Source organism: Mytilus galloprovincialis, chromosome 13 (genome assembly GCF_965363235.1).
Source record: "Mytilus galloprovincialis chromosome 13, xbMytGall1.hap1.1, whole genome shotgun sequence".
Classification (NCBI taxonomy): domain Eukaryota; kingdom Metazoa; phylum Mollusca; class Bivalvia; order Mytilida; family Mytilidae; genus Mytilus; species Mytilus galloprovincialis.
In genome coordinates, this window is record NC_134850.1 from 324591 (window position 1) to 396679 (window position 72089).

General features: G+C 33.9%; 7 protein-coding genes across 8 annotated transcripts in view; all 7 read right to left on the reverse strand.

Annotated features, from left to right (window-relative positions):
• Positions 1-4022: 4022 nt before the first annotated feature.
• LOC143055952 (uncharacterized) lies at positions 4023-8109 on the reverse strand. Its single transcript, XM_076229010.1, has 3 exons — positions 7097-8109; positions 4867-4923; positions 4023-4377 (listed from the first exon to the last, which is right to left on the reverse strand). Exons 1-3 carry the CDS (start codon positions 7971-7973, stop codon positions 4127-4129), a joined length of 1185 nt encoding a protein of 394 aa, XP_076085125.1. The 5' UTR covers positions 7974-8109; the 3' UTR covers positions 4023-4126.
• Positions 8110-8821: 712 nt separating this feature from the next.
• LOC143057354 (uncharacterized) lies at positions 8822-12990 on the reverse strand. The gene is made up of 3 exons (XM_076230657.1): positions 12102-12990; positions 11648-11704; positions 8822-9141 (listed from the first exon to the last, which is right to left on the reverse strand). Exons 1-3 carry the CDS (start codon positions 12988-12990, stop codon positions 8909-8911), a joined length of 1179 nt encoding a protein of 392 aa, XP_076086772.1. The 3' UTR covers positions 8822-8908.
• Positions 12991-20343: 7353 nt separating this feature from the next.
• On the reverse strand, positions 20344-22972 carry LOC143056296 (uncharacterized). The gene is made up of 3 exons (XM_076229385.1): positions 21964-22972; positions 21199-21264; positions 20344-20780 (listed from the first exon to the last, which is right to left on the reverse strand). Exons 1-3 carry the CDS (start codon positions 22838-22840, stop codon positions 20524-20526), a joined length of 1200 nt encoding a protein of 399 aa, XP_076085500.1. The 5' UTR covers positions 22841-22972; the 3' UTR covers positions 20344-20523.
• Positions 22973-26802: 3830 nt separating this feature from the next.
• Positions 26803-29620, reverse strand: LOC143057355 (uncharacterized). Its single transcript, XM_076230658.1, has 3 exons — positions 28646-29620; positions 27527-27592; positions 26803-26858 (listed from the first exon to the last, which is right to left on the reverse strand). The coding sequence occupies exons 1-3, from the start codon at positions 29499-29501 to the stop codon at positions 26803-26805; spliced, it is 978 nt and encodes a 325-aa protein (XP_076086773.1). The 5' UTR covers positions 29502-29620.
• A 3979-nt stretch (positions 29621-33599) lies between these two features.
• LOC143056397 (uncharacterized) lies at positions 33600-37496 on the reverse strand. The gene is made up of 3 exons (XM_076229485.1): positions 36515-37496; positions 35532-35600; positions 33600-33968 (listed from the first exon to the last, which is right to left on the reverse strand). The coding sequence occupies exons 1-3, from the start codon at positions 37392-37394 to the stop codon at positions 33712-33714; spliced, it is 1206 nt and encodes a 401-aa protein (XP_076085600.1). The 5' UTR covers positions 37395-37496; the 3' UTR covers positions 33600-33711.
• A 2074-nt stretch (positions 37497-39570) lies between these two features.
• LOC143056831 (uncharacterized) lies at positions 39571-46327 on the reverse strand. The gene is made up of 4 exons (XM_076229997.1): positions 46186-46327; positions 43890-44715; positions 41619-41681; positions 39571-40249 (listed from the first exon to the last, which is right to left on the reverse strand). Exons 1-4 carry the CDS (start codon positions 46297-46299, stop codon positions 39840-39842), a joined length of 1413 nt encoding a protein of 470 aa, XP_076086112.1. The 5' UTR covers positions 46300-46327; the 3' UTR covers positions 39571-39839.
• Positions 46328-58639: 12312 nt separating this feature from the next.
• LOC143056433 (uncharacterized) overlaps positions 58640-72089 on the reverse strand; it is a 16823-nt gene continuing 3373 nt past the window's right edge. The window contains exons 3-10 of one of the 2 annotated variants that reach the window (XM_076229520.1): positions 71529-71646; positions 68769-68874; positions 64560-64775; positions 63040-63146; positions 61471-61579; positions 60737-60845; positions 59225-59311; positions 58640-58803 (exon numbers count right to left, since the gene is read on the reverse strand). In XM_076229520.1, coding sequence (XP_076085635.1) covers positions 58673-58803; positions 59225-59311; positions 60737-60845; positions 61471-61579; positions 63040-63146; positions 64560-64775; positions 68769-68874; positions 71529-71646 — 983 coding nt within the window. In that variant the 3' untranslated portion in view covers positions 58640-58672. Of the gene's footprint in view, positions 58804-59224; positions 59312-60736; positions 60846-61470; positions 61580-63039; positions 63147-64559; positions 64776-68768; positions 68875-71528; positions 71711-72089 lie in introns of both variants that reach the window. The other variant, XM_076229521.1, reaches the window with a different exon arrangement.

Here is a 72089-nt window from a genome sequence, read left to right on the forward strand (position 1 = left end):
AATCCTTTCATATTAATCAGAAAGGCTATTTAAAATAACGAGCGGAAAGAAGTTGCAACGGGGTTTTAGCTAATGCCCTACAGTGAAAGGCTTTTTTTTATATAAATAAGGCCGTTAGTTTTTCTCGTTTGAATTGTTTTACATTGTAACTTCGGGACCTTTTATAGCTGACTATGTGGTATGGGCTATGCTCATTGTTGAAGGCCGTACGGTGACCGATTAAAGTTGTTAATTTATGTGTCATTATGGTAACTTGTAGAGAGTTGTCTAATTGGCAATCATACCACATCTACTTTTTTATATTTATATTTTTTTTTTCAATGTAAAACAGTTGTTGACTGTGAAAACTAAAGGAGGTATGATAAACGTATAAAACACCAAAAAAATCAGAACAACAAGATGCAGAAAAGATATAGAAAAATTGATTTAAGATCACAGTTTTATTTAAGAAAATGGTTGTGTGGACTGCAAATCTCATGCTATCTAAGGACTCATTTCAAAATTTTTATAGACGAGAACGTGTGCGATATAGGTGTAGAGATATACCGACAATTGTAAATAGTGTACATCGTTATACTTATTCTATTGGTGGTTGGATACTTTTAATTTATAACAGTCTACTGGTGAAAGGATATTATTGACTTTATTCTGAAGGTGTGCCAATATTGGCAGAAAGGACACAGAATACAGAATGCAGATGCCTTGAACTTGCAAAGTAGTAAAATCTGTAGACATATCTTTGAGTATTTTCTTTTTGACCGTAAAACAACATCTTTTTTTCAGTTTTTGAATGATAGCGTCATCTGCATTTAAAGTGCAAATTGCAAAAATCTTCAGCACGACATTTACCTAAAAATGTCAGAAAAATCAGTAAACCTGTGTTATTACCCCTGAAATAAAGCTTTTTCCATTAAAAGTTAAAACAGGGAAATTGCTAGAATGATCAACAATACAAAGAGTAACGTTATTATATTACGTAACAATCCTCATAATATAAAAAAAGAAGATGTGGTATGATTGCCAATGAGACAACTGTCCACAAGAGACCAACATGACACAGACATTCACAATTACAGGTCACCGTACGGCCTTCAACAATGAGCATACCCCAAACCGCATAGTCAGCTATAACAGGCCCCGATAAGACAATGTAAAACAATTCAAACGAGAAAACTAACGGCTTTATTTATATAAGAAAATGAACGAAAAACAAATATGCAACACATAAACAAACGAGAACGACTAAATTACCGGCTCCTGGGATAGGCAAATACTATATAAATAATGTGGCGGGGTTAAACATGTTAAGGTGGTATGGGAGTCTAAAATAAAAATGATAGAATTTGTTCATACTTTGCCAAAACGTAGTATCTATTGATACATATTGAAAAATATAATAAAAATGATAGGTCACCGCGCATTTTCTCAAGCTACAGGACGTGACAAAATGACACATTTTGTATGGATTATACAGGGAAAAACACCATTTTGTTATTAGAAACTAAACAAAATGATAGAATTGTTAAATAGTTAAGGACAAGATAGCTTTCAGACAATGCTTTGAGAATATCAAAAGAAAAGATAGGGTCACCGTACGTTTTTTCCGGCTAAAATACAAAATTGGAAAATTCCATGTAGAATCCTTCAGAAAATACACTGTTTTAGAGTTACTTCCCCTTCAAATGCCAATTTAAAAATTTAAAAAAACAACCAAAAATAATCAACATTTGCAAAAATATTTCATAATTATAAGTTATATTCTTATAAATTGGTTCTTTTAAATGAACATTCACATTTAAAATCTTCATTCCTGCATCAAATTTTGCTAACTTGATAGAATATTTGGACCTATGGTTCTCTGTTTTTTACAATCCAAGATGGAGGAAGACACCAATACCACCTTAAACGCGTAGCGGGTTACTTAACAGTGTGCACCACATTTTTTATGTTATTTCGAATAGACAGAAAAAAATATTACAGTCATTTCTTATAATTTAATTCTAAATTCCATTATAAACCGTAGAAAACCATGAAAAAACGTTGGTCACATGACTAAATTATGTCTATGGGCTCTTAACAAAATAACGTCAGCCAATCAGAAGACGTGTTACATCCAAAATTAAATCATATGTATATAACATACTAGTAATATTTAGTTAGCTTTTAATTTACTGATAACAAAATCAATATTTATACCAATAAAACAATATTCAATGATCTTATTAAAGTATTGAAGGGGTAACCTTTTAGAATAAGTTTATTTAAAGGAGCGACAAGTTTACATGGATCATTTCTAAATTTTCGGGCACGGTTAACAACATTTCCGTAAAAATGAGGATGTGCTATCCCGTTTGAAATAAGTTTTCTACAAGTGCAACCAAACTTCAAAACCAAATCTTTATATCTATGGAAAAATTTAGTAAGGGTTTTTGAGTAATTTATGGTAACGATATCCCTGGTTTAATAATTAACCAGTAATACATATAGATTGCGTTCATAAGCATACCGAGAATTCATAAGCACTTTGGATATTGGTCCTTGTCGAGAGAAAAAAAGTACACTTGAAAATATAACACAGTATCGACTCATTCCTCCAAAAATATCAAGTATACGAACAAAAATAGACCATATATATAGACTTGATACAGGCACAGACACTAAAGGTTTTAAATTTTGACCGACAAGGAGAATGCACAGGCTCTTAATGATATTAATGATATTTGAACGAAACAATAGAGCAACATTTGGCTTAAATATTGGCAAAACAAGTAGACATTTCAAGCTTTTTGACGGACAATATAATTTCACAGTTTTATCTTAAAAGTAGACCGTTAATAGATATATACAGATATTTGTTTCAACATTTTCGAGTTCGAGGGGGGGGGTCATCATTTATCTTTAACAATTTAAAGCTGCGTTGTTTTTGTGACTCTACCTAATATGGCTATCAGGGTACTTTTAATTTTTTTGTCTTTCAAATAAAATAAACAGATTTTGTTAGATTGCCAATGAAACAACTATCCGAAATAGTTCAAATGAAACGAATTTCAGCAACATTGCATGTCTATCAGGTCAGAATGTTAGGAACACTGACTGTACGTGTTGATATTGGACTTACAAGCACAATGATACAAACTGTTTGTTGTTGATATTAAGCCGACAAGGAGAGAATGGTTGTGGTTGTTTGTCCTGACAACTGTTGTCTCATAACCTGTTTTGAGTTGTTGTAAATGTTATTAGTTGTACACTTTTGTTAATAGTTACCTGTCTATTCTGTCATTTATTGTATTTGATTTGTAATTTGTCCTCATGTAACACATATTTTGTGTCTGAGTGTAAATAAAGAATTGAAATTGTAACCTCATTATGGTTTTTTTTTCTGTTTTTGGTTTTGTTTATTATGTAATTAATTGTAACCTCATTATGTTTTTTTCTGTTTTTGGTTTTGTTTACTATGTAATTAATTGTAACCTCATTATGTTTTTTTCTGTTTTTGGTTTTGTTTATTATGTAATTAATTGTAACCTCATTTTGTTTTTCTCTGTTTGGGTTTGATTCTAATATCTTTCGCTGCTTTCTTTCTAAATTTCAGAAATGGTGTAATTTTCCCACGAGCACCCGTTTTAAGATCACATTTTAAACCTAATAAATTTCATAAAAAGGTTGAGAAAATGTCAATAACAACATAACACATTTTTACCATTTGGGAAATAAGTTGCAAATATGAAGGTATATAATTATTTAATTAAATGCTTGAAACACTTTGGTAAAAAATAGCTCCGTTGTATGTAATTTTTTGTAAAAAATCATTATGGGATAGAAACTGTATTGAATGCCCCTAAATGCCCCTTTCATAATTTTCGACCCTTTTTATGTTTGATATTTAAATATGTGCATTAACTTTTGGATCTTGACCACGTGTGAGACTTTTCTATATAACGGTAAAATTGGGAAACAAAATTATATAACGGGTATTTACGTTAATTTTGAAAACATACTTATATAATAACATTAAGTTAAAATACATGTTTTTTTTCCATTTACTTTATAACAAATTAAAAATATAGTTTCGATTAGTCCATGTCGTACCACTGACAACTATCGATCCATGTAGTAACTTAAGATCTCATCCCCAACCATGTACAGCCTGTGATCCTCTCATTGGAGGTTTGATGGATCTATTTGTATCCATAGCATCCTTGGCTTTAGACCATCCACTGTTCCTGTTCTTTTCCAGGTTAGAGGTTGCTGCCATGAGCTGACGTCGGGTATGGCAAATGATAACCAGTGCTATTGCCGCTAACACTAGGGTAACAAAGCTTAGAATACTACCAACAAGCTCATACACAGTCATACAGGTTGATCCAATGGCTATATCTAAACATAAAGGTACACTAATATCATACTATATAATTCATTATTAACAATTTGACAATAAGTTTATACTAAAATCATATTATTTGGTCCAACAGTCTTGTAGAATGATATAGTCTTTAAATTGCATGTAAGCTTACATTTGAACTGTTTTTTCCATGTGTACTTAGTGAATGTAAAGAGGTTTTTAAAAATATTAATGTTAAAACATTAAAAAAGAAATGACAATCTTATTAATATACTATATTAATACTAGTAAGCTACTTTTACAAGGATCTAAAACGTTTGGTTTTACTTTCTGTGTTTTCAATCCGGGATTCTTTTGTATTATCGTATTCATACACACCTTCAAAAATGTGAAGGCTGATTTTCCATTAGCTCATGAAATATTAACCAGAAGAGAAAGTAAAACGTACTGATTTCAGATCCTTTTTTCATGGCATTGAGTATGTTACTGTAATAAAATACTTGATGTTATTGTAATATACTAACCTGCACAGCTCACACTTAGATCACACGAATCTGCATAGTATTTTGTCGCTTTCTTGTCTACAATAACAATTTAGATTACACTTGAGATGCATACACAATCAATGCACGATTTAATTTGAAAAAAAAACTGAATGTAAAAAGAGTAAACAATCAAATATCATTCCTCAAAAAATCAAAAACGCACCCTGCTGTCGGAAAAGATTTAAAAAAAAACCTTGAAAATGTCTAGATTCTTTGTTCTGTTTCTGCTAAAGCCATGTTTACTATTTTCTACACTTGAACGATGTTCAACTTGATTTGTAATATAAACACATGTCTATTGCTTAATTATTACGACCTCGGTTGGTTTTGTGTGTTGTCAGATTTCTGTCTCATTGACGTATGGTATGCACAACACGACCTCTTTATACATTATTTTTCTATGATTGAACATTCTTTTATTCGATATGATCTTACATGCATGAATTCATTAAGAAAAAAAATCTTTTTGCTATTTTTATATATGGTAGCACATGAGTGTATCAGTTTATTGATTATTATTGTGCATAGGAGTGTTGACGGCTGTTGTTTTCAGATCATTTTGGAATCCTTTTATAGTTTTTTCTTTCCGTGACCAACTTTTTAAACTATGATTTTGAAACCTCAAATTAAACAGGAGTGTAGCAGATGTATAATATATTGTATATTTGTTTACACAAATGTTAAACCTGTTGAATTAATTTGAATTAAAATTAAAATAATGTATTTACAAATACACCCATATTGGTGAAGCACACAAAAATTATACAGAAAGAGAAGAACTACACATATAAATGACACAACACTAGTTTGTATATTTTCGGCAATGTTTAGGGACCGGTCAAAATTTATCTACACATAGGACCGGTGCAAAGTGCAGTAGGACGGATACTTTTTTCCGGAATCGCTTTTGTTGGGACATCACTTTTTTCACAGATAATATCCATAGGACACAAGTTCTTTTTCAAACGATTACTTTGAAATGATTTTTATTAACATTTATAACAAAACTTAAAAAACAAGTATAATATACAATATGTAAAAATAAAAATTATCATATAAAAATTCAGATAGGCATCTTTAATTTTTTTTTATAACTTTTTCAAATCAACTTGGATTTTCATCAAACTATGCAGCTATCTCAGATATATATTAAGCTTACTAAATCCCAGGTCATTTAGTTTTTTTGTTGTATTGCTGTCAAATTCAAGAATTAAATTAATCTAGGTCAAAAAAGCTAGAATTTGCAGTTCGAACAAAATAGAGATAGTTCACTTTAAATTTTTTATAACTTTTTAAATTCAACTTGGATTTTAATCAAACTATGCAGCTATCTTAGGTATATATATATATATATATATATATCAAGCTTACTGAATCCCATGTCATTTAGTTTTTTGTTGTTTTGCTGTAAAATTTAATTTCACTTATATGGTGAAGTGCAACAAATATACATCATGTACATCATGTACATTACATCAACCAACAAAGTAGCAAAAATCATTCGGGGGTCACATCAGGTACATTTTCTGTAAATGGGAAAATGTTAAAGCAATTATTACCATTCCTAATAAAAAGCACATTCCAAGGCAACCTATGGGTCTTCAGGTTTAAATATATATAGAGAGTGAAACCAAATGCTATTGGGTTCATGTTTCTCCTGGAGCTTGTTTTTATAATTAATATTAAAAGGTATTGATAAAATTCTATATAAAATACATGCAGCTTCATTAATTTTTCAGTTTAACAAACACCTATTTGTGGTTTGATTGCCAATGCAATGTCTTTGTTTTTTTCAATGCTATATTCATAGTATAATTTATGATAATGCCATGCCTGTAATTGTATGTGAATCAACAAAATAAAACATGAAACTGTTGCTTTTGATCATATTAAAAAGACAACATATGTTAAATGCCTCTATAAAGTATACTTTTATTTACAATACATTGGAAAAGTAGGATAGGACACCAACTTTTTTATTACTAAGTTGGCATATATAGGACATCATTTTTTTTCAGTCAGAAAGCCATAGGGTTGTAATTTTTATTAAATGTTTTTATTTTTTGCACCGGTCCTATGTGACGATAAATTTTGACCAGTCCCTTAGGTCTTCTTTAATTTGGAGTTGTTTTTCAAATAATTACTGTTGGTAATTATAGTGTTTTGACTTGATACAAGCTGAATTTAAAACAGATGTAATGTTACTTACTTTGATAGGCAGCTGGCGTATTACAGATGGGACCCGCCGAGCGGATAGAGTTCTGAGACAAAGACTGTAGAAATACTAGGGAGGTACAAGTACAATCATACGGTATCCCGTCAAGGTTTATATCAGATAGACCCTTCAGGCTGCTAAATATAGCACTGTCTAGAGTGGTTATAGAGTTATCCGCCAGAGATACATCATCTACAGCTACAGCAAGACTGTATAGTGAACTGTCAACTGCTGTAACACCGGCGTTCTCTACACGAATGGACTTTACTGTTGTCAAAACGTCAAATGTCCCGGCTGGTATGGACGTCGGGGTAATCGTACAATCTTTAATTACAAGTTCTCCTTTCGGTTCTGGAGTTGATGTCACGGGTTCCACTATGAGTCCAGTTAGAAAGCTATTTGAATATGAAGCAATAGAACCCCCTTCAAATCGTAAGGAATTGAGTGTTCCGAATGGAGACAGCATACCGGAAGTCAACGATACTATGTTACAGAAACTGAATTTAATTTCCTGGAGATAACCCATATCTGTGAAGGAGACACTAGATAACGTTAACGAATTAGACGACAAACATTCCAGTTCGAGGCTTGCTGGATAATTGGCGTCAAAGGAACCAGTGGAGAAGCTTGAGAATCCTGACAGTTGAGAGGTGAATGTCCCTGTTATACCAGTAATCTTCAATCTCTGTGGGAGAGGACTGGAGAAAGAACTATAGGCTAGAGGTGCAGTGTAACTTCCTAAATCACAAGTATATAATCCAGTTGATGTTAATGTGCCATCATAGGAACACCCGGTGGGATGAGCACTGGAGGAAAAGTTGATCAGTAGAAGAAACAGTAGAACATTCAATACATTGATGTTTGTTTTCATCGTGTATAACTAAAACCACAATTCGGCACTAAAATAACTCCAACTTTCAAGTAATGTACATAAACATTTATGAATCCATATTTAAAATATGTCAATGGCTGTTCAGTAAAATAGTTCGGTCTAACATCTTGTGGAATATTATAGAAAGGTTTAGTCGGATTAACATGGATTATGGTAAACTCATTATTTTAAATATATGTTATGAATTAAGTTTATCATACAGTAAAAAATGTCAATTTAAATATCGCGTTTACTGTTTTGTACATATATTATGTCATTAGTTTTCTTCTTTCAATTGTTTAGCATTGTTTCTCTTTGAGTCCTTTATAGCTAATATGTGATGAAGGTCGTTCAGTAACCTATAGAAGTTAACGTGTACGTCATTTTGTCTACGATAGAGTTGATTCATTGGCAATCAAACCACAACTTCTTAATTTTTTAGCATATTTGTTTTTATATGACATTTTTATTTTTTTAAATACGAATAAACACAAATATATCATACATTGTAATTATAATTTTCAAAATGTAAGAAATTTGATTTTTCGTAAAACACAGTTAAAGGTAAATTAATTTTTATCTGGCGTAAATTTTGGCTTTTTATTCATTTCGAGGACATCTGATGAAGCTGGACGTATCGGATTCAAAGGAAGCTGTATTAAAGTGTCTTTTCTTCATCAGTTAGTTCTATTAAATAGTTCTGTGTGGATGCTACCATCGACAACTACTCGCGACGTCTCTAATTCAAACTACAGAATACACAAAACAAAACCGCCATTTTTATTGACACGAATGAAAGATAGACATTGAATAAGTAATCGTGATTTTTAATTTTTTTTATTGTTCCTATTGATACATGCATCAATATACTTTGATTACTTTATGAAGGAAATCAGAAAATTTCCTTAATTGAATCCATTCGTTTTCATATAACCTCAATATTTGGATTTCATCGGTGGCTTTTCTCCTCGACGACCACGATTTGTAGCTCTCATGGCATTTTTCATTTTTGACCATCTATTTGGTCGTCTTCTCCTGGATGTTATTGCAGCAGAAGTTATTTGTCGCTTTGCATGACAAATCATTGCCAAGGCAACACATGCGACAATTAGTGCCAGGCCTAGTAAGACGAATCCTACGATTTCTATCGCAGTATAACAAGACAGACCTACAATCAAATTAAAGTAAGTATTAAAATTCGACCGCAACTTAAATCAAAGTAGAATTCTTTTTCAAGCTAAAGTTTAACACATCAACAATAAAATCAATAAATATAAACCATGCTCTTGGTTCATTCATTGACGTTTAAATTACTAAACGTCCAGTGGCAAATATTTCTTTTCTCATTCGAAGAGAACATATCGAATAGATACAATAACTAAAGATGTTTAAAAAAGGGAGATGATATAGTTATCTAATATAGATTTTGGGGAACGCTGATAAAAAGAGGAGGACGATAACAATTAAAGGGATATGGGGGCCGTTAGTGACCTAGTGGTCTATATATTGATCTACTGTATCACTAGCCTGTCACGTAGGTTATGAGTTCGAACCCCGTCCACGGCATGTGCGTTCGATCCCAATCTTCCTTGAATATAATTGCCAGTTTTCCTGACACGCCGACTTCTAGCAACAATAAACAAGAGGCTCTCAAGAGCCTGAATCGCTCACCTGAATTTTTTTGGTTTAATCTCTCATCAATGATTATTTTGGCTTTTCAATTTATTTAAATGTTCTTTGAATCGTCCTATTTTCTTCAAAAGCAAAAAAAAATCATTTTCTCCTATGTTCTATTTTAGCCATAGGAGCTATGTTTCTTGACATACAAGGAAATGAAATATAAAATTTATACTAGATACTCTGAAACTCTGAAACTCATTTAGCCTAAGTTTGGCTGAAATTGATACAGCAGTTTCATAAGAGAAGATTTTTTAAAGTAAGTCAACATGATGAACAAATTGTGAAAAAAGTCTTTAAAGGGCAATAACTCCTAAAGAGGTCAATTGACAATTTTGGTCATATTAACTTATTTGTAGATCTTACTTTGCTGATCTTTTTTTGCTGTTTACAGTTTATCTTTATCTATAATAATATTCAAGATAATGACCAAAAACTGCAAAATTTCCTTAAAATTACCAATTAAGTGGCAGCAACCCAACAATTGGATGTTTGATTCATCTGAAAATTTCAGGGCTGATAGATATTGACCTAATGAACATTTTTACTCCATGTCAGATTTGCTCTTAATGCTTTCGTTTTTGAGATATAAGCCAAAAACTGCATTTGACCCCTATGTTCTATTTTAAGTAACGGCGGCCATGTTTTTTGACGGATCAAAAATCAAAGCACACACTTTGTGCAGGATAATCTAAGGAACAACCATGCTAAGTTTTAACCAAATCCATTCAGTAGTTTCAGAGGAGAAGATTTTTTAAAGTTAGCAAATATGATGAACAAATTGTGAAAAATTGTCATTAAAGGACAATAACCCCTTAAGGGGTCAATTGACAATTTTGGTCATATTAACTTATTTGTAGATCTTACTTTGCTGATCTTTTTTGCTGTTTACAGTTTATCTTTATCTATAATAATATTCAAGATAATGACCAAAAACTGCAAAATTTCCTTAAAATTACCAATTAAGTGGCAGCAACCCAACAATGGTTTGTTTGATTCATCTGAAAATTTCAGGGCTGATAGATCTTGACCTAATGAACATTTTTACCCCATGTCAGATTTGCTCTAAATGCTTTCGTTTTTGAGATATAAGCCAAAAACTGCATTTGACCCCTATGTTCTATTTTAAGTAACGGCGGCCATATTTTTTGACGGATCAAAAATCGAAGCGCACATTTTGTGCAGGATATACTAAGGAACAATCATGTTACGTTTCATTCAAATCCATTCAGTAGTTTCAGAGGAGAAGATGTTTGAAAAATTGTTAACGACGACAGACGACGACGACGACGACGACGTCGACGACGACGACGACGGACGCCAAGTGATGAGAAAAGCTCACATGGCCTTTTAGGCCAGGTGAGCTAAAAAAGGGTATCTTCGACGATTTAGGATTCGGAAAGGAATAGATTTTTTTCGGGGGGGGGGGGGGGGGGCGTTCGTCTAGCCGTAGCCGGTTTCGTGGCCGGAATTAATTTGACGTGTGCTCGAACAAAAATCGTCTCGGAATTTTAATCAACAATTACCGCTAATTGGAATCGATTTTATGAAATTTGCATTGTACCCTACTTGTTCTGAAACGTGATGTTGTAATAGCTAATAGGAAATAGTGCTGAAAGTTTGATTAAACACTAACTATCAATGAATTAGTAAAACGGACGGGTATACTTATAAGTCACACACTAGTAACACGGACGGGTATACTTATAAGTCATACACTAGTAAAACGGACGGGTATACTTATAAGTCATACACTAACTGATACTCGGTTATCGCGGGATTAAACTTTTGGGGAAATTCAATCATCTCTATTACCTTGGTTAGTTATAAAATCAACAACAACAAAAATCAGATGATCATTCAGATCAGCACATACCGGTATAAACAATCATTCAGATCAGCACATACCGGTATAAATAAACAATCATTCAGATCAGCACGATACCGGTATAAATAAACAATTGATTTTGAAAGAAACCAATAGAATTGAAATTTACCTGAACAACTTGACACTGTAGCACAGGTCTCAGCGTAAAACTTTGTCGCCTTTTTATCTACAAATATACCAAGCATAATCATGTATCTAAATATCCAAATATTGTTGTACCTGATTGTCCGATCAACATTTTATGTTTTAAATTATAATAAATTTTATATTTTAATTTAGTTGAAATATGTGCGCTTTTTGAGAGAACAAAAGTCTGATTTATCCAAGAACAGTTTTTGAAAACACCCATTTCAGGCTTGTTTTTTCCTATTTCTAGACTACCTGAGTAAGAATCCAAACAGATAACAGGATATTTCAAATTAAACATATCTCTGTCAGTTAAAGCTCCCTCACTATTTTAAACTGTGTTTAATTTTTTTACAAGTGCTGTTTTTTAAAGGTAAGGATAACACTTGAATTATTTAACAAAGTAAACGAATTTCATTTTTTAATATAAAACATACCTTGGTAACTTGCTGGTGTGTTACAGATTAAGTCAGACGGCAGTTTCACAGAGTTTTCACTAGAATACGTCAGGACGTCTAAATTTGAACAGGAACAGTCATAAGCAAGTCCACCTAGGTCAATGGACGACAGACTTTTCATACTTGTGAAGAGATTACTCTCCAATGACGTAATAGAATTGTCGACCAGAGATATATAATTGAGCTGAGTTGTCAGACTAAACGCTGAAGCATCCATAGCTGTAATCCCAGCTTTTACTAATTGTATTGTTCGTATCGAAGTTTGTCCGTCGAACACACCTGATGGTATTGTAGTTGGTGTAATCGAACAATCCTTTATAATAAGTTCTCCCTTAGGTTCAGCAACAGCAAGTGATTCAATCGTAACAGATGTCAAAAAGTCTGTCGAATAAGACGCTATGGATCCGTCTTCAAAAATCAATGAGTTCAGACTTCCGAATGGCCCTAGAATGCCATTTGATAAGGAAACTATGTTACAATAAGAAAATTTAACTTCCTGTAGATAACTCATGTCGGTGAAGGTACTCGTTGTAAGAGTTATCGAACCTGACGTAGTACAGACTAGTTCAAGGTAAGCTGGGTAATTTCTGTCGAACGAACCGGAGGTAAAACTTGAGAATCCCGAAAATGCACTTCCGCTGGCTGGCAAGTTTCCGTTTAAATTCGTGATCTTCAGTCTTTGTGGAAGAGGACTTGAAAACGCTGAGTAAGTCAAAGGTTCCGAGTAGCTTCCAAATACACAAGTATACACCCCTGTTGATGAATAGGCACTGTCATAACTACAACCGGTAGGAGATGTTCCATTTGTTATCTCAAACAATAAAGTAAAGAAGATAGCAAACGGAAAAATCTTACAATGCTTAAACATTTTAGACAACATATATATAATAAAACATAACATAGAATCTGTTATTGTAATATAAACTTATGGGTTTAATCCCTTTTATTCAGTCTGCAATTTACTTGCACTATAAATGCGATTAAACAAAACAAATAAATTAAGGATTAAGTATAGACGCCCATTATGCATTTGGTTTTAATATTTTGATTTTTTTATACCATTGGATGCACGCTCACCTTAAAGACAGTTAAATTTCAAAACGGCATGATAAATAAAGGCAACAGTAGTGAGTAGTATACCGCTGTTCGAAACTCATAAATCGATAAAGAAAAAAACTAACCCGGATTAAAAACTAACAGTTCCAATAAACTAATGATAACTGTTCCTGTAGTTTAGGTTTTTATAAAATAAATTTCTCGTAAAAGTATCTTTTATAAATTGATGAATACAAAGAGATTTCAAACTGGGTATTTTTTACTGAGTCAGCAGCCCAACAACTTAAAACAAATAAAATAAGAAATCTCTTGAAGCTGTTTATCTCCGTGAGGTTAGAAAAAAAATGAAGTTATGTTTAAAGATGTTCGCTACTTTTTTTATCAAAATAACAAGCTGATAAATACAATCATCAAAGATACCAGGATTAAAATAAATAAAACAAAATAAAAGAGAGAAAAAATCAGGATCCTCTGGCTTTTGTTAGTGTTGTATGTATATTTTTTAATGTTAGTTCATTTATTTGTATTGGAGTTTAGTATATGACGTCCATTTTCACTGAACTAGTACTCGTTTGTATTTAGGGGCAAGCTGAGGACCACTACCGGCTGCGGATTTTTTTCGTTTTTTTCAAGACCCATTGGTGGCCTTCGGCTGTTATTTGCTCTATGGCTGGGTTGTTGTCTCTTTGACATATTTCCCGTTTCCATTCTCGATTTTATTACATTAAATGCCAATTTTACGATGTTTTTCTTCACAATTAAGTGATGTTTCGTGCTTGTCCCAACTATAGTAACATAGTTAAATGTAAATGTTACTAGTGTCGTGGGCCTCAATCCTTTTTGTTGTCTGGGGGGGGGGGGGGGACTATGGGATTGAAGTCACGCTTTTCGTTATCCAAGTTTTATTTTACTGCCATTTAACAAACACATGTATGGCAGACGACACTAACTGTTCGCCGCCGACAAACATAAAAAAAAGGTATACAGTCCCGTAAAATAAAAAAAAACAGACTAAATTATGTCCTACATTTCCGGTAACCAGAAATACCAAATAGAGGTATATAACATCCCCCGCCCAAATATAAAATTTGAAAAATTTTGGTCTGGTCACTGGAAATACAGACAGCAATATAACATAATACAATAATAATAATAAAAAAAAATACATTTCAAATTTGTATACACCCTTTCTCACTCTGGCATTACTAACTCCGTACATGGACACAGTTTTGTTTGTACTTGCATATATACTATATCATATATAAGATGAAGATAACTTTTCATAAAGTTGACTCAACTCTTAAGTTTGCTATTATTGGTGACAATTTGTGCTCTAATCACAGTGATGCTAGTAGAGACCCGAAACTCTTAATACAATTATTTTAAATAACACAATCTAGTATAACACTATCACACACTCTTATATAACTAGCCAAAAGTTCACGTGAAATAATTTTGATTTACATGTATACATACACTCACAGTCTCAATAAACAATGTTATAGAAAATGTACAGGTTTTCACTCTAGCAAACACTAACACTCTGTACACCGTTATAAATTCAACTGAGAAAAACTTTCGCAAGTATTTGAAAAACTTTTCAATTCTGTTGCATGTAACACATCTAGTTCATAATAATGCCTTATCTAGCTTCATGATATATTTACTTTTTGAATGTAACATATGATAGAAATGCATACCTTTAAGAAAAAATAACAACCATCAATCGTAATATCATACGAAAATAACAGTAAATAAAAGTACATTTGACATTAGTACAATGCAATAACAGCGATGCTATCATCACCAAAAACGAGTATGTCCTTCTGCATAGTCCATAGCTGAAAATCAGGGTATAACTGCAACTGCTCACATCTTGCGATCTAAGGTATGTAAGTTTAACGATGCAATCATCACCAAAAAACGTCACAAATCAAGAAGATTATGTCCTTCTGCATAGTTTATATAAACTGTCTAAATCCCGCAATCGAATGTTATGTTAGTTTAGCGATGCAATCATCACCAAAACAGCAATATATATATATATATAAATATATTTATCTTCCTCAAAAGTCCAACCATAGGTATTAATTAACGAAGTGTAAATAATTTGAGCTATGCAATCATCACTTTATAAAGCTCGAAACTAAATGTTGTAAGAAATCCAATCCATGCTATTGTTAAACGACGTGTAATTTCGGTTTAGCGATGCAATCATCACTTTATAAAGCACTCAACCTTTGGTATTTTTAAACGGAGTGTAATTTCTGTTTAGCGATGCAATCATCACCAAAACAAGGAAAACTATGTGAAGACAAATTAACATAAAAAAAAATGAAATCATGGCTTAATGTGAGAAAATTTAAGAAACAACACTGTACATGTAGGTAGTACTGGCGATACAATTATCACCGAATTATATTTTCTGAAGTTCCCAATAATTCATGCTTAAATGCAGTCCTTTTGTGACAATTCACAAATTCTGAGTAGCCACAGTCTGGCAAGAGCTGGACAAGGATGTATTCCGTCAATAAAAAAGTTATAAAATTTGTATGTGTATCTGGGGTTACTGCCCGAGCTTTTCCTACAATTCTGGATGTCACAATTAAATTTTGGTGAATATTTTCGTAGTAACATGTTTGTTTCACGGATAAAACTGTTGATTGCATCAATTTGTTCAATCAGCAAGTGATCGTCATTTATGAACGGTTCAGGATTAGCATGGTTTTTATAGGCATTCCAATGAAAAATTGAATAGTACGGTAATTCCAGAAAGGCAAGTTTTACCGTCGGAAAATCTGATATAAAAGCATAAATTTCTTTGAAAATGTGTCAATTGATTAACATTTGAATTATCTCTTGATTTCAAAGAAATAAATTTACCATTTTTTGTTGTGAGATCACACGTTCCTAGCCAAACATAAAGTAATATTTTAGGATGTATCTGTAATTTAAGCTCCAAATTGTCTTTAAGGTACTGTAATTGGTCGTTTTTAAACCACCACTGAATTTTCCTTTCTGTCCTCGAATTAACTTCATTCTGTAAAAATCTTGCTTTACTATCACTCAAAATTACCGGCATATATAATTAAAGGGAAAACTTGTCTGTGAGGACTCCAGTCTATGGATCTGCTTGTTTAGTTGATTTTGGCTCATTGCCGTCCATTTTGTCCACTACCACGTGTTCGCAAAAAAAAATAATGTTCACCAAAAATTATATCACAAATAAAAGCAATATTTACGCTTAAAGCCGTTTAAGTCCTCCACCATGCCGTGGGCCTCAATCCTTTTTGTTGTCTGGGGGGACTATGGGATTGAAGTCACGCTTTTCGTTATCCAAATTTTATTTTACTGCCATTTAACAAACACATGTATGGCAGACGACACTAACTGTTCGCCGCCGACAAACATAAAAAAAAAGGTATACAGTCCCGTAAAATAAAAAAAAACAGACTAAATTATGTCCTACATTTCCGGTAACCAGAAATACCAAATAGAGGTATATAACACTAGGTAGAATGAATATTCTGTGAGAGCAAGCATTAGGAGATTTAAAAAGGCATACTTAAATAGATCTTAGTTCAACTCAAATATGTTTATAAAATACTTGCGGATAGACAATGTTAACCACTGTTTATTATATTGACTCATCCACACAATATCATTAGAAAATTGAAAGCAGAAAAAAGTGTGCACCTTACAAATAACACGGCTTTATTAGATGACAATACGAATACTAAAAAAAAACAGTTAAAAAAACCCATACTAGGTACTTTCATTTTTTCACATACCTGCGTGTAGTCTAAACTGTTAACTATTGTTTTAAAGATTTGCCAACACTATTAATATGCATTGATCAAAATTTAACTATATGTACCATTTTTTGTCAGAACATTGTAATGCACCTTATATTCAACATAATTATGTACGTTAACGTTTAACTAACTACAATCTATCAATACCTATATTTTAGCATTGCACAAGGTCATATTTTCTCTGACTGCTAATGACGTTTTTACACTAAATCCATTGGATTTTGATGTGTACTGATTGATATTTTAGCTTTAGATTTTAATTGATTGTTATTGTCTTTGAACTATATATTTCTGTCAGTTAACGTACTGCGAGTACTCTCGGATCTGTTACGGATGGTGGTGGATATATAACCTGTAACGCCCTGTCTGTGTATTTGTTTGGTGTTACAGATGGTGGTGGATATATAACCTGTAACGCCCTGTCTGTGTATTTGTTTGGTGTTACAGATGGTGGTGGATATATAACCTGTAACGCCCTGTCTGTGTATTTGTTTGGTGTTACAGATGGTGGTGGATATATAACCTGTAACGCCCTGTCTGTGTATTTGTTTGGTGTTACGGATGGTGGTGGATATACAACCTGTAACGCCCTGTCTGTATTTGTTTGGTGTTATTCTTTGTATCGATCTAATGAGATAAACCTTTTTCAACAGATTTTAGTCCAGTCAAACAAAGATTTAACCTCAAACTAATTGCACCAGAAAATGTTTTAGTTCTAATCTATAGCATTATGTCCTTTATATACACAAAAAAAAGTCCCATAAAATCTAACTTGGAGAAAACTCAAAATCAGCATTTTTAATTTCCTATAGAAACTAATATTGGAGGGGGAGATAACTCTTGCAAAAATAAGTCTTTTTTGTCATTTTTTTTTTTAAATTAATGTAGAGTATTAAACTTTGACGGGGTTATAAGTTTGTATTTGACTAAATTATACAATCTTCTGCTCATGAAATATACAAAACCGAAGTGTTATGGGTAGTTTTATTTTTTTTTGTGCATTTTTCATTAAAGAAATTGCAAATTTGAAGCTTTGTGACCATTTTGAAAAAATAATGTAAAAATTTGGTATTATTTGTCTCTGGATATTATTTTTTTTCTTCAGCAACTTACTTATCTAAAGAAACTTTATACCACAAAAAGAAGAATACATGCTTAATTCTTTACCTTGACATGTTGAAAAATTCAATAAACCGTCAACTAATGAATTACGAAATCTAGGTTATAGCTTGATAAAAGATATGAAAACACCTTTTGAGTTGTTTGTTATACTCTAAAGACCGCTAAAAAAAAGAATCTATACATTCTGATGAATAGAAGCGGTAAAGTTATAATTTTGTATCAATTCTTATTGATATTTCTGCCTTTTTTGCAAGAATTATCTCCCCTTTCAATGCAAATTTCCATTGGAATTTTAAATGGTGATTTTTTTTAGTCTTCCTCGAGCTAGATTTTATGGGACTTTTTTCTGTGTATATTTGAGGTATAATGCTAAAGATTAAAACTTAATAATCTTCAGTTGCAATTACTTTCGGGCCTAGTACTTTTGATAACTACATGTAGTTAAACCGCTGGGTCGATGCCACTGCTGGTGGACGTTTCGTCCCCGAGGGTATCACCGGCCCAGTAGTCAACATTTCGGTGTTGACATGAATATCAATCATGTGGTCATTTTTATAAATTTCCTGTTTACAAAACTTTGAATATTTTGAAAAACTAAGGATTTTCTTAGTCCAGGCATAGATTACCTTAGCCATATTTGGCACAACTTTTTGGAATTTTGAATCCTCAATGCTCTTCAACTTTGTACTTGTTTGGCGTTTGATTTGATCGTCACTGATGAGTCTTAATATGTAGACGAAACGCGCGTCTGGCGTATTAAATTATAATCCTGGTACTTTTGATAACTATTATGCTAGATTGACTGGACTACTATGTTGTTGTAATGGTGTGCTGTTGCAACACTGATCAAGGTTGTCGGAAGGTTAACTGTTGCAACACTGATCCAGGTTGTCGGAAGGTTAACTGCTCACAAACAACACTGATCCAGGTTGTCGGAAGGTTAACTGCTCACAAACAACACTGATCCAGGTTGTCGGAAGGTTAACTGCTCACAAACAACACTAAGCCAGGTTGTCGGAAGGTTAACTGCTCACAAACAACACTGATCCAGGTTGTCGGGAGGTTAACTGTTGCAACACTGATCCAGGTTGTCGGAAGGTTAACTGATCACAAACATGTTTAAACCTGTCACATTCTGAGTGTTTTTCAGTGGTTGTTGTTATTTCATATCTGTCATATTTGTTTTTGCGTAATTTTTAAATTAGGCCGTTAGTATTTTCAACTGAATTGATTCATATTCTTCATTTCGCGAATTTTCATAGCCGACTACAATGTATATGCTGTGGATTCTTTTCATTGTTTGGAATTGCTTTACATTTAATATAAACAAAAGCCTAAATCTGTGAATACGCAAAGAAAGAAAAATTGGTTGACAAAAGGTGTTTACTGACCCTGTTTGAACTTTCAATAATGTATGTGTATGTTGTTGGTAAACATACTTTGTTAATTCAAACGTAGAAACAAATACATCGTTAAATCAGGTTGAAGTTAGAAACAAATGTAGCGTTTGTACTTACAAACGATGAACGACAAACTGTAGACGCATTTCTAGCGAGTGCATAGTTTGTCCAATTTTATGTAATATTGCAAACGTATGTTAGAAACAAAACTAAGGCTTTTCTACCTCAGGAATAGATTACCTTTTAGAATTTTGGTCCTCAATGCTCTTCAACTTTGTACTTTATTTGACCTTTTTAGAGCGTCACTGATGAGTCTTTTGTAGACGAAACGCGCTTCTGGTGTAAAAACTAAATTTTAGTCTTTTTTTGTTTAGATATCCATTAGACGAGACTCTGTACTTATTTATTCCTCATTATGTTATTGTTCTCACAATTTTTGTATTCTTGTCTTTCAATTTTGCTAATGTAGTTCGTCTATAAGCCTTTTTGTGTTTCTTTGATGCATACATGTATGACGTGGCTCAGTACTTATACATCCCGTCATTGTGTTATTGTTCTATGATAATTTTTGTATTCTTGTCTTTCTGTTTTTGCTAATGTGCTTTGTCTATTTGGTCTTTTTGTAAGTCTTCTTTGTTACATATTTGTATTTGTTTTTATAGTGATTAAGATAACAACACAATGTTGGATGCTGTACCCCTACTTTTGACATTTTTACCTGCTATGTGCTGGAGATTATCCAATAAATAGTATATCTATGTTGTATATCAAGCAATGGATAACTATATGTCTTCTTAATCAGGATCGTATGAATCTGCATTTAAAATATTTATTTTAAACGTTTTCCATAAAACATTTTATTAAATGTGTTTTAATGACGTACAGAAAATTCCAAGCATCTATATGTTAAGCAATTGTATACAGTGTATATGTTTTACCAACAATGTAGGACTGGCGCTGTAATGTTCAAACAGCAAACTCAGGTATCTTTCGGTTTATCAATATGTGTTACACCCAACCATCTACTTGTGACGATCTCAATGGTGGTTTCTGACCAGATGCCCCGCCCTTCTTCAGTGCATTCTGTACACGTGCCCACGAGCTATTCCTCTTCTTCTCTAGATTTTCTTTGGCAATGACCAGTTTCCTTCTGACATAACATATAATAACAAGTGCTACTATAGCTATCACCATGGTAACAGCTAGGATACAGTAACTGACAATCTCGATAATAGTCATACATATCGTTGGACCCAGGGTTATACCTGAAATATATGTTGATTGATATTATTTCATTTTGATAATTCACTGAGATGTCGTATACCAATTGTATTCATGGAATAAATCTATGGTCAGTGGAAGAAAAATTTCTAAAAGAAACTTTACTTTTTAATCACAAAAATGTCGACAAATTTATAAAGCAATTTGTCCCACGTGATCACATGCAATTGTTTTGAATACAGAAGATTGTTTATGGTTTGAATTCGTGTTTTATATTAATCGACCAGAGATCAACCCCGGTCTTGTGTTGGTGTTCTAGTTGTACATGTTAAGTTCTCATGTAGAGTTATGTAGAATGTATAGGTCCTTTTTTCGTTTTTTTTTCTGACCACGAGGTAGTTGGTTTTTCTTCGCCTTATGCATTTGGATCGTTCCTTTTATATATTTTAACGTCCTACTCACCTGGTAAATCTCCACAAGCGTTTGCAGTGTCACACATCTCGTCATAATACTTGGAAGCTTTCTTGTCTGAAAACCATATACCCTTGCCGATTATAAAGGAATACTAGTAGTACAGTAGGATTCGATTTTCTAGCATATACACAAAACTTAAAAGAGAGTTTTGTTTCATTTTTTTTTAAATTTATTTACCAAATGAGCCATGAGTGAAGCCCTTTTTAATGTTACCAGTATTAAATGTAATAAAGCCAACGATAGCGGCCGGCTTAACCTTGCAGTGACTCACCTTAAAAGTGATAGTTTCTATTTTGTTTCGTTTTGAAGGCAACACTTTGACTTTCAGATGAAGTACAGCATCCCGACCTTCCAAGAGTTAAACATTATACTAAAATTATCTACTATTCCCCTCCTTTCACTTGGGTCTTTCTCAGAATTCAATTTGGTCGCTATTCATGTGTATTGATACTGGTAACATTTCCCAAGTTACATGTGTGTCTCTATGAGATGAAACATGCATAACTGTAGTTGTCATATCTTGGAATCATTACGTATAAAAACAAAGTATCTATGAGTATTGATTATCTCCCCAAAAGAGGTGGGGCTTGTGAAACAGATGCATTTACAAGTGCAACCTACATTTACAAAATATACATTGACCTATAATGGTTTATTTGTACAAATTGTTATTTGGATGGAGAGTTGTCTCATTGGCACTCATACCATATCTTCCTATATATTTATACAATTGTCATTATAATATATACGTACTCTGATATTCAGAAGGTGTACCGCAAATGATTCCTGATGGTAGGGCTATACCATTCGTTGTGGCATGAGTGAGGATCCATAAGTTATCGCACGTGCATTCAAACGGGATACCATCTAGATCAAGGGAAGATAATCCCTCTAGGGTACTAATCAAAGCAGTTTCTATCTTTGTTATCCCAGCATTGTCAGCAAGTGACAAAGACGTCAAAGCTGTATTCTGAGCGAACAGTGCATCATCAACTGAAGTCAGTCCGATGTTGTCGAATCTTATTGATTTGACAAGAGTCTGTCCATCAAGCATACCAACCGGGATTTGATTACCGGAAACCACAGTGTTCTTTATGACAAATTCAGCGGTCGGGACGGGAACGTCCAGTTTTTCTATAGATAGACCCGTAAGAATATTAGATGCTAGTGTGTTCACTGAACCTCCTTCAATCCAGAGAGAGTTAAGTGTTACTAAGTTTGAGAAAACACTAGAAGGAAGCGACTGAATGTCGCAGTTACTTATTTTTAATTCTTGAAGATAACTCATGCTCGAAAATAAAGCTTGTGAAATCGTAAGTGTTCCTCCAGAACTACAAATAACTTGTAAGCTTGCAGCATAATCAAGATCAATCAAATTAGCAGCGAACGATGAAAAGCCTGAGAAAGTGTTTGTTGGTAAAGTGCCGCTTACAGCATTGATGATAAGACGCTGTGGATACGGATCAGTGAACCCGGTAAAGGTAAGTGGTGCTGTGTAACTTCCGAATGTACACGTATAGATACCTGTTGATGCATCTGTACTGTCGTACGTACATCCGGTAGGCTGTGCACTATACATATATCCGATGTACGTTGTACATAAGTACACAAACACTTCTACAATTTTCATCTTGTTTTAATAAAGTTCAAATTTAAACACTATTCTGCAGCCTGAACCAGACTATGATGGTCTACATTTTAACGAAAACAATCACATTTCTTATTTCAGCTGGGTCACAAAATTATGTTGAACTTTTAGTTCCAATTTTTTTCTATTTAATCTTTTGATCGTTATAAATGTTATCAACTGTGACTAATATGTATTACAGGTTCAAATATTGGTGTATAACAAAATATGGATTAGAACTTAATAAGATCTAACAAAAATAAATATTAAATCATTTAGAGACCAACCTAAAGATGTCCTACATTCGAAGCTAGAAAATACAATTTAACAAATGGTAATAGGATTAAATATAAGTAAGATTAAATAATAAAGCGTTAACTTAAAGGTATTATTAAGAAACATAATTATCAAAATATGATTGAGTTAAAGATAGTTATACTTGCTAGTGTGTCTCATTGGGTTTGAAGCGTGTCGCGGAATTGGCCAGTATTTTTGTAAGCGTGACACGTGAAAGTCAGCTTGTGCGTAAAAAACAAAATAAGGCGGGACTCGAGAAATTACAACCGTTATTATAACAGTGATAAGCAGGATACGGAAATCTGACAAAACAATAAGCAGATTGAGGGATCACACCCTTCTAATATGACTGGGGGACAAAAACCACAAAATAGTCAGCAGATTGAGGGATCACACCGTTCTAATATGACTGGGGGACAAAAACCACAAAAATAGTCAGCAGATTGAGGGATCACACCGTTCTAATATGACTGGGGGACAAAAACCACAAAAATAGTCAGTAGATTGAGGGATCACACCGTTCTAATATGACTGGGGGACAAAAACCACAAAAATAGACAGCAGATTGAGGGATCACACCGTTCTAATATGACTGGGGGACAAAAACCACAAACATAGTCAGCAGATTGAGGGATCACACCGTTCTAATATGACTGGGGGACAAAAACCACAAAAATAGTCAGCAGATTGAGGGATCACACCGTTCTAATATGACTGGGGGACAAAAACCACAAACATAGTCAGCAGATTGAGGGATCACACCGTTCTAATATGACTGGGGGACAAAAACCACAAAAATAGTCAGCAGATTGAGGGATCACACCGTTCTAATATGACTGGGGGACAAAAACCACAAAAATAGTCAGCAGATTGAGGGATCACACCGTTCTAATATGACTGGGGGACAAAAACCACAAACATAGTCAGCAGATTGAGGGATCACACCGTTCTAATATGACTGGGGGACAAAAACCACAAACATAGTCAGCAGATTGAGGGATCACACCGTTCTAATATGACTGGGGGACAAAAACCACAAAAATAGTCAGCAGATTGAGGGATCACACCGTTCTAATATGACTGGGGGACAAAAACCACAAACATAGTCAGCAGATTGAGGGATCACACCGTTCTAATATGACTGGGGGAAAAAAAACCACAAACATAGTCAGCAGATTGAGGGATCACACCGTTCTAATATGACTGGGTGACAAAAACCACAAAAATAGTCAGCAGATTGAGGGATCACACCGTTCTAATATGACTGGGGGAAAAAAACCTCAAAAATAGTCAGCAGATTGAGGGATCACACCGTTCTAATATGACTGGGGGAAAAAAACCACAAAAATAGTCAGCAGATTGAGGGATCACACCGTTCTAATATGACTGGGGGACAAAAATCACAAACATAGTCAGCAGATTGAGGGATCACACCGTTCTTATATGACTGGGGGACAAAAACCACAAAAATAGTCAGCAGATTGAGGGATCACACCGTTCTAATATGACTGGGGGACAAAAACCACAAACATAGTCAGCAGATTGAGGGATCACACCGTTCTAATATGACTGGGGGAAAAAACCACAAACATAGTCAGCAGATTGAGGGATCACACCGTTCTAATATGACTGGGGGACAAAAACCACAAACATAGTCAGCAGATTGAGGGATCACACCGTTCTAATATGACTGGGGGAAAAAAACCACAAAAATAGTCAGCAGATTGAGGGATCACACCGTTCTAATATGACTGGGGGACAAAAACCACAAAAATAGTCAGCAGATTGAGGGATCACACCGTTCTAATATGACTGGGGGACAAAAACCACAAACATAGTCAGCAGATTGAGGGATCACACCGTTCTTATATGACTGGGGGACAAAAACCACAAAAATAGTCAGCAGATTGAGGGATCACACCGTTCTAATATGACTGGGGGACAAAAACCACAAACATAGTCAGCAGATTGAGGGATCACACCGTTCTAATATGACTGGGGGACAAAAACCACAAAAATAGTCAGCAGATTGAGGGATCACACCGTTCTAATATGACTGGGGGACAAAAACCACAAAAATAGTCAGCAGATTGAGGGATCACACCGTTCTAATATGACTGGGGGACAAAAACCACAAAAATAGTCAGCAGATTGAGGGATCACACCGTTCTAATATGACTGGGGGACAAAAACCACAAACATAGTCAGCAGATTGAGGGATCTCACCGTTCTAATATGACTGGGGGACAAAAACCACAAAAATAGTCAGCAGATTGAGGGATCACACCGTTCTAATATGACTGGGGGAAAAAAACCACAAAAATAGTCAGCAGATTGAGGGATCACACCGTTCTAATATGACTGGGGGACAAAAACCACAAAAATAGTCAGCAGATTGAGGGATCACACCGTTCTAATATGAATGGGGGACAAAAACCACAAAAATACTAATTTTACACAGATACGGATACAGCGACAAATATTCTTTACATTTTTATACATAGCAGAATTTTATCTAGGTAAACAAACGTGAAGGACCTTCAATAAAACAGTATTTCTAAAACAGTATTTCAAATTTCAAATACAAGATATATTATTAAACAAACATCGCCAGTATTTTATCTCATTTATGATCATTGTGAAAAGAAATTGCAATACATTTTAAATAGAAATATTCCGTTACAAAAATAAGTCTCGGACTGATTCCCGCTCATTTAACAAATTGCCCTTTATACACGACTTTTACCTGTTTTTTTTTTAATTTTTGACTTATATCTGAAAAAACTGTAATAGATAGACAAAACGTTAAAAAGCAAAAATGATCAGCAAGACAAGATCTACACATTTTCTATCGTAGGTACGTCGTGAACAGTGGTCGTTACAGACAAACGTTCATGTAAATTGTCCCAGTCAATGGATGAATTTAATGTGTCAATCAATGGCCACAGCCACACTGTTTTGAATTTCATTCTATATTTTTATAGATAAACAAACCGTCAGTTAACTCCTCATACAAGACTAGATCTGATCTACAAATAAGCCAAATTTAGCAGAAATTGTTAGTTACTGCAGACCCTTTATAAATGATTGGCTCTAAATGGCAATTTGTTACCTTTTTGTTTTTTAGCCAAAAAGATAAGAAGATAGAGAGAAGCTGTAAATACAAACAATGATCAGCAATAAAACATCAAGATAACCCAGAAGTTGAAATGTTAGCGAGTATACATTGTTGACGATGCCAGGTATACATAGGTTTACCAAATTTAACGCTATTTAGAAGTCTTCTAAATCATGATACAACATCTAAAATTTCACCTTTTTATTATTAATGGAAAAAATCATAAGTTACCAATTTTATAATAAAAGAAATAAAGTTTTCGTCGTGCCCAATGGATAATCTGAAAAGTCTGTATCTTTTACAGGTATCATTGGATTAAAATTTGATATCTAAGTCCATGCATTTGAATCTCTTTTCTCCCTTCTTCCTCCTTTTCTCTTCTCTTTCCTCTGGTTTCCGTTTCTGCCATTGTCTTGCTTCGCTCTCAGTGTGCTGCGACGTAGATATATTACCAGTATAAGAGCAACGATACCAAATATCAGACACACAAATGTCACACAGTAACAGATCAACTGGAATAAACCAATACAAGAGCCGCCGACTACTATTCCTATAAAATATAAATCAACTGGAATAAACCAATACAAGAGCCGCCGACTACTATTCCTATAAAATATAAATCAATAATACACATGTTAAGTCAAGTTCATTGGTGGACGTCATGACAAAGAAAGCGGTTTATTACGCCACGTGAATAAATTCCTATAGAACACAGACAAAATAGTTCTAATATAATTATAATATATGTTTAATTAAATATGTTTTAGAACATATTTTTACTGCAACTAATTGTATTCAGTCTCCAAATCGTTCCTGCAAATGTTCAATTTGGGTTCCGATTATCTACAGAATTAGGTGAACTCTATTTCTTACTATCATACCAGAACGTTGGCATGGTATCGTGTAACAAGTAACATGATTTGCAATTAATTTAAACAAAAGACATTCTCTGCCTATTAATTAACTAGTAAGGGATCTTTTGCTGAGTGTTCATGTCTCCCTGTGATTTACGATGACGAAAAATTAATACATACTCATGTTGGTTTTGTCAAGTGCACGTACAGTGTCGGATTAACGGCATGAATAAATAACTGTTTTCATTCTTTCCATTACAAAAAAAAAACAGAAATGAAACAAATAAATATAAAGTAAAATCATTCGTGTAATACAATAAATTTAGAGGCAAACAAGTTTCGTCTCCGTCACAAGTACAAAAAAGTTAAAAAATGTATATTAAAGATGAAAATGATATATAAAATAAAACGAAGTCTTACCCATTTCTCCATTGCATGCATCAGTTGAGGTTGCAAACGCCTGTGCCCAAACTGCTAAACTTTTATCTGGAAGTAGTAATCACACATCTTGATTATTTCATAACAATTGGTTTGTGTTGTTGTATTCTGAAGTACTGATATTCTGAAGTACTGATATTCTGAAGTACTGATTTTCCATGGAGTCTAGTATTTTTGTGATTTTACTTTTTACTACAGTTATTATGACCTTGTTTTCAATATTGATCTTGTGCACCGTAATTGATTGATTGATTGATTGTTGTTTGCCTAACGTCGACGGTTATACTCTTTGTTTGATAGATTTAAAAGACAAAGATTCCTTTGGATTCGTTATTCGAATATTTGAATGACATGACACACTCGTTAACTTACGCTATTCAACGGATTCGAGTGACATAATAATATCACATAATACTAACCTCATTTGACAGAATCAAACTATACGCTATGCACTTGATTACTTACACCTAGGCTAGAAATGACAGCTGTTTCATCAAAAGTGATGTTATTTGTAACAGTGTAATTATAATACAGAGTGATAACTTACATTGGTCAGCAGCCGGAGTGAAACAAACAGCTGCTCTATCAAAATGATGGTATTGGCTACAGTATAATCATAATATTCAGTGATATATATAACTTACTTGTTCAGTAGCCGGAATGGAACACACAGCTGCTCCATCAAAAGTGATGTTACTGCTACAGTGTAATCATAATACAAAGTGATAACTTGCATTGTTGAGCAGCTGAAATGGAACAGACAGCTGCTCTGTCAAAAGTGATGTTATTGGCTACAGTATAATCATAATACCAAGTAATAACTTACATTGTTCAGCAGCTAGAGTGGAACAGACAGCTGCTCTGTCAAAAGTGATGTTATTGGCTACAGTATAATCATAATACCAAGTGATAACTTACATTGTTCAGCAGCTGGAGTGGAACAGGCAGCTGCTCTGTCAAAAGTGATGTTATTGGCTACAGTATAATCATAATACCAAGTGATAACTTACTTGTTCAGCAGCCGGAGTGGAACACACAGCTGCTCTGTCAAAAGTGATGTTATTGGCTACAATATAATCATAATACAAAGTGATAACTTACATTGTTCAGCAGCTGGAGTTGAACAAACAGCTGCTCCGTCAAAAGTGATGTTATTGGCTACAGTGTAATCATAATACCAAGTGGTACTGGTATCTGTACAGTCCAAAGGAGCACCGTGTAAATTGATGTACAGTAACGCCAATGTTGTATCAAATATAGTACTCGGGAGTGTTGTGATCTGATTGTTAGCCAAAGACAGATACACAAGGGCTGTGTTACTGCTAAACCACGCTGCATCAACAGATGTCAAGCCTAGATTCTCCAAGTAAATGAATTTAATATTCGTTAGTGGATCAAAGAATGTCGAGGGAAATGTTCCTGGTGTTAGTACTACGTTCTTAATGCTCAATTCTCCTCTTGGACTTGCTGTTGTTGATATTGGTGTGATGTCGAGGCTTGTGAAGGTGCCAGCATCAATGGTTGAAAGTGTTCCGCCACTGATCGATACCTTGTTTGCCGTTCCCAGACTATTAAACATACTGGCAATCAAAGAAGTAGTACAATCTTTGATAAAAACCTCCTCAAAATACCCGAGATCACCGAACGTCCCTGTAGAAAACGTAAGTGATCCTGTACATAGGAACTGAAGGGTTGCCGGGTAATCAGAGTTAACACCACTAAATGCGCTGAAACCGCTAAATGTTCCCGCGGAAACTGTACCACTGGCGCTGTAGATGGTTAGCCTCTGTGGCTCAGAATCCGTGAATCCAGCGAAACTGATAGATCCACCGATACTTGTCATGTCGCACGTGTAATGAATGATAGAGCTATCAGAACTATCCCCTGTACATCCGGTAGGTGTTGCTGCATCACCATTGTAGATACAAAACATCAGAATGGTTAAAAAAAGTGCCATATTCCTGATTGTCTCTCTAATTTTCTTATTTTCTGTCCGCCATTTTTTTTCTCAAATAACAACGATCTTAATTCCTAATCTTTGATCCTATAAAACTGGTTAATATTATATAGACATATAACGGTTGTACTTTAATGTAGCATTTTACAATTAACAAAAATATATTTAATCTGGATTATTAAGAATATTTATTCTTTAATCGTGACAAAATAGTATTTGCTCTATTAAAGAATAAACCCTGGTATGCACTAAAGTATTGTTTTATTGTAAGCTGTTCAACATCTACGTAGTGGCAAATATTACATGCTTATTGAAACGGTACGATCTAAATACTTTGAAAGATCCATTGAAATCAAAAAGTAAACAAACAAAAATTAATGATAATTTATTATTGCTAAATATAACGAGTATTGCATCGTTAAAAAGAGAAGAAATAAATTTTGTAGAAACAAACGAAGAACAATGTTTGGGCCAAATAGAAAGCCGAAAAAGTTTACAAAACACCTAAAGATCGAACAAGAATATTGGACTACTTATATAAGACAATACCTCAGCTTGTTAACCTTGCACATGACAGTATCCTATCAACACATTACTCTGCCAATGGCAGTTCAAAGCTGGCTCTCCTCAAGAATATTCCGTAAGAGTAAATGCATCTGCAAATGACAGAAGCATAACACCATGATTGTAACCCAGCAAGGAATCTTGTTATTACAATGTGATATAAAATATGAAGACCCAAAAAAACATTGTCTACAAGCTCTGATCATTGTTTCCGGATCAAACGAATAATTTCACGATGCCATGTTTTTTGTCTTTGATTGTTTATGACGTTTTTCTAAATTATTAGCTTTCAGTAAATGCAACGACTCTGAGATCTGTACTTATTGTCTTTTGTTGTTGGGATGTACAAGTGTGATGCAATTAATTTATCTGTTTTATTTTACTAGGGTTTAACTTATTGTTACTTTTATTACGCTGAAACATTGTTATACGTACTCGTTATGTTTGAAAATTGAACAGTTGTATACTTTCGGTTTTGTTTTGTTTACATTGCTATGAAAATTTATAATATTTAGAATCAGGTTGTGATTAGCAAACCCGGAAATATTCCGATCGGTAGTTGTAAACATAAGAGCCGTCATCCAAAGGTTTAGCAATAGAGGTTTAGGAATGTATAAACACTCTTATGAATAAGACATATGGTATCGTCCAAATTAAATGGTATGGTCCAAAACCTTAGTATATAAGCTGATGCACTGTCAGAACAAGGGTCGCTTAGTGGATAGTAAAGACGTCTAGAAGAAGTATGAAGGTAATTATTTCATTTATAAAGGATTAAATAGATTCTGAATAAGAATCTATCTGCGTACCTGAGTAAGGTTGGAGGAGGATATATAAGTGGAATATACGCACTGGGTAATAGGTGCCTAGTGCCTAGGCGACTGTGTAGTTATAGTGCATAGGTAAATACGTGCACTGGTAAACCTTAAAACAGAGAGTGCACTGGTTAAGCAGTGCACAGGCAGAATAATCAAGATAGTGCACAGGATAGCAGTACATAGCTATAATATAGCAAAGGTTGGGATTGTGCACAAGTAAGCACTGGTTGTTGCTTCACACAAGGTCTGTTCGAACATCAACACGTCCCACAAATTGTTATTGTGTGTCAGAGGCCAAAGTTAACAAATTAAAGATAAATATATAAGAAACGGTGCAGCTTCCAATATCCAGGGATAAACTCTGGTACGATACCCAGAAGTCACTACACCGAGTACGTGACACAAGTACCTGTCCATGTCTTATCTGTGATTTGTTAGATATATTTCCATCTGACGATTTAAGCCTTTTTCAACTGATTTTTATAATTTGTTGTGATAAAACGAAAACAAAACAGATATATAGCAACAAATGTCAACCACTAAGTTATAACATTCAGAACTGAATAAGAGGTAATGTTAAACATGTTTTCTGGAGCCGATTTCTGCTCACAGTGTAACAGTACAACATTATAACAAATTATAAAGATCTGTTGAAAAAGGCTTAAATCGTCAGATTTCTTGCTGGGTTACAATTATGCGTACGCAGTCATGTGTCTTAGGCTTCTGTCCATTGCAGAGGCATTTACTCTATGGAACTTTCTTGAGCAGAGTCAGCTTTTGAAATGCTATTGGCTAGGGGTGAGCGGAAATCGGCACTAGAAAACTTGTTTAATATAACCTCTTATTGAACGTATAAAAAAAGAAGATGTGGTATGATTGCCAATGAGACAACTGTCCACAAGAGACCAAAATGACACAGATATTAACAACTATAGGTCACCGTACGGCCTTCAACAATGAGCAAAGCCCATACCGCATAACGTGTCTGTCGCCGTTCTGAAGCTTATAACTTGTGGTTGACGTATGTTTGCTATACATCCTTTGTTGTTTCTCGTTTTGTACATAAAACAGACCGGTGTTTTTAGTATGAATTCGAATTCGTACGAGTTATGATTTGCAGCCCTAAATTTTAAATAAATCTTTCGATTAACATTACAATTACACATTCTGCTTTGATTTGACATGAACCAGTCCTTCAGATAACTTGTACTGCTCATCCATCCTTACATCTCTCCCGGATTCCAGCGGCAATCGTTAACAAAGTTATATTTTGTTAACAATTGTTTAGTCATAATTCTTATCAATTTTACACCACTGGGTCGATGCCACTGCTGGTGGACGTTTCGTCCCCGAGGATATCACCAGCCCAGTAGTCAGCACTTCGGTGTTGACATGAATATCAATTATATGGTCATTTTTATAAATTTTCTGTTTACTAAACTTTGAATTTTTCGAAAATCTAAGGATTTTCTTACGCCCAGGAGTAGATTACCTTAGCCGTATTTAGCACAACTTTTTGAAATTTTGGGTCCTCAATGCTCTTCAACTTTGTATTTGTTTGGCTTTTTAACAGTTTTGATCTGAGCGTCACTGATGAGTCTTATGTAGACGAAACGCGCGTCTGGCGTATTAAATTATAATCCTGGTGCCTTTGATAACTATTCCAAGACGTCGTTTTTTCTTCTTTGCCTCAACTGAACTCATTGGCGTTTTATGTTAGGTTTTATTTTTGTCTGAGATGATTATATTTCGTAGATTTGTTTATTTAAGGGTTTCAAATACTACTTTCAGGCAGCTTATTATGGGGTCCAGTTTTTTTATGAAGGGAACCGGAGTGAGTGTGTGAGAAGACCGACGACCTTCGGCAGGAAAACTGTCAAATGAATTATGTGTACAGGTGGGAAAACCCTTACCCCAACCCTGAAAATAACATAGCATGTGAAGAAGCAGATGACAGTGAATGGTCAATCAGCAAATACTGCACCCCCCCCCCCCCCCCCACCTATTGAATATCAAATAACCCTCCTCACTCTCACTCCTAATATCAAATGGTCATAATCTAACATGGTTAGATGGCGTATTTTGCCTGCGTGGCACCAACAGTGTTCTTTATTCTTCCTTAATAAATCTGTTACATTTGAATTCGTTATAACGAGGGTAAATATATTTTTGCAGAACTTATATTCAGCATTCCTCTAAATTAATAAAACAAGATATATAGTACATATAATTTACACAACATTTAAACGACACATAAACCTAAAGACATCTATAAATGTATACATCTACAGAACATCGTGGCATTCAGTGTCATTTTTTTACATTTTATAAATCAAACAAATAGAAGGAAAGTGTTCATTGTAATAATTTATCTCTACCAAATGTTAATTTACATTTTCTTGTTCAAAGTTTCTGTACCTCGTCAGTGTATGTGTATGTTACAATCTTAGTGTTTTGTCCTTTAAAGAAACAATTAGTACTGCTGGTGGTCTGTTGACAAGGGTACTATTCTGGTTCCCTTTTCGAGAGGCAGTTTAAATGCCCCTCCTTTCATTCGACCCAGAACCCACCTTTATGTTAACAATTTCTCAGGATTAATATGTTCTCGTCTTGAATATATGCATGAACTTCTAGTATAATTCAATAAATGGAACAACCGCTTTTGTAGAAGTTTTTGTGTGTTTGTGATCATAAGTAGGGAGAGCATATTTAAAGACAATTTTCAAATATTTATTAACATTTAACTATCACAATCAATTGTGTATATTCAACGAGAATAATATTCTGTTTTTATAATGCTCTCCACATCCCTTACGAATGGGTCTCTGCTACCATCCCTTACGCATGGGCGGAGCCGTCGATGCAGGGGGTCTCTGACCACCCCCACCTCCATGTAGAAGAGCTTGTTGAACTTTCATCCATGCAATATTCCTCTTCTTCATAAGTCTTTCTCTGTCAGTAATTAGATCTCGTCTAACATGGCATACGATTGCTAAAGCTAAAGCGCCAATAATTAAGGTAAATAATAGTACTGCATACGCTATTATGTTGTATAGAATAAAACATTCGACTCCCCAACGGAAACCTACAATACACAATTAAGACCCATTGACATTAAATAAATTTTGTCGGAATGTGACATGAATACAATAATAGCAGTGACAAAGTGTGTTGGTGCAGGTCTATGCTCTTCTACATACAATATAAAAAAGAAGATGTGGTATGATTGCCTATGAGACAACTGTCCTCAAGAAACCAAAATGACACAGAAATGAACAACTATAGGTCACCGTACGGCCTTCATCAATAAGCAAAGCCTATACCGCATAGTCAGCTATAAAAGGCCCCGATATGACAATGTAAAACAATTCAAACGAGAAAACTAACGGCCTTATTTGTATAAATTGATTTTAGTCTTGTAGTTTTTGATTGATGATGAAATATCTCTCCTCGTTTTTTTTAAATTTTTTATTGTGTGTTGAGTATCTCATTGAGGTTATACTTTGCACTTCTTACATGTTTTATAATATGATTTATACGAAACAATGTTTGGCTATACTACTAATTTGACGGGGTTTATATATGTTGATTTGATAAAAATAAATGATCATGCCACTGTCTGTTTGTTTGTTTTTGTTGTATATTTTAGTAACAATCCTATTGTTTGGATTTTAGACTAATAAAATTCTTATTCTTATTCTTATTCTTACTTCGTACTATTCGTACTTGAATGAATGATTCTAATATGACGTGCTTCTTTCGCTTAGTGAACAAACCCATGCTCTAAATCCAATAAAATTTGTTTGCACATGCGTATATTATCTACTTCAGAAAAATCAATTTTATCAAATAATCATGCACTTAATATATTTCCTTAACTTTAAAACACTTTCAAACTATTAAATGGTGCACATGATGTTACTAATTCATTTATTATGACTGTAATGTGTTGCATTCCGAAATTGACATATGCATATTTGACCTAGATACGGCAACCGTTCATGCTGGCTGTTCTAACTCCCCCCTCAGAAAAATCACAGTGCCATCCGTTTACTTCTTTACAAACAAAAAAGGGAGGTTAATGGAAGAGCCTACACAAACGCTTTTACACTTATACTTATCGGACATAAAAATTACCTTAATTGTCCTATTCAGAATCGAAGTAATTTTAAGATCAGGGATTTTAAGAGTTATCTTAAGTTAGCATCCCGAATATAATGCACAGAGGTTCAATGTTTTAGCAATGCCCTACGTGTTAAAAGATTCGGGGATTTGAACTTTCACTTGTGCCCTCTGTGGAGCAAAGATGGGGGAGTCAAACTTTTACCTTTGTCTTCCGTGATACAGGGATTGGGGATTGAAACATTTACATTTGCCGGCCGTGATACAAGTACAAAAATATATAAAGGATTTAAATCTTTACTTTTGCCCTCTGTGATACAAGTACAAAAATGTATGAAGGGATTTAAATCTTTACTTTTGCCCTCAGTGAAACAGGGATCGGGAATTTCAACTTTTACTTTTGCCCTCGGTGATACAGGGATCAGTGATTACGACTTTTACCTTTGCACTCCGTGATACAGGGATCAGGGATTAAGACTTTTACCTTTGCCCATCGTTATAAGGGATCAGAGATTAAGACTTTTACCTTTGCCCTCTGAGATACAAGGATCAGGGATTTCACATTCTTTGATGTAGTATTCTTTTCCTGTCCTTTCTGTCAATAGAAAAAAATATACATCAACATATATATAGTGTTACATCTTTAGTCTTAGATGCATGATTTTTTTATTAGTTGTTAGTGGCATTGAACTAGATCTGTTCTTAGTGTCTTTTTGTTGTTGGGAAGTACAAGTACCCGGCCACGTCCACTTTTATTTGTAGTATTTGTATTTTTATCCATCTGATGAGTTTTTTAACTGATTTTTATAGTTCGTTCTTATGTTGTACTGTTACACCACTTTCCCAGGTTAGGGGAGGGTTTGGATCACGCTAACATGTTTAACCCCGAACATTCTGTATGTATGTGCATGTCCCAAGTTAGGAGCCTGTAATTCAGTGGTTGTCGTTTGTTTATGTGTTACATATTTGTTGTTCGTTCATTTTTTGTACATGAATTGGGCCGTTACTTTCTCGTTTGAATTGTTTTACATTGTCATTTCGGGGTCTTTTGTAGCTGACTATACGGTATGGGGTTTGCTCGAAGGCCACACGGTGACCTATGTATTTTTGTGTCATTTGGTCTCTTGTGGAGAGTTGTCTCATTTGCAATCATACCACATCTTCTAATTTATATATAATTACGTTGATTATTACAAATTATTCAATTCAAATTAATTAACATATTATTCAATTTAAATTAATTTACATAATACAGTTAAGTTGTTGTTGTTTGGTTTTTCTTTATCAAATAAAGAGAGAAATCTTGAGATAAATTAAATTATAAAAAATAGAGGTCAATTAGGTGTTTAAGTATCCAATACGACATACGAATATATGAACTAATACAACTTCGTTGAAAAAAAGCTCTATTCATAAAAGACAGAAAATATGATAGATCTTAATGTATATCACCCCCCCCCCCCCGCCACCGGTAAAAAAACCAAAACAAACCCCAAAAAATATATTTACTTTCATACAGCGCTGGTGTGGTACATGTATATCCGGTCTCTATCTCGTATCCGCTCGCATTCGCCGTATTGACGATCCAGATATTTTCACACGAACAATTCCATTCAGTTCCCATTAAGTTCACACTCAATAGTAGGTCAAGGCCATCAAAGATCGTGGAGGAAATCTTGGTAAATGCATTGTACTGTAGTGAAATCTTCTCTAGTAAAGTATTCTGAGAAAAATCATCTGCTCTTACGGCGGTTAGTCCGAGGTTGTCCAGTACTACACTGACTAAATTAGTCTGTGAGTACAATAGTCCTTGTGGTAAAGTTGTACTAGGTAATGTTACACCAATCATAGCTAGTTCACCTTTCGGATCTGGAACGGTGGTTAGCTTCTGTATATCGAGTCCGGTAAACGCGTCATTAGCCAGAGTGGTCAAGGAGCCACCGTACACCAAGAAGTAATTGAGTGAACCTATGGCTGAGAAAGCCGATGACGTAAACCCACTGCTGATAACACAGTTGATAATTGATAGTTCCTGGAGGTACGACATCCCGGTAAATGTTCCCGAGAATAAAAGTAGGGTGCCACCTGTAGAGCAGCGTATTTCTAGAGACGCGGGATAATCGGGATCAAGTGTTCCCATTCCAGAAAAACCGGAAAAAGTCGATGTTGGGTTACTAGCAGGTAATTGTCCATGTACATTATAAATCTTCATCCTTTGTGGGATCGGACTAGAGAAGGATGAATACGACAAAGGAAGAGAGACCGATGGATAATCACATTCGTATACCCCTCGGGCTGAACCATCGGTATCAACGTAAGTACATCCAGATTGTGCTGCGCAATTAACCATCACAGCGCCACACATCAATATTACTAATAAAATCAACATTTTAAATTGTTGTGATATCGTTACGGAATAATTTTACATTTGCACCTCCATTTTCCAAACTTAGCTGATGTCGGATCTATACTGTAAATATTGAACAATTTCTATTAAAAACATGTTAATCCTTTATTATCGCCTTAATCCCTTAATCCATAAGTGTAAGTAAGTTTTTCAATTATGGAAACAAGTAATTTTAAGTGTAATATTTATTATGTTTAGGACATTATATTAATGAAGATTACCTGAAATTTTATAGAGATATGTGCATCGAGCCTCCGGGTTGCACATCATTCTTTGATATTTTCCCCGTAAAAATCCATACATATGAACCATGATAATCAGTTTTTCCGAGAACACAGTTATCAGCCTTTAATGGTTGGTACAAATGTATATAGTTCCTTAAATGGAGGCAATTGGCACAATGGTAGTATTCAAGATGTGCTTCAGACTATCGTTTTAAAAAATAAAATGTTTAGATTTAGTTAGGCAACATTGAATCAATGATGGTCATTGACTTTGAAAAGTTATCGGAAATAATTATACCTGTTTTCTGTTTGATGATTACACAGCTTGGAGCTTTGTGAAGAGTATAATATACACACATATGGAACATCAGAGTTTTTTGAAGGTTTATAGACGGGGGACGAAAGGTGACGAGGTTAGCTAACTTGACGCTTCGTGTCAGACCAGCTAAAATTTCACCATGAACATTGAATTTAATGAAACTAATATATATAACATTTCACTGATAAATGATTCAGACAATTCTCCTTGCTCGTATTAACATGTAACCACTCACCCCATTTAGTTGTTCATGGGTCTACTAGTGACTACGCTTTGCGTTCCAAAATAGTTTTTTTTGTGATATCACCTCTTTCGTGTAAGAAATTCATCAAGACAAATTTAACAACTGCTTTTAGAACATGGAAGTATTTCGTTACCACAAATTACTTATAACCTTTAACAGATTTTTTCATAGAAAAACATTGGGGTTTGAAAGTTTTCATTACTATAAGAAATCGTTTCGCAATATAAATGTGTATAGTGATGTTGTTTATAAAGTCAGTAAATTTAGACTACGATCAGTGTAAACTTGTCAACCCTTTAAATAAGCTTATTTTAATACATTATCCCTTAACTACTGTGATCAGATCGTTAGATATTGTGTCTATTGGTAAACATATTGATTTCGTAATAAATAAATTAAAACAGTCATGATTACTAAATAGCATTGCTTTACAGTTATTACCATTAATTACACGTATCGCTACATATATATGTTGCCATCGCACAAAATCATGTTTTCTCTGACTGTTTATGACTTTTTTTCACTAAGTTCATTGAATGTATTCAAATTGATATTTTAGTCTTGGATACATATAAAAAAGAAGATGTGGTATGATTCCCAATGAGACAACTGTCCACAAGAGACCAAAATGACAAATACATAAACAACTATAGGTCACCATACAGCCTTCAACAATGAGCTCATACCGCATATTCAGCTATAAAAAGCCCCGATATGACAATGTAAAACAATTCAAACGAGAAAACTAACTGCCTTATTTATATAAAAAAAAATGAACGAAAAACAAATATGTAACACATAAACAAACGACAAACACTGAATTACATGTATTTTTTAGTTGTAATTTGCTTTGAAGATGTAACTGTGAGATTTCTCAAATCGGTAATTTGTGTTTAAATATTTTTGTAAGATGCTTTTTTTTTGTGTTCTGTGTCAAACTGATGAGTGAAACTTTTTTTAACTGATTTTTAAATGGGTGTCAAAAGAAAACACAATTGATTCCAATGAGAAAGCCGATTTTTTGTTGAAAAGTTAACTGTTTAATGAACATACCACTACATCATGTTAAAACATAATTCTGTATCTGTTATTATAATTCTGAATGAAACTTTCAAAATCCGGGTTTGGTTAACAGAAAAGAGAATAATGGGCTCCAAAATTTGTTGATGCCCCCCCCCTTTCATTACCCTGTTTAAACTTGTTTTTATTGCTTGAGGAACTCGGAGTAACCGGTGAAAACCACCGACCTACGACCGGAAAAATGTCAATCCTAGTCTATACGGAATAATGTGCAAAAATAAAAACGAGTAGAGAGAAAAAAGGGAGCTAGAATAATACAGCATCGAGACACTCAACGGTTACTGTATAAAATGCGTTTCTCGTTTATTTTATTTTCAATATAAACAAGAAGATGTGGTATTTATGCCGATGAGACAACTCTCTGTCCAAATCACATTGTATAAAAAGCAAGCTATAAATGGCGGTTTGCTTTATTTTTCGTGGTCTCATTTAAATCTTGTGATTTTATTTATCGTTTCACTTGATACGTTAATGTCTCCACTTGAAATATATCCGTGTACATGTGCATAATCATTGTCCGTTTGCCATTGACAATTCTAAATCCGTTTTTGATTTGTTACTCATTTCATTTGCGTGTAACTATTTCCCAAAGGAGCAATTTTGTCTGCTTTAATTTCTTTATTCAAATCATCTTTTTCCAGATCAGAATTGTTTGGAAGATCAAAATGCTTTATCTCGTTCGGGGATGAAAATCTCTTCCTCATCGCTTTCTTAATAGGAGGCAATTTAAATCCGTTTACTCCTGTCGAAGCTGGTGGAATCATATTGACCACACCTTTGTAAAGTGAGTCTTGTACTTTTATCCAAGCGTTCTTTTTCTTCTGCTCTAGTCGGAATTTTGGCATAGCAATATGAAGTCGGGTGTTAAGGTAAAGATAAATGGCCGTCAATGTCACGAGTAAACTACCACACGTAACAACATATCCAAACACTTGGAAAATCGTATGACATCGTGGGTCTGCATTTATACCTGAAAAAATAGATATTGAAAATTGTACATCAAAGATACCAGAGGGACATTGAAACTCATAGATCGAAGATAAAATGCCAAAAATACATGCAAACAAACAAACCGTTGTACACAAGAAACGACATAGAAAACTAAATACTAAGCAACACGAAACCCTGCAACAGCTGGGGTTATGCCAGGTGCTTCCGGAAGGGTAAGCAGATTCTGATCCACTTTTAGCATCCGTCATGTTGCTCATGTTATTACAAACCCGGTATATTGTATATTTAGGTAGGTCACATGTGTGTAAAGGGAACGGGAGCGTCTGGCGTATATACTAAATTTAGTCCTGGTATCTATGATGAGTTTATTTATAGTTACGACATTTATAAGAAGCATATGCGATATCATCTGAGAAAAGGATATTCCATAACGGTAAACCAACTCATCATGGCGTCCGTAAAATTTACGAAGGGATGATTTCAAGCAAAATTGGGAGACACATACTCCGTTTGCTGGCGCTGCTTAAATGTTGGACAGTCGTTATCCATTCGTTTGATGGGTTTGAGTTTTTGATTAGGGACTTTCCGTTTTGAATTTTCCTCGGAGGTTCAGTAGTTTTGTGATTAATTATTTAGTGATAGCACATCATCTGTATAGCGGAAAGTAAAGTTAAAGGATATTGCTCATTTCTTTTTTTCTTCCTATGGAACAAGACGACAAGAAGAGGGTCATATTTGGTTCCTATGGGAATGTCGATATTTTGTTACAAAAAGCACTTCCTCCAAACGAAACAAATATGTTAATCTAGAAATCAAGTATCTTGATAATATCAGTGTCAGAGAACTTTTTGTTTGAATTAGAGTGATTTTTTATAAAGAAGGATTTATCGACAAGATACATCAGTTGTATCTAAATTGGCCATTTTATCAAACAATGCAATACCAACTCTTTGTGTTTAAGCTTGGAATGGGGAATACATGTGTACAGTGTGGAATGGGGAATACATGTGTACAGTGTGGAATGGGGAATACATGTGTACAGTGTGGAATGGGGAATACATGTGTACAGTGTGGAATGGGGAATACATGTGTACAGTGCAGAAAGTCAAATGTTTTAACACGCGTGTTCTATAAAGTTTGGCACAACAAACTACGTATAAAAAAGTAACATCTTGTAAACACTATGATATGTTGGGTTTAATGCTCTTACGATATCAAGATTCCAGATCGGCGTGGCCACTGGCATTTATTTGTGAACACTGAATTCGGTAACATATTAGTAACATGCATTCTCAACATTTCATTGAAGAACAAACGTTCTAACAATATCTACCAAAATTATTTAGTGTTTGAATCAAAAACATTCCATATATTTAGATTATACTGACCTGGGATGTTCCCACAAGGATCATAAGGACAGTTTTCATCTTGGAATATTGTCGCTCTTTGTACTGTAATGATATAAATAATTTATTTCAATTTTTACTGTCATTAAACATGTACAATGTTTGAGGCAATTCAACACTTAGCCTTGGCTTTCTTGTATATCAATTTAAAAAAAAAAACTAATCTTAAACTTGGTACATGTGGGGTGAATATCAATATTAAAACTGTAAAAATTGTTCGATAAAACTTCGTTTTCTTCTTATACAGGTGCCGAAACACTATCCAACAAAGAGAAAGGAAATAATTTTGAGGTTCATAGTTCGCCGGAAGAAGTGAAAAACTGTAGTATTTCCAAACAATCAAAGCAGGTATTTAGTCCAGATACATGTTAGCATTAAACAACAACTAGAGGCTCTAAAGAGCCTGTGTCGCTCACCTTGGTCTATGTGCATATTAAACAAAGGACACAAATGGATTCATGACAAAATTGTATTTTGGTGATGGTGATGTGTTTGAAGTTCTTACTTTACTGAACGGTTTTGCTTCTTACAATTATATCTATAATGAACTTTGCCCATTAGTAACAGAGAACTATATTTGGTAAAAATTTACATATATTTACCAAATTAATGAAAATTGTTAAAAATTGACTATAAAGGGCAATAACTCCTTAAGGGGTCAATTGACCATTTAGGTCATGTTGACTTATTTGTAGATCTTACTTTGCTGAACATTATTGCTGTTTACAGTTTATCGCTATCTATAATAGTATTCAAGATAACCAAAAACGGCAAAATTTCTTTAAAAATTACCAATTGGAGGGCAGCAACCCAACAACCAGTTGTCCAATTCATCTGAAAAATTCAGGGCAGATAGATATTGACTTGATTAACAATTTAACTTCTTGTCAGATTTGCTCTAGATGCTTTGAATTCATAGTTATAAGCCAAAAACTGCATTTTACCCCTATGTTCTATTTTTAGCCGTGGCGGCCATCTTGGTTGAATGGCCAGGTCATCGGACACATTTTTCAAACTAGATACCCCAAAGATGATTGTGGCCTAGTAGTTTCAGTGGAGATTTTGTAAAAGATTACTTAGATTTATGAAAAATGGTTAAAGATTGACTATAAAGGGCAATAACTCCTAAAGGGGTCAACTGACCATTTTGGTCATGTTGACTTATTTGTAGATCTTACTTTGCTGAACATTATTGCTGTTTACAATTTATCTCTATCTATAATAATATTCAAGATAATAGTTTGGATTAATTTGGCCCAGTAGTTTCAGAGGAGAAGATTTTTGTAAAAGATTAATTTAATTTATGAAAAATGGTTAAAATTGACTATAAAGGGCAATAACTCCTAAACGGGTCAACTGACCATTTTGGTCATGTTGACTTATTTGTAGATCTTACTTTGCTGAACATTATTGCTGTTTACAGTTTATCTCTATCTATAATAATATTCAAGATAATAACCAAAAACAGCAAAATTTCCTCAAAATTACCAATTCAGGGGCAGCAACCCAACAACCGATTGACCGATTCATCTGAAAATTTCAGGGCAGATAGATCTTGACCTGATAAACATTTTTACCCCATGTCAGATTTGCTCTAAATGCTTTGGTTTTTGAGTTATAAGCCAAAAACTGCATTTTACCCCTATGTTCTATTTTTAGCCGTGGCGGCCATCTTGGTTGGTTGACCGGGTCACGCCACACATTTTTTAAACTAGATACCCCAATGATGATTGTGGCCAAGTTTGGTTTGATTTGGCCCAGTAGTTTCAGAGGAGAAGATTTTTGTAAAAGTTAACGACGACGGACGCAGGACGACGACGGACGACGGACGCAGGACGACAGACGCCGGACGCAAAGTGATGGGAAAAGCTCACTTGGCCCTTCGGGCCAGGTGAGCTAAAAAAGTATTACAAATAGTATCAACAGGTCAAATTAACATAAAAGTACGATTTGAGAGTACTCGCAGTTACTGACAGCTGGTTAAAAAGGAAAAAAACACAATTAATAATATAAAAAAAACATGCGTCAGAGACTAATATCAACTAAAACACATATCAAGGATCTAGTATTTTAACATTATGGACAGTCAAAGAAGACATGACTTGTGCAATGCCAAGAAACAAATGTATCACCAGGCAGTAGGATAGTCTGGAATTTACCTCTTTATAGAAAGAAAATGAACGTGTGTGTGTCTTAAAACATCCCGTTTGAAAAGAATACAAAAGATGACCCGCTAGTGGAGTATGTACTTACAATTATATGACGAAGGCTCGCCACAGACAACTGCTCCAACTAAACTGATGTTGTGTTCAACTGAATAATCAAGAAACCAAACATTAGAACAACTACAATTCAAGGGGACATCACTCAAGTCTAGAAACATCAGCGCATCTAATCCAGAAAATATGTTATTTGGAAGCTCTTGAAAATTGTTTCCTGCAATACTTAAGTTACGGACTAATGTATTTTGGGAGAACATATTGGCTTCTATAGAATCCAGGCCAGTGTTTTTCAGCATGATTGTTGTTACCGTTGTCAAAGGATTTAGAAAACCAGATGCGAGCTCTCCAGTATTGATGGGAGAGTTATAGATTATGAATGTCCCTAGTGGAGTAGGTGAACTAGACCTTGCAACATTTAATCCATTCAGACTGTTGGTGTTCGTAGCTCCAATAGAACCTCCTTCAATCTTGAAATAATTCAACGTTCCGAAATCGGAGAAAACGCTATCAGGCAAGTCGGATATAACACAATTTGTCATATAGAATTCCTGGATGTAATCCATACCCGCAAACGTTCCGGCACTTATATCCAATGTTCCGCCATTAACACATTCGATTTCTAGTAACGTAGGATAGTCAGTATCGACTGTTCCTGTATTGAATGAACTGAATCCAGAAAACGAGGGAGAACTTAACGATCCTGATACGTTATAGATCCGGATTCTTTGTGGATCGGGAGAGGAAAAATCTGTCATTACAAGGGGAAACGATACAGAATTAAACTCGCAATCAAAACGACCAATCAAACTGGCTGTGTCGTCCAAAGCACACCCTGTTGGAGCTCCACTAAGTGCAAACTGGAATAAGTTGAAAATATAAAAAATCAAACAGAAAAAAATCCTGAAAAACTTTTTTGAACACATCATAGAAAAAGTTTCAAAAACAGTTTTAACAAATATTAAATGAAATTGTCTTGTTCAAACTAAACATTAAATTTTAAAACTGTCAGGCGGTTTGGAATATTTTCAATAAAACGTCATAGTTCGTGAAAGTTGATATTAAGACTTTATCTTATGCTAGATATATTTCTATACTATTAAAATATTTTTAAAGCAGATCAAAACTTCTTTCATCTATAACAAACAAAACATTATAATTAAAATATTATACACGTAAACATTGATAAATAACTGATAGTCCATCCATAGTTTTTTTTATAATTTGTTGCTCGTTTTTAATCTTAAAAAGTAATATTTTTTATTATCATCTACATGAAGATGACGTACTGCATGGTCTTACAATCAAGTGGAATTTTGCTCCATGTCGAATGCCTTACTGTAACTCTTAGAGGGATACTTTTTTATATTTTTCTGTAATTCCATTTTTTAATGGATGTATAGTTAAAATTTTTGTTAAGGGGCCAGCTGAAGCCTGCCGCCGGGTGTGGGCTTTTTCGCTGTGTTGGTAACCAATTGGTTACCTTCGGCTGTTTTCTGATCTGTAGTCTGGCTTTTGTCTCATTGACACATTCCTTATTTCCATTCTCAATTTTATTGTCACTTGACAAATAACCAGTGACAAATATTTCATTTGTATTCAGGACGATCTTCAGTCTATATCCGAATATATTTTTTATATATCTATGAAATAATCTGTGTAATTTTTGTGTCTGGCAAAATATCTTTTATTAAATGTTGTGTTATAGTATAAGTAGTACACGATAAGGGAAAAAACTCTTGTCTGCTTATATTTGCTGTACGTGTTACCCGATTTCGGGTTAAGCGGGTTAGATACTTGCATGTAAATAGGTTAACACCTATATTGGAATAGGTAGTATTAACGGGCCGTATTAACATTGATATAACCTCTTCATAGGACAAAGAGTGACAAATTGAATCGGCAATTCACACTCAAGAAAATATTCTAGTGCACTAGAAATGGTAAAATAAATGAAATAAAAAATGTTTATAACTATGGTTTAGTAAAGGAACTTTTTTTTTCTATATTTGAATTCTTCGATAAGTTGTTCTATAAATATGGTTTTTTTTTAGAATACACAATCTACCGAATAATAAACATGCGAATGTTTATATAGTGTCACGATCTTTGAATTAAATTTATATATTAAGATTAAGTAACTAATTAAATATTATGGCCAAAAGATTAAGTTTCATATTGGGTCAATACAGAATTAAATGATCAAGGGGCTTTAACTTTATGAAAATTTAGGCCATGCTATAAAGTAGAAGCTTAATTTATTATAGAATACAGTTAATCTGAATTATATAACCTATAAACATACATATTTCATATTATTATCTGCTCACCTGGATCTTAGGGCTAGTGCAACCTTTCGAGATCAATTTGTGTCCGTCGTGCATGGTTGTCCGTTTACTTTGATAAAAACTTTCTACATTTGTAATATGAAACAACTGCCACATTCAACCTTGGGATAATAAGAGTTAAAAAATATGTCCGATGAATAAACCGTCCAACCTACATGGCCAATCAGATTAAACATATACCTTTTATTAATAGTAAAATGCTAAATAATATTTAAAATGTATGTTGAAAACCGTTATAGAAATGGAAATCTGACTGGGCGAAAGTTTTCGATATGTCGTCAAGATCTACATCCTGAATATTTCTAAAAAAAAACAACCAAAAATACCAGACAACTTCTAACAGGATTGATTGTCCTTAAATACTTACAACTTAGGAGATAACTGTATTGTATTTTAAGCTCCGACGGCATCATTTGGGGGATTTGATGGTCGCAAATTAAGTTTACTGGCGACGCATTAGCGGAGACAGTAAACACCATTTGCGACCATCAAATCCCCAATTGATGCCGTCGGAGCTTAAAATACGATATTGTTATCTCCATTCTAATGAAACTGACAGAAAACAACGTTAAAACATGTATTTAAAATCTGTCATATGCCATCTGCGCTTGCGCGTACGTCCCATGGCACGCCATGTAAATAAATGACGTTATCCAATCAAAATAAACGTTACAAACGTTGTTGCATGCATTAGAATGTACAATAATTGTTTTGTTTTTAGCTAAATATTATCTTGAAAACTATAATAATATATAGAGAGAAACTTTAGGTCAAATATGACCAGCATTGCATGACGAAATTTAGGGTCAAATATGACCAGCATTGACTGATGATGTTTCAAATTATTTCTTTTTTGTCTGCATTTTTGTTCCAAATTTAGCATGTGTAGTAGAAATTGTATCTACAAAACCAATCTATCAGAAATTGTTTTTTTCAATCTCTGTTAAATTACATTGTATCATCAAATTCATTACCATGCAGAAAAGTTTGAGGTACATGCGCATGCTCGAGAGTTATGGTAGTGTTTTTTTTTTGCTCCTGCAAAAAAATGAAAATATGATACTGTAAACTTTATCTTTGAATTGGAGGATTCTGTTTTAGTCTTCTTGGAACTCAATATGACATTCTAGTGATGAGTGATATCTAAAAAATGATATAAACAGTTGGAATTCAGTGTATTTGACACTTATATTTCTTTCATGTGAGTTCTATTCAGTTTAAAAACACATTGTACCAACTCAATATAATCACGGATACTCAAATATAAACGGCATCTGAAGGAAAAGCGTGAAACCCAAAAAATCCATATGAACGAAGATCTAACAAAAGCTCGCAATAATATTGCTTATAAAGCCAGGCAAATCAAAATCAAAGATACGTGGTCAGTCGACGGAAAAATCCTAGTCAAAGACAATCAAGATCAAGTACACGTTGTCAATACTATGACCGCATTTATGGAGTTCTGCTCTCTTTACTGCTATCCAGGGACTATGGACTTTCTTGGGAGACTTGAGCTCCAGGCTAGAGATAGGCGGCTTGAAATAGAATCTCGACAAGCTCCAAAAGACAAACTTATAACATATGCCGAATCTGAAGCCGCAAAAAAAATCCGGCGCCAATGGCCAATCTTAACTCATGTGTTCTTTATGATTTATATTTGTATCTTATATACTAGTTAACTTTTACATGTTTACTTTTAAAAGTCATAGTCTCAGTATTAATACCATGCGGGTGTACGTTAACTATGTCCTTCTTACTACTATTACGGTCTCTTATCTCATCAGTTATTAATTATACAAAGTCCCATCTCTTGTACAGCGATTATTTAATATGTCTATCTCAAAAATTTTCAATTCCATCATGATAAACATCTTTTTTTATACACCATATTGCCACGTTGTTGTAAGGTGATATACGCGTATAATAGAACCTTCATACTGTTATTCGCAACTACGTTGAACCGTACAACTACAACAACAGTTTTATTTGGTATATCTATACAACATGATTAAGAAGTGTATATATACAACCTGGATATTGTTTTTCGTTTTTAGTTCAGACTAATTTCATGTTTTGCTGATCTCGCATAAATTTGCGTAGTGTAAAAATTACTTATGGTAATTGTCCAGTCTTATTACAGATATAAATACCTAGAACACAGCATGTATTAGTACTAATTGATCTTTTGATGTAAACCCTTACATGTTGTTTTTTTATGTACATATTTCTACATGTATTTAGACTATTGACAGTCTTGTTTCAGAATTTCGCAAAAACAACGGTAAACTGACTAAATATAGTGATGTCAAATCTGTCAAATAGTCTGCAATTGACTTTTTGCCTATTTTGTTTCTGTTGTTTATGTATTTGTTTATTTTTACATGCTACACAATTGTTGTACATAATACATCTAATTTGTCCTGTTAATTACACGGGAATACTTACCTTGATCGCTGATTTGTCACGTGACAAACTTTAACGTATTGATGTTCACAACACAAACTCATAGTAAAATTAATTACTCATGCGTGAAAATGGTAAAACTATAACGGTTGTTTTACATGATGTTAAATTCCATGGTAAGGACATTTTCATGGCTAATTTCAAGCTTCTAAAACAACTTTTAAAAAAAAGATGTAAATTGTATGGACAGATCTTGTCAATTCAGCGATCAAATAATCACTTAGGTAATCAAAACAAAATCGAGATGATTTGACACGGCTGGTATTAACAGTTGTACTGAATTACTACGTATATATAAAGTTGTATCATTCACCAATCATTTATACAATGTCATGTGTATAATCAATCCTCCAAACTACTTGTTACATCCATGTACATGTGCATACTTTTTCTTATGCTTCATGCATACAACATACTGTTATCCAATTTTTGTTCTCACAATTTTCTCATATTTTTTACTTACACTTTTTTCACAGAACAGATGAAATGCTATGGGTTATTTAACTTTGTATACGGCCGCTCTCAGTTTGACCAATTTCAGCCAGATGTAACATAACTCATGGGGGTAGGAATCGAGTTATATCGTATGAGAGTTGGCCAATACTCACCAGGCAAAAACATCAAACATAGACTAAATTATATTGATTTTATCTGTATCAACTTATTTCTCGCTTGTAAAAGTGTCTCGCAAGCACTGGTGTTATCAATTTTAATCTTCACGTTGACGCATCAACTAGGCGTGTGCCTTAAACCTTTAGAGATGAAACATGTAGACTCAAATGTACAAAAAATAACAAGTGTAAATGTTAATCTTAGACTATTTATTATTTTATTTTTACTATTTGTTATTCAAATTTTGCTAATCTTAGCAGGAATAGAGGTAAATCCAGGTCCCAGTGACGATATCGATTCTTCTCAAAGTTCAATTAACTCAACTGACATGTCGGATTTCGGTGAACTTTTTTCAAAATCAGTCTCAATTCTTCACTTAAACGTACAAAGTCTAGCCCCGAAAATAGATCTGATTCAAGCTGAATATTCTGATTTCGACATTTTAGCGTTTAGTGAAACCTGGTTAAACAATAATCATACAGACGAATCAATTGAAATCCTTAATTACCAGCACCCCTTCCGTCGCGACAGAGGTCCACACAAGGTTGGAGGGGGGATAATTGTTTATGTAAAAAATGATATACATGCTCAACGTCGAATTGACCTCGAAAGCGAAAGCTTGGAAGCAATATGGTTAGAAATTAAATTTAAAGATAAAAAGGCTTTGCTCGGAACCTTTTATATACCTCCCAATAGTGGACCAGATATCTGGGAAAAAATTGAATATTCTCTTGATATGCGTCTAATGATAATACTATTAATTACATAATGGCCACTGGCGATTTTAACGATAACCAACTAGCCCCTGTTAATTCAAAAATTACACCTTTGTTAAGCCAATTTAGTCTTACTCAATTGATAGATGAACCTACTCACTTTACTGAATCGTCGTCATCATTGTTAGACCTTTTTATAACAAACGATGCTCACATAATAACTTACTGTGGAGTCGGGCCACCTTTATTAGACCAAATACGCTTTCACTGCCCTATAATTAGTCTTTTGAACTTTCCAAAATGTCGTCAAAAAACTTTTAAGCGGAAAATTTGGCTATATGATCGAGGAGATTATGACAGATATCGTAACATTTTATCTGAAAAAAATTGGGATTCCGTAATTAACTTAAATAACGTTGAACAATTCACAACCGAAATAACAAAAACTATTATAGAAGCTGCTGAAAAATGTATTCCAAATAAAATAATAACTGTTCGTAAAAATGAACCTCCATGGCTAACAAATGATGTTAAAAAAAAGATAAGGAAAAAAAATAGAATCCACAGAAAGGCTAAAAAATATAATAACCCATCGGATTGGTCAAAATTTAAGAAAATAAGAAATGAAGTTACCAGTTTAATAAGAAAATCAAAGGATGATTATAACAACAATTTAATTAAAAAAATCATGAACAGTAGCCCGTCCACTACTAATTGGTGGAAAACGGTTATATTAAACAAATATCCGGATTAAAAGCAAACGACGCAAGTGTACCTCCATTAATGGTTAATAACAACTTAATATTTGATAGACAGACAATAGACAATACTTTATTAATAAACCTCAGACACATAGGTGTACAAGAGGACATCATATATACACGTATACACATGTTTATACTCAATGCATTCACACTAAACATAATAATACTACATACATGGTAAAATATAGCAAGATGTCAATTTACAAACTACCATAACATTCGACTCAAAACAGACTAACATAAATCACAAGTATTGTGTAAGAATTTTTAAAAATATTGCTAAGTTTTTGTAAAGTTCTACATGACAAAATGTTAAAAGCTGTTTCAATTTGTACTCCGTTGGATTTGCAGTATAATATTGTGGTATATATTTATTTCTAAGCAGTTTTATTTCTTGTTTTTGACATTTAAAAAGATAATGAAATTCATCTCCTATTCCATTTCCACAGAGATGACAAATTCGTGCATTTTTTGGAATTCCGGACCATCTTCCCGTTTCTACAGGAATTTTTAAATTTGAACATCTGAGTTTTGCCATATAAACCCGATGAAATCGAAAAGGCAAATGAATTTAATCGATTTTTTTCTTCCCAGTCAAATATTGATGATTCAAGTGCTATGCTACCTGAAGAACTTAAAACTATTAGTGATGACATTGGTTATATGGAACTTACTGTTACTGAAGTTGAAGATATATTGAAAATTGTTAATCCCACAAAAGCTTCTGGCCCAGACCTAATAAGTCCCAAATTGTTAAAAGAAGCATCTTCTGTTCTGAAGTATCCACTATGTAAGCTATTTAACCTATCGTTAAGTACGTCTACTTTTCCAGATCAATGGAAAAGAGCAAATGTTACCCCAGTTTATAAAAAATAGTAAACCGAATGACGTTAAAAACTATAGACCTATTTCCTTGTTGAGTGTAATTTCAAAGTGTATGGAACGATGTGTATATAAACATGTTTACAATCACCTTATGCGTAATAATATTTTAACGAAAAATCAATCAGGCTTCACACGGGGGGATTCAGCGGTTAATCAATTAATTAACATTTCAAATGATTTTGGTAAGGCTTTAGATAGCGGTAAAGAAATAAGGGTAGTATTCTGTGATATAAGTAAAGCGTTTGATCGAGTCTGGCATAAGGGGCTGCTATTTAAACTTCAACAAGCGGGTTTATCAGGTTCTTTACTAAGGTGGTTTGAAAATTATCTTACAAACAGAGTCCAGCGGGTGGTAATTAACGGTTCATGTTCCGAATGGTTACCTGTAAATGCAGGCGTCCCACAAGGGTCCATTCTAGGCCCTCTTCTTTTTTTTATAGTTATAAATGATATTGTAGAAGACATTCAAGCTCAAATTAAGCTATTCGCAGATGACACTTCATTATATATTATGGTTGACAATCCAACAGAAACAGCTACAATTTTAAATGACGATCTAGATAAGATTTATAATTGGTCAAAAAATGGCTTGTGAATTTTAATGCCCAAAAAACTAAAAGTATGTTAATTTCAAAAAAAGTAAATAGACCCTTTCATCCTCCATTAAATATGAATACCCAAGAGCTACAAACGGTTAGCAAACACAAACATCTAGGTGTCTTTTTTTCTAACAACGGATCCTGGAACGACCATATTGAATATATAGTTTCTAAATCTTACAAAAGAATAAATATAATGAGAAAAATGAAAAATGTTCTTGATAGATTTTCACTTGAAAAAGTTTACATATCATTTGTTCGCCCAATTCTCGAATATGCCGATGTCGTTTGGGACGCCCAAAATCAGAATTTGATTGCTAAACTTGAAAATATTCAGCTTGACGCAGCGCGTATCGTCACGGGGGGTACTAAACTTACCAGTATAAACAATTTATATATTGAAACTCGATGGGAAAAGTTATCTGAAAGACGACGCAATCATAGACTTATCCATTATCATAAAATTTTGAATAATAAAACTCCAGAGTATTTAAGAGACGTATTGCCTGATTCAGTAGGAAGTAGGCATGATCATAATACAAGACAAAGAAATAATATTACCCAAGTCAACACACGGACCCGTTTATATTCTGAATATTTCATCCCTGCAACAACAAAACTATGGAACACTCTTAACTTAAACATAAGAAAATGTGAATCTCTATCATTATTCAAAAAACAAATTAGTACCCAAAATAGTAAGGTCCCAACGTATTATTATATAGGACATCGTTTTGGTCAAATTCTTCATGCTCGCTTAAGAATGGAGTCAAGTTCTTTGAATTCTCACCTTTTCGTTCGTAATTTAGTAGACTCTCCAAATTGTCGTTGTGGTGATGTAGAAACAAATACTCACTTTCTGTTATCTTGTCCTATATACATTAATTTAAGACATGAACTATTAGATTCTATTTCAGGTCTTCCTGCCCAAGTAAACATAAAAACTTTGCTTTTTGGATCAACGGTACTTTCAGATGAGCAAAATAGTATTTTATTCAGTTTGGTGCAAAAATATATTATTAAAAGTAAACGTTTTAACCCTTGATGTTAATGCCTCATCACTCAATAGGAACCCTAGCATTTCACACTGTATAAATTACAATTATTCACGTTTATTTATTATTATTTTTATTTTATTTTTCTCATGAATTTTTTTTCTTCCTTTTTCACCTTTTTCATATTCATATATTTATTACAGAGCATGCCAGTATTTATATTTATGTATTGTTCAATAAGTGTATTATGTCTATAAAGGGAGACAGATTTTAAAAGCAAATTGCTTGTTTCTGAATCCTTAATATTATTTCATTGTATAATATGTTTAATGTTGATTTATCTGAATAAATATTGTTTAAACTAAAAGTTTAAGGCATTCAAATGAAGCTATATTAAATATTTTTTGTTACGTAGTAATCGAAAAGAAAACAAGAGGCTCTCAAGAGCCTGAATCGCTCACCTTCAATTTTTTTGTTTAAATCATGATTCATCAATGATTATTTTTGCTTTTCAGTGTGTGCTAAAATATGCCATTCAAACATTCTTTGTATCTGTCATATTTTCTTCACAGGCAAAATTAATGCATTTTACCCCTAGCAACATTGGCTATTCTTCTTGAAGTAAAGGGAAATGAAAGAACATTTAAAATTAATAATAATTAAAGTTATCTCTCTTTGCATATTTTAAGTCAGTGTGTAGAAACCAAAAAAATAACTAAATCTAAATAAATTAAGTTAATTATCTCCCTTCAAATATTTCAGACCAAGAATATCTTCCTTTATGCACATTCTCTGGTCATGTACTGGATCTGTGTAAAGTTTAATTAATATTGGTACAGTCATTTAGGAGGAGTTGTGCTTATCTCCCTTGAAAATTTCTTTACCAGAAATATCTTCCTTCATGCACATCTACAGGTTGTGTACAAAAACTGTGTAAAGTTTCATCAATATTGATTAATCTGTTTAGGAGTAGTTGTGCTTACAGACTTGTTGCCATTTATAGCTATATTTAACTAAGTAAAATCAATTATCTCCCTTAAAATAATTCCGACCAGAAATATTTTCCTTCATGCACATCCTCAGGTTGTGTACTACAACTGTGTGAAGTTTGTCCATCCATTAAGGAGGAATTGCGTTTACGAGACATATGGACAGACAGACGGACGGACAGGGTGATTCCTATATACTTCCCCAAAACTTTGTTTTTTGGGGGGTATAAAAAACACAAATTAATACAAGTTACCCTAAGGATCGTTAAGTTTTAAGTTAAAGTGAAATTAGTTCAGTAGTTTAAGAGAAAAAGTTTTTTTAAGTTAGAAAACAATGAAAAATTGTGTAAAATTATCATTAAAGGGCAATAACTCCTTAAGGCGTCAACTGGCATTTTTAGTCATTAAACTTATTTGTAGATCTTACTTTGATAAACATTTTTGTTGTTTACAGTTTATCTCTATCTATAATAATATTCAAGATAATAACCAAAAACTGCAAAATTTGCTTAAAATTACCAATTAAGTGGCAACAACCCCACAATGAGTATCGATTTGTCTGAAAATTTCAGGGCTGATAGATCTTGACCTAATAAACACTTAAACTCAACATATTTGCTCTAAATGCTTTAGTTTTTGAAATACAAGCCAAAAACTGCATTTTAACCTATGTTCTATTTTTAGCCATGGCGGCCATGTTTTTTACAAAACACAAACTTTATACAAGATACCCTTAGAATCATTTAGCATAAGTTTACCTGCAATTGGTTCAGTACTGTCAGAGAAGAAGATTTTTGAAAGTTAACAAATATGATGAACAAATTGTACAAAATTGTCTTTAAAGGCCAATAACTCCTTAAGGGGTCAATTTACAATTTTGGTCATTATATCTTATTTGTAGATTTTACTTTGCTGAACATTTTTGCTGATTACAGTTTATCTTTATCTATAATAATATTCAAGAAAATAACCAAAAACTGCAAATTTTGCTTAAAATTACCAATTTATTAAGTGGCAGCAACCCAACAATTGGTTTTTTGATTCCTCTGAAAATTTCAGGGCTAATAGATCTTGACCTAATCAACATTTTTACTCCATGTCAGATTTGCTCTAAATGCTTTCGTTTTTGAGATATAAGCCAAAAACTGCATTTGACCCCTATGTTCTATTTTTAGCAATGGCGACCATGTTGGTTGATAGATCAAAACTTCGGATATAATTTATAAACTAGATATTCTTAGGAACATTCAGTTAAAGTTTGGAAGTATTTGGCCTAGTAGTTTCAGAGAAGAAGATTCTTGAAATAGTTTACGACGACAGACGACGACAGACGACGGAAGACGACGGACGCCAAGTGATGGCATAAGCTCACTTGGCTCTTCGGGCCAGGTTAGCTAAAGAAATAACTGAGTAGTGTTGTTATACAGTTTGCTGGCTTTAAGTAGAAATCAACCAAATGATTGATATAATTGTTGAATAGAGCAATGCATCCGTCACATATATAGCTTCATTACACTGATTGGTATTTTGTTCTCGCATATACATGTATGAAATAATAGCCACTGGACATTAAGCAGTAACAAAAAGTTATTCAATCTATAGATATAAAAAGATGAGGTATAAGAGACAATGAGACAACACTCCATCCAATTCACATGAGACAACTCTCCATCCAATTCACATGAGACAACTCTCCATCCAAGTCACAATCTATAGATATATGAAGATCAGGTATAAGAGACAATGAGACAACTCTCCATCCAAATCACAATCTATAGATATAAGAAGATAAGGTATAAGAGACAATGAGACAACTCTCCATCCAAGTCACAATTTATAGATATAAGAAGATGAGGTATAAGAGACAACTCTCCATCCAAGTCACAATCTTTAGATACAAGAAGACGAGGTATAAGAGACAATGAGACAAATCTCCATCCAAGTCACAACTCTCCATCGAAATCACAATCTATAGATATGAGAAGATGAGGTATAAGAGACAACTCTTCATCCAAGTCACAATCTATTGATATAAAAAGATGAGGTATAAGAGACAATGAGACAACTCTCCATCCAAGTCACAATCTATAGATATAAGAAGATGAGGTATAAGAGACAATGAGACAACTCTTCATCCAAGTCACAACTCTCCATCCAAGTCACAATCTATAGATATAAGAAGATGAGGTATAAGAGACAATGAGACAACTCTCCATCCAAGTCACAATCTATAGATATAAGAAGATGAGGTATAAGAGACAATGAGACAACTCTTCATCCAAGTCACATGAGACAACTCTCTATCCAAGTCACAATCTATAGATATAAGAAGATGAGGTATAAGAGAAAATGAGACAACTCTCCATCCAAGTCACAATCTATAGATATATGAAGATGAGGTATAAGAGACAATGAGACAACTCTCCATCCAAGTCACAATCTATTGATATAAGAAGATGAGGTATAAGAGACAATGAGACAACTCTCCATCCAAGTCACAATCTATAGATATAAGAAGATGAGGTATAAGAGAGAATGAGACAACTCTCCATCCAAGTCACAACTCTCCATCCAAGTCACAATCTATAGATATAGGAAGATGAGGTATAAGAGACAATGAGACAACTCTCCATCCAAGTCACAATCTATAGATATAAGAAGATGAGGTATAAGAGACAATGAGACAACTCTTCATCCAAGTCACATGAGACAACTCTCCATCCAAGTCACAATCTATAGATATAAGAAGATGAGGTATAAGAGAAAATGAGACAACTCTCCATCCAAGTCACACGAGACAACTCTCCATCCAAGTCACAATCTATAGATATATGAAGATGAGGTATAAGAGACAATGAGACAACTCTCCATCCAAGTCATAATCTATTGATATAAGAAGATGAGGTATAAGAGACAATGAGACAACTCTCCATCCAAGTCACAATCTATAGATATAAGAAGATGAGGTATAAGAGACAATGAGACAACTCTCCATCCAAGTCACAATCTATAGATATAAGAAGATGAGGTATAAGAGACAATGAGACAACTCTCCATCCAAGTCACAATCTATAGATATATGAAGATGAGGTATAAGAGACAATGAGACAACTCTCAATCCAAGTCACATTTCTCCATCCAAGTCACAATCTATAGATATAAGTAGATAAGGTATAAGAGACAATGAGACAACTCTCCATCAAAGTCACAATCTATTAGATATAAAAAGATGAGGTATAAGAGACAACTCTTCATCCAAGTCACAATTTGTAAAAAGTGTAGATCTTTATAGGTCAAAGTACGGCCTTCAACGCGGATCATTGGTTCAACCGAACAACTAGCTATTAAGGGCCCAAAAATAACAGACTGTTTTTTTTTTTATGAAATCGAGAAACGAGAAACAAATTATGAACCACATCAATAAATGACAACCACCTGACTTAGGAAAGGTTCAAACAAATGCAGTGTGTTTAAACGTTTAAACAGGCGCCAACCTTCACCCTTTCATGAAACGGTAGCATAACATTACGACATGGAAAGTAATATAGCTAGATGTTGTGTAATGAAAGTCATAATGTTTTGTGATAACGTTAGATAAGAAAATAAAACGAGGTTGCTTCCCTTGGTAAATTGACCCTTTACCAATCAATCCGGCGTAGAGGACGCCTTTAACTGATCCAGATTATAAAGTGTGACGTGTTGAAGATAGAGCTCTTAATTCTTCTAAAAATCAATTCTAACAACTAGTATAAAAATAAGCAATGTATAATCATAATGAAACACATATCCGCGAAAGTCCAAATGACATATAGGTCAGCGTACGGTACTGGCCGTCAACAATGAGAAAAACCCATACTGCACTGTCGGCTATTTAAAAGGTCCCGGAACGACAAAAGCAAAACAACTTAAAGGAGAAAACCAACCGCCTGATTTTAATAAAGAAACAATTATACATCTAGATTATTTTTAACTTAACACTCATGACACTGATGCATGTCTTTTAATACCAGTATGCGTAATTTTACTGTACAGGTTTAACTTATATCATTTGATGATATTTTTCAACCTCATTAAAAAGTACAATTACAAAAATACTGAACTCCGAGGAAAATTCATAAAGGAAAGTCCCCAATCAAATGACAAAACACATCAAACGATAAATGGACAACAACTATCATATTCCTGACTTGGTACAGGCGTTTTCAAATGTAGAAAATGGTTGATTGAACCTGGTTGTATAGCGCTAAACCTCTCACTTGTATGAAATTTGTTGTAAATGAAGTTCAGGTTTTCGGTTGCGGGGTTTTCTCGCTGTATTGAAGCCCCGTTGATGCCCTTGTGCTCTTTGGTCGGTTGTTGTCTCTTCGACACATTCCCCATTTCCGGTCTCAATTGCATGTGAAATATAATAAATTCTAGTTGTACATAAACTTTATTCCCCTAAAACTAAGGAGTTAAATCTAATGATTCTGGGTTAGTAAATATTCCCCATCTCTTCTTTCCTATATAATATTTCCTGTACCATCCAAAGCCTACTGTCCTGGCTAGAAGCCATAGTTTACATTTTACACTGACATCTGAAAAAAATAATAACGTTAACAAGTTTTAATTGTGAGATACGAGTACAATCATAATTTGCCTGTATAAGAGATGGCCACGCTCTCTACAAGTTAAGAACCTAATGATTTCGCACGTTGGTATACATGTAGTTGAGAGGCAAACTTTCAGTCATCTTCAAATATCCTCATTTTCCAGTGGCAGTCCTATTTATCCAGATCTTCATCCCGGACAACCTCTATATATGTATATGTGTTATCTGAGTCCATATCTTCTCTATATATTCATTGTTAATTTGTGCTCGTCCTGAACATGCATGAATTATTTGCCACTTCACACAAACAGAAATAATGAACAAATAAAAAGCTCAATAGTTTGCTTCGAACGAAAATTAAAAAAAAAACAAATGTTTAAAAAAAATGAATTAAGGTTTATCCATACCTTGCTTCTCTTTAATAACTCCATGTTCATTTACTTTGTAACTTGAAGATAATATGTGTTTACAGTTAGAGGAAGAGAAAATCCGTCCTATAAATAAATCTTATATTAGAACCAGTAAATATATCATTTCGATACTATCTCTTGCATAGCAAAACGGTTAACTATTATATTCAGGAGCTGCGTCGGATAGAAATCAACTTAAAATATGCAAATAAATATCAAAATATATGTTAACTAATTTTGTGGGTTGACAAAAATCTCTATACAAAGTCTGTAGCTGTTTGAAAATTGATGCAATGTACAAATACCCTCAAATCAGACCAACATCCATCTTTAATTTTGTAGTTCAAATTGAATGTCAGAAAATCAATCAAAGTATTAGCAATGAACATGTACATGCGTGCACTTACATTAGGCCGATGTCTATCTGACGCAGCTCAAAGAGTGTATGTAAAATTATTACAGGCAGTATACACAAACTATTACAGGCAGTATACACAAATTATTACAGGCAGTATACACAAATTATTACAGGCAGCATACACAAATTATTACAGGCAGCATACACAAATTATTACAGGCAGTATACACAAATTATTACAGGAGGCAGTATACACACATTATTACAGGCAGTATACACACATTATTACAGGCAGTATACACACATTATTACAGGCAGTATAGGTAGTAAACACAAATTATTACAGGCAGTATAAAATTGAGAATGGAAATGGGGAATGTGTCAAAGAGACAACAACCCGACCAAATAAAAAACAACAGCAGAGGGTCACCAACAGGTCTTCAATGTAGCGAGAAATTCCCGCACCCGGAGGCGTCCTTCAGCTGGCCCCTAAACAAATATATACTAGTCCAGTGATAATGAACGCCATACTAATTTCCAAATTGTACACAAGAAACTAAAATTAAAATAATACAAGACTAACAAAGGCCAGAGGCTCCTGACTTGGGACAGGCGCAAAAATGCGGCGGGGTTAAACATGTTTGTGAGATCTCAACCCTCCCCCTATACCTCTAACCAATGTAGAAAAGTATACACACATTATTACAGGCAGTATACACAAATTATCGACGATCTCCTGATTGCTGCTCCACATTGACTCAGCTGCTAGCTGGATAAGTCTGATGGTAAAAACCAAGTACAAAACGGAAGGGATCCAGCTTAGAGAACAACCATTTAACTTTAAGGGGAATGTGTTGTGGTTGCTTTGATTTTAATCTGAGTCAGAACGTTTCGGCGAAAAGCACTTTTACTTTTTATAGTTTTTCGACGCTATCAATCACATTTTAACACTTTTAAAGGTATGGGGAAAAACTTGATTCATAATTTTTTGTTCATAATTGACCACACTTTTTTTCTTCATCATGTTGAGGTCCCCCTTTCTTTCTCTTGAAATTAAATTGGCGCTCACTTACATAGATACATACTGAAATTAGAGATGAACACACTAAAATTAGTCTTGTATGACATTACAGTTGAATTAAATTGCTTACCATAGCTAGAGTTCAGGAATATAATTTCAATTTCGTCGTCACTTCTGAGTTTACGATGTAAAATGGTGGGTTGAAGATGAAACAAGTATCCCCAATTTGTAAATGTCGTCTGCAAGATTGAACAAGGTAAAATTAAGAGTTAGACGCCATTACATTATACGAAATAATTCAATACCTCAAAGCATGCAACCGTGTTGAAGGCCTTACTTTAACTTATAATGGTTTACTTATTAAATTGTTATTTGTATGGAGAGTTGTCTCATTGGCACTCACACCACATCTTCCTATATCTAAATAATGGGTTTTCTGACATCCTAACATATATTTGATTCGACGTTTATAAGTACGTTAGTTGAGATACGGTATACCCAGTAGTGTTGCATTTGTCCATCCGTTCAAAAAGTCCTTGTGGTTTTGTTCATTTTCAAGTAAAGAGATGTTTGGTTAACGTCTTAATGACAACAACCAATATTAAAAAAAAAACGATACCAAAAGAAATAAAAAAAATACTAAAAATAAGTTTTCCTCGAATATTATCTTCTTAAACTTCATCAAAGGCTATAAGACAGTCAAATTTATATTATTTGGAATCATTTTTTTTAAAGGGCCTAAACAGAAGACTTTAATCCGTCTCGGGTCAATTTTCTATTGGACAATGATTGATACTTATTGGAAACAGAAACAAATCATTACTACTTATAAAATAAACCAATGAAAATAATTCAGATTCTTACCGTGGATTTTATGACAGGAAATTTGTATATATCGCTGTAATATTTGTAGATGTTATCTGATATATCTCCTTTCCAATATGAATTGAGTGTGTTTTCTACTATCTCGTGTCTACAAAATATCAGACAAGACACTATATTAAGTTGTGTAGGTTACTATCAGTTACATAGAGTGCTAGTAACATAATACGGTATATATGGGGTCAGTAAATACCATATGGAATTTACTAACCCCATATATATACCGTTTTACGTCACTAACAGGCTTTATATATGTAACGAATTTTTCTTAGTAAACTAGTGACCCGGTTATCAAAATAAGCAAGTCTTCAATACTGTTAGCATGAAGAAACTACTTCCGTAAATCCTACAAAAACAGATGCCAACAATAACATCTTGTTAGGTTTAAATGTGTTTTATGAATTTATTTCAATCTTAATCATCAATTTCTTTGTCTGTTTAAACCTTTAAGATGTTTTCTAAGTACCGTTTTCGTTTTTAAAAATGACGTAACATCACTACTAACCGTGTGTGAAATAAGCCCCTCCTCCCTTCTAACCTAATATGGAATATAAAGGGACGTAACACCACTACTAACCGTGTATGAAATAAGCCCCGCCTCCCTACTAAGCTAATATATGAAATATGTCGGTCTCCACGCTCACGCTTTTAACCAATCACATTCCTAGAAATGTATTTATATAGGAGATAAGATAAATATTTATCCTGCAATACACAAATAAACTTTTGATTTCTTGACAGCTACCACCAGTTCTTGTACAAATCAAGTGCCCATTGCCTTGCTTAACTTTTGAGGAAACTGCAATATTATTAAGATTGCTTAACTAAGGCTAATACAGATAATTTTAGAGCTCTCTCTGCTGTCCGCATTTAATTAACAATTTGTATTCGGTAAAAAGTTCGCAAGAGCTTATGTTTGAATTGTTAACTTTATGTACGTGTACCAAATCAAAATAAAACTTTCGTATTTATATTCGTTTCGAAACGGATAGGAAAGACAAAGACTGTGATTTTTTAAGAAAAAACTAAAAAAATCATGCAAAAGTACCATAGTAATACATTCTAGATACATGTATATATGATATTAAAGAAAAAATAAAATACGAGACTAACAAAGGTCAGAGGCTCCTGACTTAAGGCAAGTGTAAATATACTAGAGGATCAAACAGGATTTGTGATATTTCAACCCCCTTTTCCTCTAGCGAATGTAGAATAAACAAACACACAGCAATACACGCAGTAAAACTAAGTTTAATCTTTTTTAATGACTTTTATAGAGATATTGCAAACTATTCACTTTTTTAATCTCTTTAAAGCTTTTTGCGCTCTTTATTTGCATTCATAATCAAAGCTATTGTAATAATACAGCATATAACCTTGACTCATACTGTTCATGCATAGTTACTGTATAGTACAGCATATAACCTTGACTCATACTGTTCATGCATAGTTACTGTATAGTACAGCATATAACCTTGACTCATACTGTTCATGCATAGTTACTGTATCATTTCAACATTAATAGTATATATAAAAAGACTTGATATTTACTTGCTGTCTAATTTGCAGGTACACAATATCGTTTTTAAGTTGTTATGGATACTGTTCATTTGATCCTTCGTTCTTCTTAGAATCTGTTCCTTTATAATGTTAGCGAGCTGAAAAGGGGAAACGTGTATAACTCACATGTAAACTATCATTTAGTTGAAATCAAAAACTCAATTAATCACGATTAACTTACTATTTGATTGAATTTCTGCTTTTTTTTTAAAGAATCTGCCGAGTTGCGAAGAATGTAGTGATTTCATGGTCACAATTATGCATATTGCATTGTATTATATTTCGATTCCTTATTCAGAGTGAGCGGATCGAGCCATTGGTGTATGTGAATGTAATGCGAACGCATGATACTTTATAATTCCTCCGTGGTAATTAGTTTCAAATTTCACTACCCCAGACTTACAAACTTTTTCTTTATTTTTTCCCGGTGTACGTATCCCTCCGCGGTTTGTTGAGTTTCCAATAAATGAATTTAGGCTCGCGATATTTTGGGCATTTGGATTACACATTTCGCAGAGAAATGTTATGATCAACAATTGTAAGTTCACCGAAAATAACGTAGAAATAAAACCTCACAATGTGTATACAAATCCCGATAGTCTGTACGAACCTTCGATATTTCACCATATAACAATGTGTATACAATACCCGATAGTCTGTATGAACCTTTGATATTTCACCACATAACAATGTGTCGAAAACCCTATACTCGATATGAACGTTCGATATTTTTCACCAGCTCACAATGTGTAGAAAACCAGATACTGTGGATTCATTATTAATCGTTGGTTACCTAATTTCGTGTATTTCGTGGGTACAGATGAAGCTTGAAATAAAATTGTCAACGAATTACATATTTTCTATAGGCTTATATACACCCAATGGCAAAACCACGAAATTTAATATTCACGAGCATGTAAGTTAACACAAATCCACAGTTAATGTATTAGTTACAAACCTTCGATATTTCCCCCTAGCAACATTTTGTAATTAAGGATTATGACTGCAATATTTTTTCTGTCTTTGAAGAAATAACATAAAAAAATTGGTGCACACTGATGAATAACGCGCGTAGCGGGTTATTTAACAGTGTACACCACATTTTTATGTTATTTCGAATAGACAGAAAAAATATTACAGTCATTTCTTATAATTTAATTTTAAATTCAATTTCAAACCGTAGAAAAAACATGAAAAAACGTTGATGACGTCACGGTCACATGACTAAATTATGTATATGGGCTGATCCAAAATAACGTCAGCCAATCAGAAGACGCGTTACATCCAAAATTAAATTATTCATATGTAGCAACCTATACGAACCTTCGATATTTAACTACTTACATTGTAACCTTGTGTAAAAAAAAAACCACTCGATAGTCTATTCGAATCTTTGATACTTTACCTCCTCACCATGTTTTAAAAACCCGAAAGTCGATATTAACCTTCGATATTTCACAGTGTACACCACAAAACCACCATGTTTAGAAAACCCGAAAGTCTATACGAACCTTCGATATTTCACCTCCTAACTCTTCAAACTCCGACATGACTTTCTCCATTTTCTTCAATTCTTTGCTGTCTTTTGATTTCAAGGTTTGTAATTTTTTGGCAAGAAATCTTTCTTCTACTACTTTGTATACGTTTAATCCGGGCTCTTTACTTTTTTCGAGATTACGTGAACTTCCCTCGCATAAGCCCAAATCCCTCCGTACAGCTCCAAATTTCTATCATTTATAAATAGAAAATAAGTATTTATCAGTTCAATAGTTTTATTCTATTCTGTTCTATTCATACATTTAACGTTTTTCCCGGCCCCAATACCAATCAAAATTATTAGGCAAAAGTTATCATTACTACATTTGTAATATTATTATGTCATCTTTTTACATTAACAATACACCTCTTATAAACCCTTTCAGATATTTCACAAAAGATATACTAAATACAATGTAGGTAATTTGTGGATCATTGTCATGTCAGTATCTGCTTGTAGTCCTCTGTTAATTTGTGGATCATTGTCATTTTCATTATTTCCTTCTGTTACTTATTCTAACAAAGGACTCGAATTTATTTTATACCGATATTTACTCTGCATTCTACTGTGTTTTTTTTCTGTTTTCATTCTCTATTCTACATAAACATGTATACCTGTATGATGAGGGCAAACTTTAAATATAAACAACATATTCCGATATTATAAGTATACGTATCGAGCAAAGGAAGGCGTCACATATTGGTGAAAGAAATTGAAAGAAATAAAAACAAAGTAAAAATAAAGCAATATAAACAGCGAGTAAAGACAGAAAAAGAATTATCGAAAATGAAGATCAATTTGGTGATGCATAAGAAATAAAGGATATGGTGCATCAATCCATTACAAAACACCAGCTGATGCACAGTCAACACAAAAAACAAATAAGTCATGATTAACCCTTCTTAACCCTTCTTACTATTAATTACTAGTATGTTGCGACATATCATGGTGAACAGAAGTTTAGGGAAAAGATCAGTAATTATAATGGTAAACGAACACTTATACCACTTTGGCACACAGAAGTTTTGGGTAAAGATCAGTATGTATAACGGTAAACTGACACTTACCACTTTGGCACACAGAAGTTTTCGGAAAAGATTAGTATGTATAATGTTAAACGGACACTTATACCACTTTGACACACAGAAGTTTTGGGTAAAGATCAGTATGTATAACGGTAAAGGGACACTAACCACTTTGGCACACAGAAGTTTTGGGAAAAGATCAGTATGTATAATGGTAAACGAACACTTACCACTTTGGCACACAGAAGTTTTGGGAAAAGATCAGTATGTATAACGGTAAACTGACACTTACCACTTTGACACCCAGAAGTTTTGGGAAAAGATCAGTATGTATAACGGTAAACTGACACTTACCACTTTGGCACATAGAAGTTTGGGAAAAGATCAGTATGTATAACGGTAAACTGACACTTACCACTTTGGCACACAGAAGTTTGGGAATAGATCAGTATGTATAATGGTAAAGGGACACTAACCACTTTGGCACACAGAAGTTTTGGGAAAAGATCAGTATGAATAATGGTAAACGGACACTTACCACTTTGGCACACAGACGTTTTGGGAAAAGATCAGTATGTATAACGGTAAACGGACACTTACCACTTTAGCACATAGAAGTTTTGGGAAAAGATCAGTATGTATAGCGGTAAACTGACACTTACCACTTTGGCACACAGAAGTTTTGGGAAAAGATCAGTATGTATAATGGTAAACGGACACTTCCCACTTTGGCACACAGACGTTTTCGGAAAAGATCAGTATGTATAATGGTAAACGAACACTTACCTCTTTGGCACACAGAAGTTTTGGGAAAAGATCAGTATGTATAACGGTAACCGGACACTTACCACTTTGGCACACAGAAGTTTTGTGAAAAGATCAGTATGTATAACGGTAAACTGCAACTTACCATTTTGGCACACAGAAGTTTTGTGAAAAGATCAGTATGAATAATGGTAAACGGACACTTACCACTTTGGCACACAAAAGTTTTGGGAAAAGATCAGTATGTATAACGATAAACGGACACTTACCACTTTGGCACACAAAAGTTTTGGGAAAAGATCAGTATGTATAGCAATAAAATGACACTTACCATTTTGGCACACAGAAGTTTTGAGAAAAGATCAGTATGTATAACGGTAAACGAACACTTACCACTTTGGCACACAGAAGTTTTGGGAAAAGATCAGTATGTTTTTTTGGGAAAAAATCCGTATGTATAATGGTAAACGGACACTTACCACTTTGGCACACAGAAGTTTTGGGGAAAAATCAGTATGTATAACGGTAAACGAACACTTGCCACTTTAGCACACAGAAGTTTTGGGAAAAGATCAGTATGTATAACGGTAAACGGACACTTACCACTTTGGAACACAGAAGTTTTGGGAAAAGATCAGTATGTATAATGGTAAACGGACACTTACCACTTTGGCACACAGAAGTTTTGGGAAAAGATCAGTATGTATAACGGTAAACGAACACTTACCACTTTGGCACACAGAAGTTTTGGGAAAAGATCAGTATGTATAACGGTAAACGGACACTTACCACTTTAGCACACAGAAATGTTGGGAAAAGATCAGTATTTATAATGGTAAACGAACACTTACCACTTTGGCACACAGACGTTTTGGGAAAATATCAGTATGTATAACGGTAAACAGACACTTACCACTTTGGCACACAGAAGTTTTGGGTAAAGATCAGTATGTATAATGGTAAACGGACACTTACCACTTTGGCACACAGAAGTTTTGGGAAAGGATCAGTATGTATAACGGTAAACGGACACTTTCCACATTGGCACACAGAAGTTTTAGGAAAAGTTCAGTATGTATAATGGTAAACGGACACTTACCACTTTGGCACACAGAAGTTTTGGGAAAAAATCAGTATGTATAACGGTAAACGGACACTTACTACTTTGGCACACAGAAGTTTTGGGAAAAGATCAGTATGTATAACGGTAAACGGACACTTACCACTTTGGCACACAGAAGTTTTGGGAATAGATCAGTATGTATAACGATAAACGAACACTTACCACTTTGGCACACAGAAGTTTTGGGAAAAGATCAGTATGTATAACGGTAAACGAACACTTGCCACTTTGGCACACAGAAGTTTTAGGAAAAGATCAGTATGTATGACGGTAAACGGACACTTACCACTTTGGCACATAGAAGTTTTGGGAAAAGATCAGTATGTATAACGGTAAACGGACACTTACCACTTTGGCACACAGAAGTTTGGGAAAAGATCAGTATGTATAACGGTAAACGGACACTTACCACTTTGGTACACAGAAGTTTTGGGAAAAGATCAGTATATATAACGGTAAACAGAAACTTACCACTTTGGCACACAGAAGTTTGGAAAAAGATCAGTATGTATAACGGTAAACTGACACTTACCACTTTGGCACACAGAAGTTTTGGGTAAAGATCAGTATGTATAACGGTAAACTGACACTTACCACTTTGGCACACAGCAGTTTGGGAAAAGATCAGTATGTATAACGGTAAACGGACACTTACCACTTTGGCACACAGACGTTTTGGTAAAAGATCAGTATGTATAACGGTAAACAGACACTTACCACTTTGGCACAAAGAAGTTTGGGAAAAGATCAGTATGTATAACGTTAAACTGACACTTACCACTTTGGCACACAGAAGTTTTGGGAAAAGATCAGTATGTATAACGGTAAACTGACACTTACCACTTTAGCACACAGAAGTTTGGGAAAAGATCAGTATGTATAACGGTAAACTGACACTTACCACTTTGGCACACAGAAGTTTGGGAATAGATCAGTATGTATAACGGTAAACTGACACTTACCACTTTGGCACACAGAAGTTTTGGGAAAAGATCAGTATGTATAACGGTAAACTGACACTTACCACTTTGACACCCAGAAGTTTTGGGAAAAGATCAGTATGTATAACGGAAAACTGACACTTACCACTTTGGCACACAGAAGTTTGGGAAAAGATCAGTATGTATAACGGTAAACTGACACTTACCACTTTGGCACACAGAAGTTTGGGAATAGATCAGTATGTATAACGGTAAACTGACACTTACCACTTTGACACACAGAAGTTTTGGGAAAAGATCAGTATGTAAAACGGTAAACTGACACTTACCACTTTGGCACACAGAAGTTTTGGGAAAAGATCAGTATGGTTGTTTATCAATTTCAGTAGGTTCGATTTATTCTTGTTCTGACCATGGAGAAATGTTCCTTCAAACCTTCAAAAAGGTATAAATTTATGTTTAATAGTAAATGTTTTTCGTGAATTTTGGTTTTAACAATTGTGTAAACGAAAAAACGAATATTGATTTTTTAAAAATTGCTGTTAAGAAACATTGACAATCATTTTGTAAGAAATCATCTTAATTTACTAGGTTTTATATACTTCTAGTATGAGAACGCAAAATCCGAGAGTTATATTTTGATTATATTGGATGGGGTTAGAACATGATTGAAATGCACGTACAAACCCTAACCTGAAAGTACTTTGAGATTAGTTAAGTGTATCTTGAAATGTGTTTCTTTCATTCCTTATATCTATTACATGTTATACTAGTAGATCATTCCTTATATCTATGACATGTTATACTAGTAGATCATTCCTTATATCTATTACATGTTATACTAGTAGATCATTCCTTATATCTATTACATGTTATACTAGTAGATCATTCCTTATATCTATTACATGTTATACTAGTAGATCATTCCTTATATCTATTACATGTTATACTAGAAGATCATTCCTTATATCTATTACATGTTATACTAGTAGATCATTCCTTATATCTATTATACATGTTATACTAGTAGATCATTCCTTATATCTATTATACATGTTATACTAGTAGATCATTCCTTATATCTATTATACATGTTATACTAGTAGATCATTCCTTATATCTATTATACATGTTATACTAGTAGATCATTCCTTATATCTATTACATGTTATACTAGTAGATCATTCCTTATATCTATTACATGTTATACTAGTAGATCATTCCTTATATCTATTATACATGTTATACTAGTAGATCATTCCTTATATCTATTATACATGTTATACTAGTAGATCATTCCTTATATCTATTACATGTTATACTAGTAGATCATTCCTTATATCTATTACATGTTATACTAGTAGATCATTCCTTATATCTATTACATGTTATACTAGTAGACCATTCCTTATATCTATTACATGTTATACTAGTAGATCATTCCTTATATCTATTATACATGTTATATTAGTAGATCATTCCTTATATCTATTATACATGTTATACTAGTAGATCATTTGATTTCACAGTTTTGTCGGTGTGGATGGTCTTTTAAATGAACCTTGAAATGTGATAAGATAAGGTTTTAGACTAAATATCAATTATATATATAATTACAAAAAAAAACAAAGTTCTACAAATAAATCTTGCTTGGGTTGATTTGAATATCGTAATGGTTGAAGAGTGGGATAAAAATACAAATACGTCATTACTTGTAATTGCATTCTGTTAATATAACCCAGCCTTTAAATATAAATGTAGGACTCGGAGGTGCGATGGGGACGCTGAAGTGCGATGGGGACGCTGAAGTGCGATGGTCACGCTGAAGTGCGATGGTTTAGCACGACTTTTAGTTGTTTTGACGTTTTCTAAACAACACGGATTCGCAGGCAGGTGGATAAGATTATTTAGATTAAGATTTATTGCGAACAAAAGAATTAAAAAAAAAAACACCAAAAAACAAAGTAACGAACAATTCAAGTCCAGAACAGTTTTGAGCATTAGAGGTTGAGGTTACAAAATAATTTATAACTAAGTCATGCTTCAAATCATAAGGAACAAATCGGCTAAAAGATGATCTTGGTCTGCAGATTGGTTATCTAGCGTTCGGTGTTATGCCGCACACATTTTGTACGACCAATAAAATGTCTGGGTCTTTGCTTCAAGTATGTTTCACTAAATTATATGTGATTTTTTTTTAAATAGAATAAAATTTATTAAAAGCAATCATATTTATTGAGTCGATATAATTTTGCTTTATTATTGAGATGAATTCTGCTTTGTAAGAAAACTCGCACTACATATAAGTCTAATTGTATTGTTCTTACAGTATAAATCTTCTGCAACAGGTTAGTCTGCGGAATAGCGGAAAATCAGCTTATTCTAAAGTTTTCACAGAACTCGCGTCACGTTTCGCTATAAGTCAAGCATATATACATGTACTTGATGGCTTTTATTTGTTAAAAACTGTTACGATATTCTATAAATGGATGAATGAGTGTCTTATGAGCAATTTCTCGGCTATGATATGACGAGAACAAGTTATATTTGATAAAATGAGATGGACCCTGCGTAGCACTATATAGACCGACACGCTGAACCCCTTTTTTTTTTGGCGCACTTGACATTTCCTCCAACTGGAATCGCGTATACTAAATTAATGCCATCTAGCCCATTTTTTTCTGACTCCATACTTCTCCGTGCTAAGCGGATGATTAGCAAATTAGAATTGTATGTATTTTTATTAGACCTGACTAAAAATTGAAACCGATCTCCCAAATGCGAAGCTAGAACGCTAACCACTACACCACACCTCATTCAATAGAGTTCTTACTTCAGACCATCACATTTAGCTGGAATAAACCATCACACAGTTTCATTAAAGTCAACTTTATAGTTAGACCATCTCTGACAGAGCCGCCATCGCACTTCAGCGTAGATATCAACAAGTTAACGTCACAATGTTACCATCGCACTTCAGCGTGTTAACCAAAGCACTTCAGCGTACACCATCGCACTTCAGCGTGACCATCGCGGTTCGGAGTACCATCGGGGTTCCGTGTCCTATATATGTATATGTATAAACTTACGACGATTTTTTCTGTTGTTGAGGTTTACACAAATGAACACCTTCCATTTCAATATTTAAATGAACAGCGCATGCTACGTCACATAAACAGGAAATAATATCTATAATCTCAGGAATTCCTAGAATGAACAGAGCATGCTACGTCACATAAACAGGAAATAATATCTATAATCTCAGGAATTCCTAGAATAAACAGAGCATGCTACGTCACTTAAACAGGAAATAATATCTATAATCTCAGGAATTCCTGGAATGAACAGATAATGCTACTTCACATAAACATAAACAGGAAATAATGTCTATAATCTCAGGAATTCATTGAATGATCAGAGCATGCTATGTCACATAAACCGGAAATAATATCTATAATCTAAGGAACTCCTAGAATGAACAGAGCATTTCACGTCACATAAACAGGAAATAATATCTATAATCTCAGGAACTCCTAGAATGAACAGAGCATGCTACGTCACATAAACAAGAAATAATGTCTATATCTCAGGAATTCCTAGAATGAACAGAGCATGCTACGTCACATAAATAAGAAATAATATCTATAATC

Excerpts from the sequence above, each read along its gene's own strand:
- LOC143057354 (XM_076230657.1), bottom strand. The coding sequence starts at position 12,990 with ATGTTTAAGCATTGTAAGATTTTTCCGTTTGCTATCTTCTTTACTTTA. Across the intron at positions 11,705-12,101 it reads CACACCAGCAAGTTACCAAG|ATAAAAAGGCGACAAAGTTT; the intron begins GTATGTTTTATA and ends GTATATTTGTAG. Across the intron at positions 9,142-11,647 it reads TACAGTGTCAAGTTGTTCAG|GTCTGTCTTGTTATACTGCG; the intron begins GTAAATTTCAAT and ends ATTTGATTGTAG.
- LOC143055952 (XM_076229010.1), bottom strand. The coding sequence starts at position 7,973 with ATGAAAACAAACATCAATGTATTGAATGTTCTACTGTTTCTTCTACTG. Across the intron at positions 4,924-7,096 it reads TACGCCAGCTGCCTATCAAA|ACAAGAAAGCGACAAAATAC; the intron begins GTAAGTAACATT and ends TTGTTATTGTAG. Across the intron at positions 4,378-4,866 it reads TCTAAGTGTGAGCTGTGCAG|ATATAGCCATTGGATCAACC; the intron begins GTTAGTATATTA and ends CTTTATGTTTAG.
- LOC143056397 (XM_076229485.1), bottom strand. The coding sequence starts at position 37,394 with ATGTTGATTTTATTAGTAATATTGATGTGTGGCGCTGTGATGGTTAAT. Across the intron at positions 35,601-36,514 it reads CACACCAGCGCTGTATGAAA|AAAGGACAGGAAAAGAATAC; the intron begins GTAAATATATTT and ends TTCTATTGACAG. Across the intron at positions 33,969-35,531 it reads TTGTATCTCAGAGGGCAAAG|GTTTCCGTTGGGGAGTCGAA; the intron begins GTAAAAGTCTTA and ends TGTGTATTGTAG.
- LOC143057355 (XM_076230658.1), bottom strand. The coding sequence starts at position 29,501 with ATGGCACTTTTTTTAACCATTCTGATGTTTTGTATCTACAATGGTGAT. Across the intron at positions 27,593-28,645 it reads AACTCCAGCTGCTGAACAAT|ATAAAAGTTTAGCAGTTTGG; the intron begins GTAAGTTATCAC and ends TACTACTTCCAG. Across the intron at positions 26,859-27,526 it reads TGCATGCAATGGAGAAATGG|GAATAGTAGTCGGCGGCTCT; the intron begins GTAAGACTTCGT and ends TATATTTTATAG.
- LOC143056296 (XM_076229385.1), bottom strand. The coding sequence starts at position 22,840 with ATGAAAATTGTAGAAGTGTTTGTGTACTTATGTACAACGTACATCGGA. Across the intron at positions 21,265-21,963 it reads TACACCTTCTGAATATCAGA|ACAAGAAAGCTTCCAAGTAT; the intron begins GTACGTATATAT and ends TATGGTTTTCAG. Across the intron at positions 20,781-21,198 it reads CGCTTGTGGAGATTTACCAG|GTATAACCCTGGGTCCAACG; the intron begins GTGAGTAGGACG and ends CATATATTTCAG.
- LOC143056831 (XM_076229997.1), bottom strand. The coding sequence starts at position 46,299 with ATGTGGCAGTTGTTTCATATTACAAATGTAGAAAGTTTTTATCAAAGT. Across the intron at positions 44,716-46,185 it reads GCACTAGCCCTAAGATCCAG|TTTGCACTTAGTGGAGCTCC; the intron begins GTGAGCAGATAA and ends AACTTATTCCAG. Across the intron at positions 40,250-41,618 it reads TCCTTGTGGGAACATCCCAG|GTATAAATGCAGACCCACGA; the intron begins GTCAGTATAATC and ends CTATTTTTTCAG.